This window comes from Mesoplodon densirostris, chromosome 1 (genome assembly GCF_025265405.1).
Source record: "Mesoplodon densirostris isolate mMesDen1 chromosome 1, mMesDen1 primary haplotype, whole genome shotgun sequence".
Taxonomy (NCBI): Eukaryota; Metazoa; Chordata; class Mammalia; order Artiodactyla; family Ziphiidae; genus Mesoplodon; species Mesoplodon densirostris.
In genome coordinates, this window is record NC_082661.1 from 205,058,864 (window position 1) to 205,130,952 (window position 72,089).

At 40.1% G+C, this 72,089-nt stretch overlaps 1 protein-coding gene across 1 annotated transcript; it reads left to right on the plus strand.

The window, feature by feature from the left end:
* Positions 1-2,253: 2,253 nt before the first annotated feature.
* TMEM144 (transmembrane protein 144) lies at positions 2,254-33,014 on the plus strand. Its single transcript, XM_060093715.1, has 11 exons — positions 2,254-2,362; positions 4,522-4,644; positions 7,553-7,652; positions 9,292-9,372; positions 16,125-16,206; positions 18,081-18,157; positions 20,358-20,476; positions 23,489-23,608; positions 25,089-25,186; positions 27,142-27,195; positions 32,931-33,014. The coding sequence occupies exons 1-11, from the start codon at positions 2,254-2,256 to the stop codon at positions 33,012-33,014; spliced, it is 1,047 nt and encodes a 348-aa protein (XP_059949698.1).
* Positions 33,015-72,089: the final 39,075 nt, after the last annotated feature.

The window sequence follows — 72,089 nt, forward strand, 5'->3', positions numbered from 1 at the left end:
TAGTAGACATCCTATTCATCCCAGCAGCACACTCCCCGCTGTTCACCAGAGATGTATTCTCTAGGGGTGCTTCTTATATGGGCTGTGTGAGCCCTTTTGTTGTGTTAGGGCCAACTACTGTGGGTACACTGGTAGGTGTGGCTGGCCCTCAGCCCTGTTGATTGCCAGGGCCTGCCTAGTGCAGAGGCTGCTGGCCACTGATGGAAGGGGCCAAGTCCCAGGATGGCTGGCTATGGGGACCATGTTGTCCCAAGGCTGGTGCCCACTCACTGGTTACTGAGGCCATCTCTTGATGCAGCTGGCTGAACTGCACCAGGGGGTCATGTGTCTAGTGCCAGCCCAGTGTGGAAACAGAGACTCCGCTCTTAAAGAGAGAATGCAAAATCTCACATGCTGTACTAGTGGTCTAACACTAGCTCCATGACCCCCTAATGCAGAATCAAGTCCTGGGGTGGCTAGCTGCAAGCCAGGGAGTCTGAGAGCTAGTCTTGGCCTGCTGATAGGCAGGACCAGGTTCTGTGGATACTGGGGACTAGGGGGGTCTACCTATGGTTTCTGCTGGCTTGCTAGTGGGTTGGGCTAGTCTCTGCATTGCTGGCTGCTTAGCCTTGGGCATCACTGATGACTTGGGCAGGACTGATGACAACTGGCCTTTTGGTGAGGCCAGATTCCAGTGCTAATAGGCTAGTGTGAGGACTTCAAAATGGTGCTTGCTAGCACCATGCCCTAGTGGCAGCATGAGCTCCTGAAAATGGCCGTTGCCAACATCTGTGACCCCAAGGTGAGCATTGCTTGCCTCCCGCCTCTCCAGGCAACTCTCCAAGATCAGCAAGAAGTCTGACCCAGGCTCCTTTCATATTACTGCCTTTGCCCTGGGTCTTGGAGTGTGTGAGCTTTTGTGTGCACCCTCTAAGAGCAGAGGCTCTGTTTCCTACAGACCTCTGATTTTCCCAAATGCAAGTCTCACTGGCCTTCAAAGCTAGAAGTTCTGGGGACTCATCTTCTCTGTGCAGGATCCCCAGTCTGGGGAGCCCAATGTGGGGCTTAGACTCCTCACTTCTTGGGGAAATCTCTGCAATTGTGATTATCCTACTGTTTGTGGTCACCTACCAATGGGTGTCGGTCTCAACTCTACTGTGTCTTCACCCCTCCTCCCATCCCCTGTGGTTCCTTCTTTATACCTTTAGTTGTAGAAGATCTTCTCTGCTAGCCTTCAGGTCACTTTCATTGATAGTTTCTTTGTAAATAGTTGTGATTTTGGAAGGAGGGAGGCTCAGGGTCTTCCTTCTCCACCATCTTGGCCACCTTCAAGAGATTGTTAAAGAGATCTTTAGGGGCTTCCCTGGTGCCGCAGTGGTTGAGAATCCGCCTGCCGATGCAGGGGACACGGGTTTGTGCCCCGGTCCAGGAAGATCCCACATGCCGCCGAGTGGCTGGGCCTGTGAGCCATGGCCACTGAGCCTGTGTGTCTGGAGCCTGTGCTCCGCAATGGGAGAGGCGACAACAGTGAGATGCCCGCGAACCACAAAGAAAAAAAAGAGATCTTTAGGAGATTCTTCTATGTGTTCACTTTTTTAAAAAGTCACAAATATAATTTCATGAACTATTTAAACTAATACACACCGAGGTGGTGCTACTGTTGAAGAAAAGTGCCTTTACCTCTAGGGGATCCTGAGTATGTAGCAACAATACAACTTAAATGTACCCTTAAGCTTGTGTTAAATAGTAGAACAGCTTGTGTTCAGAAGGCACTGATAGTTCTCAAAGTCTTCACCCGTGCTCTGTCATTTACTTGTCACAACAACCAATTGAACTGAACAGGATCCTGGTCCACAAATCTTCATTATACAGTCTACCCACACAGAAGAATTTCTTTACAATATCATACAAATTGTATCCAGGTCTTGGAAGAAGTTAGGTTTTCAAGCTCTGAAGACAAATTTTGCTTGGTTTTTTTTTGTTTGTTTTTAGGTCAGTGATCAAAAAGTATTTGTTGACAAAATAAATGAAAAAATGAATGAATGAACATAGGGTGTGAATGTAATACATAATTCCATAATGTCCTAACTTTTTATCTGGAAGGACTCTTACCATACTTTTGAAAAACTCAATAAGTATCATGTATTGATCACAGTTTGCTCACAGATTCACAACTTTTTAATTGTTTCATTTTTATTCCTTTTATTTCAGAAGCTCTTGAAAAGTACATCAAGTTGAAAGTGAACCAGCTTGCTCTCGGGCAGGACCAGAGCCATGAACAATAATGGAACAGACCTCACCACTGGTTTCATATCCTCTATTGTAGCCATCGTTTTGTTTGGCTCAAACTTTGTACCACTTAAAAAATATGAGACTGGCGATGGTAGTTATGTTTCCTTCATTGTTAGTCTTAAATTAATTTTAAATGTGAAGTTCACTTTTTCGGTCTTTTTAAAATGATGGCTATAAAAATGAATTTTGCTCTACCTGAAGCCAAATGAATAGAGCTTAAAAAAATTCATTTGACAATGTCCATGCCATGTTATCTGACTGCTAGTCAGTATAGGATAACCTTAAGATTGTGTTTCATCATAAAGCTAGGATGGGGAAAGTCTTTTAGCCATATCTGTTATGTTTAGAAAAGAAGGAAGTTAGCTCTACTGATAACACTTGTTTTGCACACACAAATTGCCAACACAAATCATATAATAGAAAACAATTTGCACATAACACGAAAACTGTGTTTGCCTATGAGCAGTTTTGACTCTGACAAACATTAGGTGAACACAGAAAACTGCACCCAGATGAACAAAGATGCATAGTAATGCACAAAATACGCTCACACACACCCATTCACACAACCACCAGGTCTGTTACACCACACCCATACACATCTGGTGTTCAAACCCTCATTCACCACCTTCCCAATAATTCGCAAGCTACAACACTTCTGACATCCATTTGCATAAGCCAACTTCAGATCTTTTTTAAGGTAAAGTTCCATATTTATTGCAGCATTTGTGAATGTCTTAACCACTTAACCAGTGTAAAGCTACACTACCATTTTTTTAGGCTCCTATCTTTTCTTAATAAGTTGTTGATGAAGTTTCTGAGTGTTGTGTCCTTAGCCCCATTTTCCCTCTAAGCTCTGCAGGTTTTATCACATGATTTTACACAGTACAGTGATGTTTAGGAACACACATGTCACATTATGGTAGAACTGACTGTAATGTGAATTATAGGGCAGGAGAAGCAGTAGTTGTTTTTTTCTACCTGCCTTTCCTGTTAAAGCCAGGAGGAGAAATTGGGGATGTTATGGTGAAAGCCTGGTGGGAAGCATTGTGTTTTCACTCCAATTTATGTCTTTTTTTTTTCAACTTTATCTCAGGCTTTTTTCTTATGTCTTTATACCACTAAGACAATAGAGTTACAAATCGTTTCCCTCCAGAACCTGCCTTCTTCTTCCCTTTGGAGTTAGAACAGGAATGAAAAGTGCTAAAAAAATAACAAAAAACATACTAAGGGTTAGAGGACCTGACTTTTGGGTGTTCTACAAGAATCGTGTGATCCCAGACAAACCTTATCCACTCTTTTGTTCTCAGTTTCTCATTTGTAAAATGAAGTTCCCTTTCATCTCTGTGTTCTTACTTTTTTTGTCTTAGAGGTTAACAGCCTTTTTCTCTCTCCTCCACCATGAGACTGAATAGAAATAGGCAAAATTTTCCAATAGAGTCAAAAGTGCTACAGAGGTCACTACAGTAGTGACCACTGTAGCTACAGTGCTACAGAGGTCACTACTGGTAAGGCATACACATAACTACCTTAGTATTTTTTCCAATGTCAATGTTTTCTGTATCCTTTTAATCCCTAAACCCTCCTTCTAAGCCTCAGAAAAGTACAGATACACCTCATATCACCATGTGACCTTCAAGTAACTGGCAGATGGTAGCCCAGAGCATAGGAAGGGGAGTAGCTCTGACCTAGAAGGCTAATTCTCAGGTCTGGAATGTCTGACTCATTGCAGACACTCAACTCCAAGTGCATGAGACCTACATATGGCCACAAAGGACTTTATGTTTATCCCAAAATGGCGCATATGATCCCCAAAGGTTTAAATTACTATCATGCTATTGTGAAGTGCTTAATGCCATGTCTTTGGTGAGGAATGGCACTAAGTATAGCATCTGAATAAAAATATATAGTCTTGGTCTTGCTAACATTCTTTGGTAGAAAATTTTTGATCCCTGTTAAGCCGGAATGCACAGTGTAGAGCAAGCTTTGGAGTCAAGTTAAGTTTAAATTCCAGTTTTACAAACTGTGAGCTATTTGGACAAGTTGCTTCATCTCAGATTCATTTTCTGTCTTTGAATTAGGGTTAATTATGATGCATAGTAGTTACAAGAAATATAAGAAACATGTAAAGTGCCTGGCATATAGGCATGCAATAAATTGTAACCATTACTATAATAATTCATTGATATTCCTAAGCGCACTAATTTCCTTAGATCGGTTTGAACCAATGACACCAATTTTTTTTTTCAGGAATGTTTCTCCAGTGGGTACTTTGTGCTGCCATATGGTTGGTTGCCTTGGTGGTCAACCTGATGTTACATTGCCCTAAGTTTTGGCCTTTTGCAATGGTTGGGGGCTGCATTTGGGCAACAGGTAATATTTGATATAATTTATTCTTTAATCAATTTATGCTATGATCAAAATAAATCTGGTTCATAATAGAAGGAAACTAAATGAACAATTTAGTTTCTTTCATTTATATGCTCCAAAAATATTTTTGGTAGATTCCTGACTCTTTCCTTTTAATGATTTCTTTCTTAGTTCCTGGTAGATAATTGTGATAGTAAAATTATTACTATATATTATATATATAATTATATAAAATTATTATAGGAAAAATGTTTCACTCGCTATCTGTTCAAGCATAACTCATATATTAGTTTAAGTGCTCTGGTCTTTCTTTCTTTCTTTCCCATTATGTTTGTCAGAAAATATTTATTAAACAGTTGTTTCTACTACTATCATTTTTAGAACTTGTCCTTAAAAGTAGACAAACACAGACACATTATCATTTCAAAAGCACTGGCAGAAAAACAAAAGCAAACAAAAATCTTCCCTCTGTTGCCTTCTCACTGTTCCCTGAAGTTATATAACTAGAATTTACACCTTTGCTTGACCAATCAGGAATGTTTTTCTTCTATTAATATAAATACACCCCAGGAGAATTTTCTTCTCTTTAACAAAGAGAAGCCCAAGTATCAAGGCTCTCTAGAGGCAATTTGATTAAAAGCAAATAAATTTTTAAACGTTAAAAATGTATTGAGTAACTACTTAATTTGAATCTCTACAGAATTAAGTGTTTTAGTGAAGATGATGAGTTGGAGGACAAAAGAGTTAACTTTTAAATTTCCACTACAGTTGTGATTATTATAGCTCACTTATACCTTAGTATGCTTATGATTGTCACGTCTAATGGGAGAGGGGAACAGAGAAAGCAACCATTCATCCTGCAGATCGGGGATGCTGTAGGTTACAGTAGCTGATTGGATGTGGGGAGCAGAGGAAAGGGAGGACCCAATGGTGATGTAGGGATTTTCTCATAAGTGATTAGGAGAGTGATGGTGTCATTGACTTGGATGAGGAAAACAGGGAAAAGAACGTGTCCAAAAGGGAAAATATTTAGCTCAACTGGGACCTTTTGAGCTGAAAGTTCCTGGTGTTGGAAATTTCTTTTTTTTTTTTTTCTTTTTATAAATTTATTTATTTTTGGCTCTGTTGGGTCTTCGTTGGTGCGTGCAGGCTTTCTCTAGTTGCGGCGAGCGGGAGCTACTCTTCGTTGCGGTGCGCAGGCTTCTCATTGCTGTGGCTTCTCTTGTTGCAGAGCACGGGCTCTAGGCATGTGGGCTTCAGTAGCTGTGGCTCACGGGCTACAGAGCGCAGGCTCAGTAGTTGTGGCTCACGGGCTTAGCTGCTCCGCGGCATGTGGGATCTTCCCGGACCAGGGCTCGAACCTGTGTCCCCTGCATTGGCAGGTGGATTCTTAACCACTGAGCCACCAGGGAAGCCCCAGAAATTTCTTATTGGCACTAAAACTCTGGAGAAGGTCCAGGCTAGCACTGGAAGCATGTGACTCTAGCTGATAGCTGAAACCATGAAACTAGTCAAGTACCCAAAGAAGAATATAGCAAGAGGAGGGGTGTGTTCTAGGGAAAATATTCAGAGGGCATCTAAATCCGGAAGGTGTGATGAGAAAGAGCAACCAGAGAAAGAGAGAAACAGGAGGGACCTGGGAGATGAAGAGATCTTGGAAACCAAGAGAGGGAACCTTTCCAGAGGAGATTGACTGAGACCAGACAGCCAATCAAGAACTGGAAAGACCAACCATGAGTTTAGTCCTGAGCACGATGCACTGGGTGCAGGAATCCAGAAGACAAGTTGGTGAGCATGGGAGAGCAAAGTCTGGGGCCGTACTGGGACAGGGACATCTGCCAGTGGTTGGCCCTGGTTCGAGTCGTAGGGAATTGTCACTACTGATTTTATCATTGACCAGCTTCTGCAAAAACACATAAAACAGAGACCTACACTAAGGATGAAGAGCATTGGTGCAGTTAGGCAAGGAGTTAATTCAACATTTTTCTCTGTAGGATTTTGCCCTAAGCCTGGCTCTTTTAGCAGTCATAATCATGAGTTTAAATGCCAAAACATGTAGCTGTTTTATTTTTAAAATGATGAATTGCACTTTACTAAGTTTGTCCAAATCCCATAAGCTTTTTTTTTCATTTTTATTAAATCTTTATTTTGTTTTATTTTTTAAAATTTTTATTGGGGTGTAGTTGATTTACAATGTTGTGTTAGTTTCTGCTGTACAGCAAAGTGAATCAGTTATACATATACATATAACCACTCTTTAAGATTCTTTTCCCATATAGGTCATTACAGAGTATTGAGTAGAGTTCCCTGTGCTGTACAGTATGTCCTTATTAGTTATCTATTTTATATATAGTAGTGTGTATATGTCAATCCCACTCTTCCAATTTGTCCCTCCACCCCTCTTACCCCCTGATAACCATAAATTTATTTTCTACATCTGTAACTCTATTTCTGTTTTGCAGATAAGTTTACTTGTAGCCCTCTTTTAGGTTCCACATATAAGCAATATCATATGATATTTGTCTTTGTCTGACTTACTTCACTTAGTATGATCATCTCTAGGCCCATCCACGTTGGTGCAAATGGCATTATTTCATTCCATTTTGTGGCAGAGAAATATTCCATTGTATATACGTACCACATCTTCTTTATCCATTCCTCTGTTGATGGACATTTAGGTTGCTTCCATGGCTATTGTAAATGCAAATCAAAACTACAATGAGGTATCACCTTACACCGGTCAGAATGGCCATCATCAAAAAACCTGCAAACAATAAATGCTGGCAAAGATGTGGAGAAAAGGGGACCCTCCCAGGAGCTTCAGTTGAAATTAAAATAAAAATTAATTCAATTGATAAACTTGTTTTCTGTATTGGAAATAACACCTTTCTTCTGTATATTTCATCTACAGGAAACATTGCGGTTGTCCCAATTATCAAAACCATTGGTTTGGGCCTTGGAATCTTAATCTGGGGATCATTTAATGCCTTAATCGGCTGGGCAAGCTCAAGGTAACACAAAGCAAAGTTTCAACTATGATTCTCTGCACTCACACTCTGTGTAAGGCCAGTGCTAAGAATGGGACTAGCTGAGAGAAATAATTCTTAGTTCCTACCTTCACAGAGGTCACTACTGGTAAGGCATACACATAACATATGCTACCTTGAATTACTATTTCCTTTAAGTTCTAAAGAAATGATGTAACACTCTGATCAAGATAAAGTAAAGAGTTGTCTCTAGGGAACAAAGTAGGGAGAGAGAAAGGACACTGATATTTATGTTCCCTTTCTATGTGTGGCAATTTGCTGGACATATTATATACATTATTTCCATCTCATTTTCACAACTATATGAGGTAAGTGCTATCTTATAAGAGAACTGACACACAAAGAAGATGAGGAACTTGCTGAAGTTCACAGAGCTAATCAGCCAGATTCAAACCCAGGCCTGCTGGTTCTAAAGCCCATATTTTTCCCTCTAGGGTGTGAGCCAGTGTCAGCAAACCCTGGTCCAGCTTCCCAGCCATTTTTGTAAATAAAGTGATATTGGAACACAGCCACACACATCCATTTAAGGAGTGTCTGTGACTGCTTGTTCCCTAGAATGGTAGAGGTGAGTAGTTGCAAGAGGCCACCCAGCCTGCAAATCCTAAAATATTTACCCTCTGGCCCTTTAAGGGAAAGTTTGCCAACCCCCAGCTCTAGAGCTGAGCTGGCCAGATAGGGTCACCACAAGCCACATGTGGCCACGTGTATTTAAATTTAAATTAATTAAAATGTGATAAAGTTAAGCATCGAGTTCCTCGGCTGCACTGGCCACATGTCAAGTGCTCCATCGCCGTATCTGGCGGAAGCTGCCCTATTGTCCGGTGCAGCCTGGGAACAGCTTCATCATCTGAGAAGATCCTCTTGGACTGCCCCGTCCTCAGTCAGCATTAAGATGAGCATTCAAGTTGAGTTTGGGAAAATAAATAAAAAGGGGGCTTTTACTCTAACCTTGCTTTCTGGGCCCTTCTTCCCGCTCAAAACACTACAACAAGCTCAGTTATAACAAAGCCAACTAACTTCCAGTACATTCTTTCCTGTCCTTTCCTCATCCCCGCCCTGCTTTTTACAAGTGCTATTTTCTTTTTCCTGTCCTTGCCTCCTTTCTCTGGCCCTGGGTGGTTCACAGTGATTGTCGGTGATGATCACTACAACTTCAAGACATGAGAAAAAAAAAAAAGAATTTAAAGGGATGCCAAAGAGCAGGGATCTTTACCCAAGCAGTTACTGAAGTCTATTTCAAATATTATACAAAGTAGCAGTCAACTCATCAGCATTCAATTATCCACTTAATCTATTTTTTCTTCCTTCTTCCTTAGTCTTAATGAGAAAGGGACTTTTCTTTTAGACAAGTACTTTTACATATACTAGCTCATTTAATCTTAAGAAACCTGTACGTGAGGTATAATTGTAGGTATAATTGTACCAGTTTTAAACATGGGAAATTGAGGCATAATAAAGATAGTTAACTTATCCAAGTCACAGGTAGTAGGTGAGGGACCTAGGATTTCAATCCAAGAATCTGACCCCGAGTCAATGGCCTTAAACACTGTGATGAACACATATTCAACAGTATCTGCTTTGATATGACTCTTTCAATTTCCAGGTTTGGCTGGTTTGGAATGGATGCAGAAGAGGTGTCAAAACCACTGCTCAATTACATCGGAGCCGGGCTGTCAGTAGTAAGGTACATGGCCATTTCTTATGATTTAACTTTTCTTCCCAACACTCAGAACACTTGTTAAAGATCCTGATGTGTTTACATTGCTTTACACCCACGTCTCATCAATCAACATGATTTTTTCTCAGATTCTTCATTTACATTGACAGGCATGGCTTCAGAGGACAGAAAGTATCAGCTCTGGGGTCAGGGGCCCCAGCCTCAGTGGTCAAAACTCTGAGACCCTGGGAAACCTTTTAGCTGCTGTGAAGCTCATTTTCATTATCTGTAATATTCAGAAAAATCATAAGACATAGCTCATAAATGAGGATCAAATAGAATTAAAGTATTTTGCAAACTAGAAAATGCTATAAGTCAATGATATTCTGGCTTCCTGATGCTCTGAAATAGCCACTGATTCTCTCTTATTACTCATGTATTCTTTGCCACTCAGTTCCCACTTTCCTGTCACATCACTCAGCTCTTCTCAACCCGCTCAGTTAACCACTCTCTCACCTGTGACAACACACACTCATGTAAATACCTGTTTGGGGATGTCTAGTTATATTCACTGTCTGAATGGCAGTGTTCAGTCCATAAAACCATCACAGAATTAGGTCACCTTAGATTTGGTCCCTTTTCCTCTCTAGAGTCCATCTGTATTTCCTGTCAGCACCTCTCATAATGGATAGTATTGCCTGCGAAGATTTTAGTACTTTTTTATTCTTCAGGGAAAGAACACTGTATTTCCCTTCCTCCTGCGGTTGATGGCTTTTCTCCAGCCACATTCAGGAACAATCTCTTTGTCGTTGAAGTGTTGCCTTAGAGAGTTCTTCCAGGCCAATCGGAGAGGAAATAACATTGATTATTCTAAAATAGCAGATTCTTGACATTTTTGGTTAGAGGCAATTTTGTATGTTTTGTACAATTCACATAACATTTGAGCTTTGAAGAGCTCTCTCAAAAAAAAACTTTTCTTTACACCCCAAAATTGGAATGTAGAATGCCTTCGTCTTGACTTAATGATAATTTGAGGCCAATTTATCCAGTCCATCAGGCTTTGTTTTTCTCCATGTTCCTTCTTCCTTTAGAAAGTGTACGTTCTCTAAAATTACAGATTATTCACGTTCTATCACTTCTACTTGTGTGACCTTGGGAAAATCACGTAATTTCTCTAAACCCTGGTTTCTTCATCTGGGGATAAAGTGGGGATAATAATTGCACCAGCTTCATAGGATATTTTGAGGATTAAATAAATATGTTCAGTGCTATTATAGTGCTAGATACATGGCTAATGCTCTATATGGTAGGTAATTTTAATTACAATAGTCACTCTTTTAATTAATAACTATGTCATGTTTGGTTACTGTTACCCCCTTGGGCCTATGTTGTCCAACTCAACAGTTAACTAGCCAGCGTGTCTGGGAGTCACCCAACTTAGTCTGGATCTTGGTCTGAGGCAGGAAAATGCAGTGATCTCTTCTGTGGTGCATCCTGGCTCTCTTCTAAGTTTCTTTTGTTGACCTGAAACAAATAGATGGCCAGATTGTCCCCAGCAAAAATAGGTTTATTCAGGATCAGCAGAGAATTGCAGTTCGGGGTCTGCAACCATGGCGAGCCAGTACAAGTCCCTCACATCAAGGGAAGGAGAATGCTTTTATAGAGCACACAGGGAAGTTGGGAGGATTATAATAAACAAGGAGTCCATGGCTGTGCATTGGCTGAGGCCTGGCCAGGAAGGAAGAGAGGTCTGCCTCTTTCCTGTTGGGCTCTGCTACGATCACAGGGCATGTGAGCTCCCCATTCTGGTCTCTCGACTCTATTTACCTGAGGTTTATGTTTGTTAATATTTTTAACCCTTTACTAAAAGGAATTTCTGGAACCTTTCCATTTTAACTCCGTTAAATCTGTTTGTTCTGAAGGGAATTCATTGAAATGACTTGGAGTTTCATAGCCAGTATAAGGAAACTTGGAATCTGGTTACATTGGTTTAGGATGTTGCTTTTCTTTTTAAAATGGAAACAACTGTTCCCATCCTCTGTACAGTCAATGGTAAAGCGTTGCTAAGGTCATGTCTAGCCTTACGTCTTCCCTACGTGTTATCCAGGGTAAGTATCAGTCAGTCTCCATATCCAAGACCACCCCAGGCATCTTAAACAGCAGAGGATTTAGCACAGGGAATTGTTGACAAAAAGTGTTATAAATCCCAAAAGAGCAAAGGGAGAAGGCGGCATCACCCAAAGCCCCAGGGCACCCACTCCAGCTGGCACTGTGGGGAGAAATGTGTCTGCCCTGAGCTGCTGACATCCCTGCAGCCACCCAAGGCAAGATGATGCCTGACCCCACCCCACCCCCACCGCTGGCAAAGCTGAGATGAAGCACAGTTTGGGCAAATGTAATTTTCAGTCTCCTAGTCCCCATGGTTCAGGGTGGAAGTGGAGCGGATGCCAAGAAACAAAGTCCAGGACACTCTCTTAGACATGTTTCAGTGAAGATCCAGGAGTCGGAGTTCACAAGAAGACAGATTTCCTTTTCAATTAAAAAAAGGCTTTGAGGACTTCCCTGGTGGCACAGTGGTTAAGAATCCACCTGCTAATGCAGGGGACACTGGTTCGAACCCTGGTCTGGGAAGAGCCCACATGTCTCGGAGCAAATAAGCCCATGTGCCACAACTACTGAGCCTGCACTCTAGAGCCCTCGAGCCATAACTACTGAGCCCATGTGCCACAACTACTGAGTACACATGCTACAACTACTGAGCCCAGGAGTCACAACTACTGAGGCTGCGTGCCGCAACTACTGAAGCCTGCATGCCTAGAGCCCGTGCTCCGCAACAAGAGAAGCCACCGCAGTGAGAAGCCCGTGCACCACAACGAAGAGTAACCCCCGCTCGCCAAAACTAGAGAAAGCCAGCGTGCAGCAATGAAGACCCAATGCAGCCAAAAATAAATAAATTAAAATTTTTTTAAAAAGGCTTTGAATTATCCTTGAATCTACTCTCCATTCTTTTCTCTACTTCCTTAACTTGCTTCCTCTGTAGAGTTGTGTTGTGAAGAAACCCAGATCTTTGATTCTAGCGGTTAGCTTTCTTCAGAGCCACAGTTCCTACATAGAACTGCAGACCAAGCTAAACATCTCGACATGCATGTCCCCCGGGTGCCTCCTACTCCATCTCTGGTGGGGCTACCTGTGGAAGGGGATCCTGCCAGGTCAGGCACAAGGTCAGCCCTGCACAAACCCTGGGCTGGTGGTTCCTTTCTATTTGCCTTCAACATTTCCCAATCAGAATTACTTTTCTTACTTTAGCCTTCCCTGAAAACTGGTCCCTCTTCCTGCGTTCCTTCTCTCTGTAGATGGTATTAGCCACAGTCATTCAAATTCAGAACCTCGGGCATCTTGAATTTTTTTCCTTTGTACCCGACCCCGTATCAAATCCTGTAAAATTCTTTTTGAATCTTTCACAGGTTCCTCTTCTCCTTTCCCTTAGTCCCATACTACCTACCCAGCTGTATACAGTTGTAAAAATCTCACATCTCAGTTCCCTAGTTCCATTCTTTTCTGTTGCCAGTATGACTTGCTTGTATCTGCTCTCAAATCAGGACATCACTCTTCTATTTAGGAACCCCTGAAGGCTCCCCACTGGATTCAGAGTAAATCTGTCTCCTTAATCCAGCATGTCCTCCACAGTTAGAGATTCAACACTTCTTCCTAGCACAGTTTCGCCCTGGGTTGTCAGTTCACTGACCCAGGATTACTTATCATACCCGACACTTCCTACAGTCCCAAAAGCCCTTTCCTCTGCCTCCCTGAAATATCAGTTAAGATTTCCCATTCTATATGATGTTTTCTTGATCTTCTTCTTCCTAATTATCAATAGAATGAGTCACCCCTAAACTCCCATTGTATTTTGCACTTCTTCTATTACCCACATTCTCAGGGTCTGTGTTGTATTATTCAGACAACCCTCTTTATCCTTAAACTATGAGATCCTGAAGGACAAAGTCTGTTATTTTCTTTGTGCACCATTTCTCCCACCATCACTATCAGACTTCGCTGCACGGTGCTTGACATATAATAGATGCTGTTGAAATCAGTTGTCAGTGTAAACACACACGTGAGTTTTACTAATAGTAATGTGTATAGGGTTGCAAATCTAGGGAAATTGGAAAGGTTGAAAGTATAGAGAAGTACCCTTGCATATAACATATTGATTTATTTTTAAAGTTTCCCATGCTTTTGAAAGCATTCACAGACTCGATCATGGAACTTTGTGTTTGACACACTGTACCAAGTTCTTCAAGTCTGTAGCCCAGAAGACCTTGTGATCTATTTGGCTTTATGTTCATATCCATAAGATACATCTCATTACCTTGTCCTAACTTAGTGCCACCAGATTCCCTCTTGACCTAAATGAGCTGGAGTCTTCTTTCTGACTTACCCATTTTATGTCTAGTACACAGGCTCAGATCACTGATTCCTTAGTCTTCATTTCTTCCTCATGCTCAGCACCCCGTCTCCCATCCAATTTGTAGTTAAACTTCTCAACTGACTAGCATATTTTGAGATTTTATCATGTGCCAAAAAGTACCCCGAGAATTTTGTAGCCATTACTATTTAATTCTCATCACAGTTCTGTAAAGTGGGTATATCTCCATTTTTTATTTTATTTATTTAAAAAAATCTTTTGGCTGCATGCGGGCTTTCTCTAGTTGTGGTGAACAGGGGCAACTTTTCATTGTGGTGTGCGGGCTTCTCATTGCGGTGGCTTCTCCTGTTGCAGAGCCCAGGCTCTAGGTGCACAGGCTTCAGAAGTTGTGGCTTGTGGGCTCAGTAGTTGTGGCACATGGGCTTCAGTAGTTGTGGTGCACGGATTTAGTTGCTCTTTGGCATGTGGGAGCTTCCCAGACCAAGGCTTGAACCCGTGTCCCCTGCATTGGTGGACGATTCTCAACCACTGCACCACCAGGGAAGTCCCTCCCCATTTTTTAGATGAAAAAAGTTGAGGGTCAGAGAGATTAAGTGATTTGTTGGAGGGTCACACAGTTGTTTGAAGAAGCACTCTAGGGCTTTTCTCTGTGTCCTTCAAGTATATTTCTAACATATCATCCTCTATTGCTATTAGAAAAATAGATGGGTCTATACAAAGTAGAGGGTTTTCACGGTAACTTTGAGAAGAAAATGCAGTTGCAGTGTCTAATGTTAGCTTTGTGAATTAACATGTATATGAGAGCACACACATGCCTATTTAACAATTAAGATAGACACATATAATCAGGGTTTATGCATTCAATTTTACTGAGTGTCAGGTACTTCGAGGACCTTGAAGCAGATGGAAAATGTGGTTCCTATCTTCTATTGAATTGGAAAGTCTTTAGAGAAAAAAGATTACATGGACCTGTGGCAGATGGTCTGGACCGTGTGATGACGATTCTCAGTGTTTCAGGAACTCAGAGAAGAGGAAGATAGGGGAGGACCGGCTGGGGGTGGGGCTCCCTTCTCACAGTCAGCACTTCACGTCTTCTGTAGCTTGGGTAAGAGGTGAGGACACAGTGTGTCCAACTAAGGAAGGCTCACAAGCACGACGTACAAGCTTGGAGCAGGGGCTGGTCAGGGAAAGAAGTCCATGGGGGAATTATGTTGAGAAGGGTTGAATGGGGCATGAAGCGGAGAGCAGTAAAAATCAAAGTGAAACTTGAATTTCCTATGGAAGGGAATATGGAACCATTCAAGTTTATAAAGCAGCCAAGAGACTGAACTAAGGAAGCTAACTGGACATTTTAAATTTTTGTACAAAAGGTAGCATATCTGGGTTCACTAATCTGCACTCAGCTACCTATACTATTTCAGTCTCATGTGTGCTTTGAAAACTTCTTATATTGCTTTAACTTTTGAACCATGCAAATGTTTTTTAAAAGGAATATCAAAAGTATACCAAAGTTGTCAGTTTCCTTCAGTTAATTTAATATTTTAACACATTTTAGCATTTGGGTATGGTTCAAAAGTCAAGGTCAGTGAGGCATTTGTTACAAAGATACTGGATATGAATAGTCAGTGCCTTGGGAGAGAGAGGTTAAAGGGCAAAAAGGCATTAGGCTTAAGCATGTGTTTTTATCTCTTAAAATATACTCTGGACATCTTTCCATATCAGAGCACAGAGGGCATCTTCATTCCTTTTTCATGGCTGTGTCATATTCCACTGGATGATCATGAAGGTCAGCTCACCTGAGTGCGGCTATGCTTGTGTTAGAGATCCTAGAGCAGGACTGGTAGGGTCAGGAGTGGACACACCTATGCCTTTGGTACATGGCCTCAGGGTGTCCTCTGCAGGGGTCACACAGTTCTGCACTCACACCAGTTGTACTTATCTCCTCAAGTTTGTCCAGTTGAGGATGTTAAGCTTTGAGGGGTTTGTCAATAGAACAGGTGAGATATATTATTTCAAGGTGTTTCCATTTGTGTTTTTTACCATGTGATTCCAGGATTAAGCATGAATAAAAAGAAAGATGGGGCCATTGACTGAAACAAGAAAATCAGGAGAAAGATCTGATTTAGGAGGGAAGCTTATGAGTCTAGCTTTTAAGCTATTGTAATTAAGGAAAAGGAGAGATGTCAAAGAGAATGGCCATGCTGGAGAAATGGCAGGACCCCTGAAGAGGCAGTTTGGAAGTAATCATCGTATCATTAAGACTTCATTTAAGCTGTGTTTTCCCTTAAAATTCGGACAACTTAATGTGAACCAGGGTTGTGATAAATGTCACTAAAATTTCTTTTCTTTGCAGCGCTTTCATATTTTTGTTCATCAAAAGCAAAATACCAAATAACACATATTCTGTGGACACCACGCCATTAATAACAGAGCATGTGAGTAGAGAATGAGAACCACCTTGATCTGAAACATATAGTTAAGACAAAAGGAAAATGCATGGATTTGAACGCAGATAAGAGGGTAATGGGGTATTTTTTTAAATCAGGGCTATCTAAAATATTTTAGCATATTTATTATGGCTAGGTCTATGTAGCAATCAATATTTCCACAGTAAAGATGCTCAACAAACACAGAGGTTGACTTATTTTTATTAATGTTAGATCCCTTCTAGGAGATGTGCACACAAGCCCATATTTTGGAATAACTTAAGGATTTCTGCAGTACGGAAACGCTGAATACTGAAGAGGAACATGAAAGTGACTTTAGAAATGGGGAGGAAGGAGGCTTTAAAGTAGGACTGGGGGAGGGCAGGGGCCATAGATAAGACAAAGCCAGTGAAAGGGTAAATCAAATCACACGAAAGTGGGAATTAGACTTGACTTTCTTCTATTTCTCTTTTTTGCCGTATCCCATTCCACTCAAAGGTGAAGACAGAAAATATGCAAGGAATCACTGTTTTGACCCTGAAGGACATAAATTAGTCTGGAATAGCAAGTCTAGGTTAAACAAGGGCAACCTTTACAAGACAGCCTGCAGCACTAGGGCCAGTGGCTCCGTATACAGAAGTGGTTCCAGGGCAAACCGCCACGGCCATGAGCACAGACTCCAGCACCACGGATGCTGAGTGTCTCGTGCACCTGCCGAGGACCCAGTGCTGGCTGCCGCCCTTGAAATCCCACCTCCCACCCACACACTGAGGCGCTGCCTCCCTGGAAGGCATTGCCTCTACTCCTTACTTCAAAATGAATCATTTCTTCCCCTTCCTTCTTCCCCTATCAAAACTCTTATCAACTAAGGTGACAGAAACCTTAGTTAAATTGACACTAAAGTCAAATAATAAGTAACTTAGGTGTTAGAGAAAAGAGATGTATTGATCCGTAGGCCTCTCTGATCAGGGAGGTGTTTCAGAGAGAATGAGGGAGTGAGATGGGGAGAAGGTGTCTGGTATTCCTTGCCCACTTTAGGGACCCAGATACCTCCTAACCAACTTCCCTGCAAACAAAGGGGGAAGAAAGGAAGATAAATGCAACTTGGTAAAAGCTACAGAGCAGGCTAATGGCCTTAGATTTTTCCATCAAGATGGAAGTATGTAAGCAAACTTAAGTTTAAAGATACATAAAAATTATTGGTTACGATGTTGCTGCACATCACGAGCTGCTCGTGGGGTGAGAAAGCATGGTTGCCAAAGGAAAGCTTGATTTAGCACATAACGAAGAATTCAAATGTACAATAGTTTCTCATCTCTTATGAAAGCATTAGGAGTATGGCATCAAGGAAACTTCAGCTAAGAGACAAAGATGATTACATTCAATAGTAGAAATATTATGAATGTGCTCATAACTTTTCCTGACTTAGAATATTAGCTAATCTTAAAACAAGGCTGGAAATGTTTCGTTAGCTAATTTAGTTAAAGAATCTGGATAAAAATATGCCTATTGATCTTAAGTATTCCATAGTAGAAGAGTCTAAGTTCTAATTTCTTTACAAGTTATTAAAATTTGCAAATAGAATGCAAGCATTAATAAATTTTGTTAGCTTTGACAGCTGTATCAAAATAGCCATTTAATAAACTGTGAAAAACATTTAAACAGAGAAGTTGCCCACTGCCAGACCATTCTGAGTGAAAGAGAAACAGAATCAGAAACATTTGAGTCTAGGGATGCCCACAGAATCAGTATACAGGGTGACATGGTCATATTTTAAAGTGTGTTTGAGAGAGAAGAGAAAAACACTGAAAATCTTCTTGTCACCAGTGTGGTTATCCATTGAATGCTGTTTTCCTTTTGATTTTTGCCAATGTTTTCAATAGGTGATTAACAAAACTCCAGATCCCGATCCTGATTACTCCTGGGTGGATAAACTTTCTACAGTGCAAAACCGCTTAGTGTAAGAAGAGGTTCTCTTATTCTGTTTTATATTTGGTTAAAGCAAGAGTGAAGTAATATTCATCTGAGTTCAAGACGAAAATGGTAACACAAGCTTTGACCTCCTAGCTCCATGGTAGAGAGACTTTCTGGTCGCTTGCTGAATTTTAAGGTGCAGAGGGCCTTGGTCTCAGTGCTCCAAGGAATTCCTAAGCCACTGCAGTGCCTCTAGCCAATAAGTAGCTGACAAAAGCAATCTCATTTTACAGGACTTTCATGCCTAAAGTAAAAGTAAAGTTACAAAAAAAAAAGAAAAAAAAGAAAAGAAAAGTAAAACTATCAGCCACAGAGTATAATGGCCAGTATGCTCCCAGCCATCCCAATTGAATTAGGTCCACATCTCCATTACATCACCTAGGTTGCTCTCCACTGGAAATACCTCCACTCGTGTGTCAGACAGTTTTATAATCCCAAGATATTTATTGTCAAATATAGTAGAATATTTTGTGTCAGTGTAGGTCCTAGTGCCCACCCCCAATTCTTTGTATCAAGACCAGGAGAGTTAGGCTCAATGACAGCCCTTATATTTTAGGGTTTTGGGGGCTGGCAAAGAAATATGAGAATGTTTATGCTTTATGTATGAAAATTTTGTATATTTTATATAAGAAATATGGATATGTAATAGTATGTAGTTTGCATTTTTCAGTTGAGAGCTGTTTTAGACTTTCTGTAGTGACACCTAAAGAATAGAAGGCATGTCCTCTGTTAGTATATACAATGACCTCACAGTGGGAAAGAGGCAGTACTGGGCACATAATAGATGCTCAATAAATATTTGAATAAGTGGAATGAATGAAAGAATGAACTAACCCACACACTTTGGAAGAAATAAATATGTTGCTATTTTTGCTTTGGAATAAAATAGATCTATCAAACAAAATATTTTTCACAAAGCATTGCCTTTGTTAAGGGAATATTTGTTAAGAAGAATGTTTTCAGTTGTCTCATTGGCCAGCCTAGTCTATTAGTCTGGTCTGCATTTGGGACCCTCCTCCAGGACCAGGTGGTCTAGGCCTCCCCAAGATGCAGGGGTTTCCATCATGAACAGAGCTCACTGGTCATGTGAGTGCCTACAGTCTCATATTCCTTAAAACACCACTAAAATAGACTTCTTTTTTGGGGGGACCACACCCCGCGGCATGTGGGATCTTAGTTCCCCAACCAGGGATCGAACCCATGCCCCCTGTAGTGGAAGCATGGAGTCTTAACCATCAGGGAAGTCCCTAAGCATTTGTTTTCAAGCTTGGAAAGATATGGTTTTTGCCTAAAACTCTTTCCTGTTTCATGCCATTGTCCTTTGTATTAAGCCAAAGGGATTGTTCCAAAATATTAATCACCTCCCCTCCAAAACCATTGGAAACGCTTGCTTCATGCAGATATGGCCCAAGTCTGAGGGATCAACGTGACCCTAGTGCTTAAGGCAAAACATTTTCTTCTTACAGAAAGTAATGTTTTACCTGAAATATTCAAATTATTTTGTTAGGGAATTCCCTGGCAGTCCAGGGTTAGGACTTGGCACTTTCACTGCAGGGGGCCTGGGTTCAATCCCTGGTCTGGGAGCTACGATTCCACAGGTCGTCGGCACGGCAAAAAAAAAAAAAAAAGGTTTCTTAAATTATGTTATTAACTCAGCACTTCCCCTTGACCATGCCTAAGACATAGGCGAGTCTGGGATCTCAGTAGCTGTTTTGAACAAACGTGTGTTTGGTCCTTGGTCTATTCTAGTCATTATTATTATCTGTGCTATCGTCACAGAGGGTTTACAAAAGAATCATCGGGCACGGTGTCAGTCTACAAATACTACATAATTTAATGAGAGAGCCAGGTTTATTTATGTCACCTGTAGAATATGATGGCAATATTCTCACCTACGTAATGATAATTTATCATGATAATCCATTGCAGCATCTGTAAATCATGTCCTTCCACCATTAGATGGTGGAGGACTGAAGCTGCATCACAGTAAGGTGGCATCAGGTACCTTGACCCTGCAGGGCACTCCTGGGGCTTTTGCTTGTCACCCCACTTGAGATAGATGGGTGATTCCTACATAATGCCTTGTGATTTCCATTTTGAAGCATGCTTTTGATATGATTGCATGTGTGCGTTTGGCAGAAACATTGCTTTGGGCCCAGATGCATAGTGATTTATTTGTTTTTAAGGGGCTGCAGCCTCGCGGTAATATCTGGAATACTCTATGGATCTACATTTGTGCCCATCATTTACATCAAGGACCACAGCAAGAGAAATGATAGTATATATGCAGGGGCAAGTCAGAACGGTGAGAGGAAGAAGTTATTTTACTTTATAAATAAACTCAATACCCATGTTTCTAGTTAAGAGTATAAAAAGAATGGGACTGTGGTAGATATTGGTACATAGATTTGTCGATGAAAATTCAATTAACAGTCAAGTTAAGAAGCGAAAAAAGGGAATTTTATCTGAGCCAAACTGAGGATTATAACCCAGGAGACAGACTCTCAGAAAGCTCTGAGAACCCTTCCGCCTGTTAAAAGGCAAACGCATTGTCATATACTTTTTCGAGACAAAGGATCATACATCAAAATGACATACTGATATTTTACATAAAGTTCACCAAGGATACATAGTCCAGGTAAGAAGCTACAAAGGAGCAGCAGGTCACCATGACCTGCCACAGAGCTGGGAAAGAACACTCTTCTTTTAAGAAGTTATTATACATTGGTAGCATCAGAAGCAAAAAAGAAATTGATCGTTACGGTCAAGCAAGCACTCCCATTTTGAGAAGCTCCAGTTAAAGGGTAATGCAGATGCACACCTCACATTAGGGAAGAAGGAAGCCCAGACAGACACAGAGGGAATTTGATGTTTAGATTTTCTCGTCGCGCCTTAAAATAAAATTTCATTTCATCAGATTTGATCTTACGTTGTCATTGTAAGTGGTGAGTTAGAAGGGCATGGGAAACTAAAAAAAAAAAAAAAAAAAAAAGGACTGTTTGAATATTTTCATGTGATCTTTAACATACAAATAGAATCAATTTTAGTCAGGATTCATTTCAGCTACTTGGATCTTAACACACGGTTTCTGGCTTTACTGCAAGATTTGGAGATTATTTTCCAGTTTGATGATCTCTAGGAAAATATGTATTCTTCTCCTCTTTAAAAACAAAAAACAAAAAACAAAAAACTGAAGTGTAGCGCATAGTACTTTAAAATCAAATAAAGGTCAAAATATGGCCTGCTTAGTATATTATTTTTTGAGCACAGAGTAACGCATTGAAAGGCCCAATGTAATGCTTCCAAATTATCTCAGTTTCTAGCGCTAGAATTAATCTCTCAAGACGTCACTTCCACATAGTGTGCAACAGCCTTCTGCAGGCTCCGAAGGAGGTGAGAGTATCTAATTCAGGATCCTGTGATTATACTGAAATGTGGCTTACACCCACAAAACAATAAAAGAATGATATCGTGGTTAAGACATTTCTACATCCATGGCACAGAAAATGAATGTCATCTGTGATCCGATAAGGGAGACTTCTAGAGGGCAAGTCATGAGAGAAAGATTGATGGAGAAGCCGGTTTTTGAACTCTAAATGAGCAGATAGACTTTGAGTGACTACCATGGTCTGTTTCTTCCTTTTTATATTCAGCCCCACGAACAGTACTCAAACTTTTATTAATTTCTGACTTTTTAAAAAGATTTTATACAAACACCTTTTGTATTTTTATTCTTTTCATTTTAAAGGATAAAAACTAATAAAAATAGAATAGCATAGGATAAATTAAGAGAGAAGGAAAAAAGAGTGACAAAAGAAAAGAGCCATGAAAGAGTCGAAAAACTGTGCTACACTTGTACACTTGCTAGTGATGAGTCATAATTTGGCTCTAAGATTTCTTACAGCCACAAAGGAAATCAGATCAGTCCCAGAATTCAGCAAACACAAAATTAAAACAACTAATTGTTCAGGAGTACAGTTGTTCTTGGTACTGGGGCATAATAAACAATGTCCTCAACAATCTCTTCCCATAAATAGTACAATCAGTTCTTAGGGACAAGAACTTATGACAACTCAAATGTCATCTGATAGAGATACACTTTATTTCAATTGATTCAAAAATAATTCAAGGGGGCATATTTTTTTAATGTAACTTATTTAACAATCACATAAATGGTATATGCTCTGTGCTGGGCACTGTTCTAGTTACAGTAATAACTCAAGTGATCCTCCTAGCAACCTTACTGGTTGGATACCATTATAATTCCAGTTTTACAACTGAGAAAATTAAAACAGAGAGAGAGTAGGTAACTTACTCAAGTCTCCAAATTAGCAAGTGGTGGATTGATGAGTCCCACCAGGTTGTCGGTGTTTTAATCACTAGATTATGCTGCCTTTTCTGGTGGTCTTTGGGTGGATGTGCTGTGATATGGCTCAGAAGAAGGATTTAAGACTTTAGAAGAAGAGACAAACCCTTTGACTTTCAAGATTTTCTGGCTAAACAGGGCCACTCATCTTTCTCCAAATTTAGTTGAGAGAAACATTGAGTCCAGTCTGACCTTCCCAGCCAAGAACCTGCATTACACCCATCTGTTTGGCCAAAGGACCCTCTGCTTTAAATAGTCAGTGGAGTTGGGTTTCTCAGATATTGGACCACCATCTGTGTTATTAACTCCCCCGTGTAATTAGGTTTATAGAAAACAAATAAAATCCTCTTTAGAATAACTTCCTAAATATCCTTCTGTATAGCTGCCTGGGTAGCTGCCATCTGCAACCTGGAAGTTTATCTCCAGATTGATCAATACACCATATAAAATTAGCACTTCTAAAATTTTTTTACACACCATCCCCCAACTACAGTCTACTTGGAGATTTGCTACAATGGCTATAGCCATCAGTAAAATTAGGTCTGATACCTGTTCTTAAAAAAGGAGATATGTTCTTTGTTATAAAGCAGAAACTAACACACCATTGTAAAGCAATTATACTCCAATAAAGATGTTAAAAACAATTTTTTTTAAATTTAAAAAAAGGAGATATTAATATTATATTCACATAATGTTTGTTGTTTCTTATTTAGCTTTCCAAGATAATCATAAAAACCAGTCTTTTAGATTTGATTATAGTAACTAACTTCTTACTATTTTAAATATGTTAATTAAAATTCTATATAAATAACATGTAGATGATAAAATAGAATTAATGCTTCCTTTACATTTAAGGTTGATTTGAGTGAGTTTGTTTTATTCTTAGAACTCCAGATGTATTTGAAATGACTAAACTGATATGCTTGAGAGTTTTCTAACCTGTATTTCCAGATTTAGACTACGTTTTTGCACACTTCAGTGGCATCTTCCTTGCAAGTACAGTCTACTTTCTGGCCTACTGTATAGCCATGAAAAATAATCCTAAACTATATCCCAAAGCAGTCTTGCCAGGTAAGAATATTAATGACAGAAACCCTTCTTACTCTCTGAAAGTATCATGCCCTATTCATTTAGCTTGAATAATCATCTTCTGGAAACCAAGCCGTTCTCTGTGTGTGTCCGTTTTTGTGTGTCTGTGTGCATATGTGTTCATTCCCTCAGTGACTTTGGCCCAGTTCACCACCAAATATGAAGGATTTAAAAACCATGAAACTGGGTTTGAAATGTCAAGTCATTATTACAGAACCTAGAACTTGAACAATGAATCTAAGATTATTTCCTCTGCTGAAACATCTTGTGTACTGAGGATCAGACTTTAGTATTTCTTCTTCACCAACTAAGGATGTATATTAAAGTCAGAGTCCTGGGGCTCTCTCTATATTTTTATTTATCCATCTATCTATCTATCTATTTATTTATTTATGGCTGTATTGGGACTTTGATGTTGCCCTCGGGCTCTCTCTGTTTGCAGTGATTGGGGGCTACTCTTAGTTGAGGTGCATGGGCTTCTCGTTTTGGTGGCTTCTCTTGTTGCAGAGCACAGGTTCTAGGCACGTGGGCTTCAGTAGTTGTGGTGCACAGGCTTAGTTGCTCCACAGCATGTGGGATCTTCCTGGACCAGGGATCAAACCCATGCCCCCTGCATTGGCAGGTGAATTCTTAACTACTGCACCACCAGGGAAGTCCAGTATATATTTTTAAAGTGTCAACAAATACAAATCTCCAGTCACTTGGGAAAATAAACATTTTCTCCAAAAATTTAGGGGAAATTATTTTAAATTTTTAAAAAGTTATGTTAAATGCACATGCTTTTGGATTTAATCAGTTAGGCACTGGTAAAAAAATTGTATATATAATGAAAAGTTATAATTTCTCACTTATTTAAGAGTTTGCTATAATTCGATATGGAATATAGATCCACAAGTAAAATTTTTTAAAGAACAAAATAAAGCATATGTCCGAGATTCACTTTGAGTGCCTGATTCATTTAAGCCAAAGAGTACTACTGTATCACTATACCGTTTTAGAAAATGGTAGAATATTTACTGAATGCCTAGCTAAAGTATCAAAAATTTTAGCTGATATTTTTATTCAAATTCTAGGAGTCTTTTTCCCCTTAGCTAAGCATCATTCTGAATTTCAAAGATTTTTATGGTCATGGTTTAGAGTAAATGGTGTTTGCAGAATATGTTCAGACCCAGTGTCTTCCCGGGTCCCCCTCCATTACCCAATCTTTACCTCAACTACTATTTTGGGTACTTGATTTCATGTCAATAAGGTAAAAGGTGATCTTTATACCCACAGCAGTCAAGAAAAGAGAAATCATTTGGTTTCCAAAATGGTCCTAAAACATGGCTAAAAAACCCATATTGGCCATCAGTGTTGATAGGAGTGTGTTGATCTGAGAACTTTAACATTCCCGCTCTACCTGGAGTGTGGATTTTTCAGGAGGGGAGGTGGTTGGTAAACGTGTGGTGTGTGTGTGTTTCAGGATTCCTGTCTGGAATACTCTGGGCCATTGCTACCTGCTGTTGGTTCATAGCGAACCACTCCCTCAGCGCTGTGGTCAGTTTTCCAATCATCACTGCTGTAAGTAGCTGAACTGCTTTTGAAAATTTTTGTTTTTCAAATGTAAATCTAATTTTTCTCAAGCGTTCTTAGTGAATCACTGAAGCCTGTCATGGAGCTTAATTTTTCAGGAGTATAATTAGTATAACAGATTCATGTAGATAAACTGATACCCTCTAATCTCATGTCCTTGATCTCTAAGGGAATATTGCTAACCTCATTTTAGCAGGTTTGTTCATCTTTGATACCCTTGCAGTTTTTGTTTGGTCGGTTTACCTAATTTCATTTGGGATATATTGTAATTTGCTATTGATAACAATATTCATCTCTATATAACAGTTTATAGATGTAAAAAATGCTTTTGTGTGTAATATCACACTTGAGTCTCATGACAGCCTTGTGAGACAGAAAGTATTTCAGCCCCCATTCATAGGGCTCGTCAATATTTTAAGGAAGGCTTTCAGAACGTGCTGAAGCAAAGTATTGTCTCTGGATGGTGCCATTTACCACGCATTCGTAATGCAGTTTGCTTCATCTAATTTTTTTAGGTGCCAATCATGTAGCGCATAGGTAACAGAAAAACAAAAATGTTTCTTTTGACATAGGCAGGACAGATATTGTCAAGCTTGTCCCCATTTTGAAGATGAGAAAATTGAGGCAATAGCTGACAGAGTCGTCTGAAAGAACATGGCTACGTGGACATCTCAGGGCTTCTCAGGAGAGAGTTTCTTGTATGCAGGGCTACATTTTGCCTTTAGTATAGAATCCTAGAATGTTTCAGGTTCCTTATGGTACTAGGACCGAGACACACACACACACACACACACACACACACACACACGAATTAATTGCTTTAACGTTGAGCTCTTATTTCTACTCTAGTATCTTAGATTGTTAAGTTGTTTACCTGCCTCCCTGCTTCCTAAATCATCATCACAAACAAAATTTGCCTAAAACATTTTAGCAGCACACCTGTGCAAGCCTACAAAACTGATATTTTTAAACACATTGTCTGGTCTAAAATACAATTGCATAAAAGTTTGAAACATCCTTAAATTTTAATTTAAATTCTGGGTTTCAAACAGCATATCTTGACAGTTCTGTGTTCATAAAACCGTTGGCTTTATTTTTTATTTGAATTTAGTGGTACACTAAAGTGAACTATTTTAATAGGTTAGGTTTTTATTAGTTTAAAGGGCCCACATTTTGACATTCTTAATTTCTATTGAGGGAAAATGTTATCAAAATTGAGCAAGTTATAAGGAATTTTTTTTTTTTTCTTTTTTTTGCGGTACACGGGCCTCTCACTGTTGTGGCCTCTTCCGTTGCGGAGCACAGGCTCCGGATGCGCAGGCTCAGCGGCCATGGCTCACGGGCCCAGCCGCTCCGCAGCATGTGGGATCTTCCTGGACTGGGGCACGAAACCGGGTCCCCTGCATCGGCAGGCGGACTGTCAACCACTGCGCCACCAGGGAAGCCCTATGCACATTATTTTTCAGGTCCAAAAGAACATACTGAAATTTCTTTAGTTATGATATTATCTAATGCCAAAGGAAGTTATAAGTTTATTCATACACTTTTTCCTCTTAAGCCCATTTCTAGAATCCTAAGGAAGTAGTTCACTAGAAAAAATAAACTATTTGATTATTAAAATATTTTATTATAAATCACATTAAAGAAACACATTGTATGGCATAAAATATTATAGCATCATCAAAATAATAAAAATGAAAACCATAGAGGTAAAAAAAAGGAAAAAAGTCTTCATTTTTTCACCTAACGCTACTTAGTTTAACTCAATGGTGAGCTCAGATTGAGGTTATGAATAGTTTGTCCTGACAATATTGTTATATTGTTTTTACAATAGAAGTTTATTTGAGGAAAGTGTCAGGTCAGCTCTCCACCTTACTGTATTTGTGTAGAGTACAGTCACAGAAAAATAACCAATTTAAATAAAGTTCTTATTTTTATTTAAGGGTCCAGGATTTATAGCTGCAATGTGGGGTGTCTTCATGTTTAAGGAAATACAGGTATGTACACGAAAGGTGTAGGTCCAGTTGAGAAGGGTATTTAATACTATGTGTTATTTTCTGAAAATTGCATGCAACACGAATGAATTTGACAGGTCAGATGCTCAAAGTGCTATTATCTCTAACTAGGAAAGAAAATATTAACGATATGGCAATTATTATGAACATGTTTTTCTCCACCCCAACTTCAGGGAAAAATGCTTTAGTTGACTTTATTTTCCTGTAAGAGATTTTGGTTAAATAATCCAATAAAATATGATAGAGAGGAAATTTTATCTAGTGTAAAATATGGTAGATAAACAAGATGAAAGATTTTTTATCCCAAAGATTAAAATATCCCTGAGGCAAATGGAATTTGGGAATAGATTTTCTGTTGGCTCTCATGCCTCCCAAGGTCCTCCATATCCAACCACCAACTTTACAGGAAAACAGTGTGGTAACAGGTGACGACCACCTCTTCCCTCTCGAGTGTAAATGGTGCTGACTTTTTTTTTATTAATTTATTTGGCTGTGTTGGGTCTTTGCTGCTGTGCACAGGCTTTCTCTAGTTGTGGCAAGCGGGGGCTACTCTTCGTTGTGGTGCGTGGGCTTCTCATTGTGGTGGCTTCTGTTGCTGTGGAGCACAGGCTCTAGGTGCACAGGCTTCAGTAGTTGTGGCACAGGGGCTCAGTAGTTGTGGCACACGGGCTTAGTTGCTCCATGGAATGTGGGATCTTCCCGGACCAGGGCTTGAACCCATGTCCCCTGAGTTGGCAGGCGGATTCCTAACCACTGCACCAACAGGGAAGCCCCCAATGGTGTGGACTTAAAATTGCATTCATCAAATAGTTCTAGGATGTGTGTGTGTATTCTCATTAAAAACTGTTTTAGGATTTTTCCCCTTTACCTTTATTTGTGGAAAAAGTCTTCAGTTGAGCAATCTATGTGAATAGTATTTTTGTTGTTGTTGTTGTTGTTGTTGTACACGGGCCTCTCACTGTTGAGGCCCCTCCCGCTGCGGAGCACAGGTTCCAGACGCGCAGGCTCAATGGCCATGGCTCACGGGCCCAGCCGCTCCGCGGCATGTGGGATTTTCACCGGCTGGGACACGAACCCGCGTCCCCTGCGTTGGCAGGTGGACTCTCAACCACTGCGCCACCAGGGAAGCCCAATATTTTGAAATAGTTTTTACTAAAAAAATATATAAACTAGAGACACTGTCAAGGCATCATAGATATAATAACTTTTGTCTTAATAAGCAGCAAATAATTCCTATTTCTAAGAAGATCTGATGTTGCTAATCTCTGGGAGCCATAAATTGAACATGTCACTGGATAATTCTTAAAATGATTTTTCAGCTTTACATTTAAAACATCATTTCATTCATTCCAAATGAAATGTTTTGACCTAGAAAGCCATAAGATGTTAATACAAGTAAGATTTTCAGATTGAAGAAGTAATAAATTTGTTTAGAAGATACTTGGATCACAATCTTAATTTTTGTGTTTTTAAATTTACAAGACAATTTAAAACATTTATAGACCCATAAGTTACTTTTGTGCACATGTTTCTTACTTATTTTAGTTAGGGTTGCTTTCCACAGAAAGTAATTCTATGCCCAAGGCATGCTGTAAATCTCTTTGCAAATATTTCATCTGCCTCATGAAGGATAATGATTTCTATTTAAGCACTGAGTATTATCCAGCATAACACTCTGAAGCCTTAGAAAAGAACAAGTAAGTAACCATAGCTTATTTACAACTATAGATATAAATAGGCACAAACTAAGAATAGATTTATTATGAAACATTTAAAAATTATTTTAGTCACTACCACAGTAATAATGATACTGAATTTAAAATCTTCTTCCCTAGATACAAGAACTCCTTTGAGAGAGAGAATCCCTAACCATTGGGCCTCATGTTAATTCTTCAGAGTCCTCTAAAAAGACACTAAGCACATTCAAAGAAATGTTTTTTTAAGACACCTTTGAAAAAAACAGCTCAGACCAAATAGAGGAGGAACTTTTTAAAATGATAAAACATGACCAAGTAGGGTTTAATTCAGGAATGCAAGGATGGTTCATAATATGCAAGTTAATTAATGCAATTTATTATACTATTAGATAAACAGAAAGAAACTCTGTGACAATATATATTCAAAAGGCATTTACTAAAATTAAAAACCAGTTTTTAATTAAGAAAACAACCTCTTACAATAGTAGAAACCTCTTACAAATAGGAGGAAGCTTTAGTTGATACAAGATGTCTATCAAAAAACAATAGCATATACGTAACTAAGGTGAAACGTAAGAGTTCTCTGTCAATTCTATCTCAATAGAACTGAAAAAATAAGAGTTCTCTGTAAGTTGGAAGTCATAGATTTTCCATCATTGCTATTATGCAGTATTTTCTGGAGATCCTAGCCAGTGTGATAAGATAAAATTAAGAAATAAGAGGACTAGATATAGGAGAGAAAATTGTCACTTGCATATAACATTCTCTTCTTTAAAAATTTAAGAGTATCAGCTGAAAATCTTGAGACCCAATAAGATCATTTACTAAGGCACTGAAATATAGGATAAATATTAAATCAATAGCTTTCCAATATGCCACCAAGAACCAATTAAAAAGAGGAAAATAAATGCTATTAATATCTACAAAAATTATAAAAATAAAAGAAAATAATTAACAAGAAATGTGCTGGATTTATAAAATCTTTTCCTTTACTGCAGAAAATTTACTACAAAACATAAAAAACTATCAGAACAAATAGGGGACTCAGATATCCCTGATGGTTTAGGCTCACTGTGGTTTAGGCAGCACCTCCAATTACATTCAGTGTAATTCAGATAAAATCCCAGTGTGTTTGATCTTCAGATTTGAGAGTGGGTGCAAAAGTTTGGCCAAGTATGTAAGTAAAAATAGAGAGAGGGCAAAGCTGAAAGCACAGCGAGTTTTGCTGACCTTTTAACTCTAGTTTAAAAAGCCTTACAAATCTGTCTACAAACAGAACTTAAGGTGTGTCCAGCGTACTTATTCAGTGCAGATACTGAGCTGCCACTTGACAGCAACTTTAAAGGAAAGTTTTAAATACTTCCCATGCCAACGAGTTTAACAAAGAGTTATCAACTAGACAGTGATGCCAAAATCCTATCTGAATTTTTTAAATTATTTTTCCTAAAAAGAAGATAAAACCTAGAGGAAAACAAAACCAAAACGTTTATCTTTATGACTCATAGGTCCTATCAGCTATGTCTTGAAGCAGTCCTCAAAGACACATATTTAAAAGTCTACAACCTGGAGCAATAAGGACTTAATCGGAGATCGAAGCACTTTTTGTGTGAAAAAGTTTAACTATTTTATTTCATTTTAATGACATCAGGGTTCTGATTTGTCTGCTTTGCCCTTGAGACATTCTTTTATATCTGATATCTGTTCTTCTTTGGGAAGTTTGTTTTAGAATCTTATATTTAGCTATTTTAAACTAGACAGACATTATATTTTTAGCAACACATTTTAGTCAGTGTGTCCACAGTAATTCCAATGCAGGGGATTGTTACCACAGCAATTTACAGGTCCGTAGCAACACCCAGATAAAGAATGAGATGATTTGTCATTTTAGTAGCTGTCTCAGAAATCCAAGTTAAACACTTTTTTTGCTTGGGAAGGAATGTTAGCATGATCTTTCTAAGAGTCAACATTCACCTTTGACAAAGGAAAACTATTTTGCCCAAATATAATCAGTCTTTTTATCTAGGACACTAGGCAGTTTGGACAAATTCTTAACCTTAAAAGGGAAAAATTTTTATCCCTTAAGAACATTGTTCTTCTGTCTACATAGACAATAAAATAGAGTTTATGAAGCGTTCACATAAGTAGGTGGTAAACTGCTGATAAGTGAGGCCCCATATATTGTTTTTTCTTATTTCAGTGATTGCATCAATTGACTAATTCACAAAGCACATTTGGAAATTGCCAAATGTATTGAGTGTATTGATGAGTGTATTGATTCTTTGAACAAATATTTATTGAGCGCCCACTCTGCACCAGTACTGGTATCTAGGCAAAGGCTGCAATCTTTAAGGCTAAGAAAAAAATGTCAGGGACCCTTAACGCCTTCATGCAGGAGTGTGTGTGTGTGTGTGTGTGTGTGTGTGTGTGTGTGTAAATAGGCTGCCCTGTGCCTGGCAAGGATTTGTGCTGTCTTTCACTTGTAGAACTTGAATTAGAGTGACTTCTGGTAGGGCTGGTGCTGACAGTGAATCAGGTAATTCAACCAGCCCAACCCAACTTGCAAAGACCACTGTGGTCATCAAACAGACGCAAAATCACCCACTTTAACCCACCTGTTTTTTAAGATGAAAAACAAGGGGATATACATTTTTGACTATATATTAATTGTCATTAATCTTAAAAAAAAAGCTGGTAATAGTATCATATGATTTGACTACCAGGAGATCTCTGAGACCCTATATTACTTGCCTCCGAGTATTGGGTCTATATTTAAAGAGCTATATAGACAGCCTGGCAATCATTCAGAAGGGAACATCCAGGACCATGCGGGAGCTTGAAACCGTTCCATTTGAAAGACAGTCAAAGAGGCTAAAATATTGACCAGGGAAAAAGATTCTTCAGGGATAAAAGACGTTTATTTTTCAATGTTTGAGGGTTTATCTTGTGGAAGAGAGATTAGAATTGATCTATCCGTACCCCTAGAGATGGAACTTATGAGAAATACAATATTTCTACTGCACACAGGACAATATTTCTTTGTTAAGGTACAGATGGGCTGGCTGCGGTGGGAAGTGGTCCTCCGTGCTTCCATCTTTAAGACAACATAGCTGGGCGAGTAAACTCCATCTCTGTTTTTCCCTTGCCCTTTAGACTGGTCTCTGTCTCTCCATCTGCACTGCATCGTTTCTGCCCAGGAGGACTGCGATCACCTTCTCATTGGTTCCCTTGCATCCATTCTGGCCCCCTCCAATCTGTTCACCGTCTGCAAAAGCGTGGGCTTTACAAAATGCAAATCCCATCTTTTTGCCACACCCAGCTCTGCCTATTTCTCCGATGTTTTCCCACTGCTTGGAAAAATAAAACCAAAAGTAGAGCATGGCCTCTAAGAGGCCTGTGTGCTCAGGCCCATAGCTTCCAACCTCAGCGAGCTCCACCTAACTCACTGCTGTAGCCTCTTGGACCTTTTTTTAATCCTCTCGGACCTTCTTTTAATCCCTGGCGAGTACCATGTTTCTCTTGCAGCAGAGCTCTGCACACACACTCCTTCCACCCAGGATCTCTACCTGCTACCCTCCTTCCCTGCTCAGTTCATTGATGCTTAGAAGCTCAACTCAACCTCAAACCTCCCACCTTAAGATTCCTTGGTAACACACAAACAGCCTTGAGTGTTTGCTTGTTAGCCTCTCTCTGTCTTTTAACATGCCTTTCTGTAATGATTTTATTCATTCCTGTCTCCCGTATTATGTGAGTAGCTGAATAGGGTCACGTTTTTGTTCACCATTTTAACCTCAGCAAGTGTGGATGCATAGTGGGATCGCACATGTATTTACTGAATAGTTAAATGATGGAGGATCTGTGGGGTTTCCAGAGAGTCAGGAAGATCAGGCAGAGGGGTAGCAAAAAAATATACAGGAGGTAGACCAGATGGTTGGTAAGGTCCACAGCAACGTTGAGAGTCTGTGCTTTTTGCATATTTGGTTCAGGTTTTCTTAATGACAGTTATTCATTTTTATTACTTAGGGTCGACAAAACTACCTGCTGATGATACTTGCATTTTGCATCATCTTGGCTGGAGCCTTATGCACAGCTTTTTCTAAAATCTAACAACCACGAGGCCAGCAGATGGCAGCAGTGCTTGAGAACACGTCTCTCCTGGACACAGAGACTGTGCAGAGAGCAGGGTTCATGTTCATACAGCAAATGGATCTCCATCCAACCCGGATTAGGGTAAATGATTTTTTTTTCCCCACAAATGTGAGAATGAAGGAAAACACTTTCAGTTGAGCATAAAAATGAGGAATTCTTCTAATGAACTATTTATGAAGCATTACATCTAAGGATGCTGCTTTAATGACAATATGTATTTACTGGTACATAATCTAGAAAACAGTGTGGATTTCGTATACAAAGAACTTGGTACATGTCCATATTTCCAACATATGAACCTCATTAGTGAAGAGAGGCATAAAAAATGTTTGGAAGGGAGGAGTGGGAAGAAGACATAGTGGAATTAGAATCCAAAGATATCTGGGGCCTTTGCAAGAAAAAGTAAATGTCAGAGCTGGTAACAGAATGTGAAAAGGGCCATTTCATTATTTTTAGCCCAGACTTATTTTAACCTCAAATTAATGTTACCCAGTTCTCCATCACTCAGCTGACTTAGCTCAAAGTGCCTTTTGATTATCTCCAGATAAAAATCCATCCTCAGAGAACAAAAACTTCCACCATTGAGAATATGTGTGTAACACATATACATACATAAACAAGTACACACATGAATACACATGCATATATGTATGTACTACTCCAAATTGGGGGGAGATTCTAGAATTGGTGAAGTGAGATTCTAGCTTATTGGAGTGAGAATTTTAAGGGACCAACACACTCCTTTAGATGTACAATTTAATTTTTTTTCCTGAAATACACTTTTCTAAAATCCCTCTTGTAACAGGTGGTTTTCTTCCTGTTTTAACTGGCTGTTTCCACTAGGTAAAAGAAAATCACAGAAAATGATAGTGTTCTTTAAGAAAACTGAAATGGAACTGCTAGTACAGTGTTTATCACCATGGTTCCCAAACTCTCAAAATAGTCGAATTTAAAAACCTGGAAGAGGGCTTCCCTGGTGACGCAGTGGTTGAGAGTCCGCCTGACGATGTAGAGGACACGGGTTCGTGTCCTGGTCTGGGAAGATCCCACATGCCGCGGAGCGGCTGGGCCCGTGAGCCATGGCCGCTGAGCCTGTGCGTCCGGAGCCTGTGCTCCGCAACGGGAGAGGCCACGACACTGAGAGGCCCGCGTACCGAAAACAAAAAACAAAAAAAAACCCTGGAAGAGTGCTGTGTCAATTTCACCCACTCCCTCTCCTAGAAGCACTTTACTTTGCCGCTAGGACAGGCAGAAAGTGTGTGACTCCCTAGCTAATCTGTATGGGTTCAAATCCCGCCTCTGCTTCATCTTAATTGTGTGACTTTGGATAAAGGTCCTGCACCCCCTGTATCAGATTCCCCATCTGTAAACTGGAGATAATTGTAACATCCATCTCACATGGTTACTGGGACGTTCAAATTAGTGAAAATCTATAAAATATTTTCGTGAGTGTCTGGCGCTTGGCAAATATAGAATTCTTTTTTTTAAATTCACTTCTGGCCGCAATGGGTCTTCGTTGCTGCGCGGGTTTTTCTCTAGTTGCGGCAAGCGGGGGCTACTATTCACTGCGGTGCACAGGCTTCTTATTGCGGTGGCTTCTCCTGTTGCGGAGCACAGGCTCTAGGCACGTGGGCTCAGTAGCTGTGGCTCGCGAGCTCTAGAGCGCAGGCTCAGTAGTTGTGGTGCACGGGCTTAGTTGCTCCATGGCATGTGGGATCTTCCCGGGCCAGGGCTCGAACCCATGTCCCCTGCACTGGCAGGTGGATTCCTAACCACTGTGCCATGAGGGAAGTCCCTCTAATTCTTAGCTATTATAATATGTCTTGTTTGAGAAAGAAAGCCTGTGTCTGTAGATTGGAGAATACTTTGTAAGAGCTACTCCTCTCAACACCATCCACACTCAAACAACTCCTTATGCCTTTCTATGAGCTCAAATTAAAAGTGATACTGGAGTCCCTGTTTAATTGTTGAAGTGTGAATATAAATAAATATTTGATTGTAACATCTTCCAAAAATTCATTTTAATTTTAACCTAAAATATTGATATCTTTGAATCAACTGACACGATATGAAGCTATTTTTCTTGTTTAAATATATTTTAAGAATTGATATTAATGACATTGAATTATTCTTTAGCTGAGGTTGCCAGCTTGTATACAAAATTTTAAATGTGAAGTAAATCAATTGCAGAGGAAAAATGAAAAAAAATCTTATTACCACTCTACAGTTTCTGCTACCAGATAGTGCCTATAATGTTAGTACAGTAGTGTGGGAGAGAACAAGCTTTTTCAAAATGCTTACCAAACAAACAACTTTTTATGTAGAGGTTAGTCTAAATGGGCAATTTCCAAATCTCCACTCCCTTTGCTTACCTTAGGAAGTTAATGCCCATGGTTCTTAAAGTTTGGGAGTTTTCTTTTTCCTTGTCTAGTATGGTCAGATTCTTGTGTATGCATTAATTTTGGCTTGGCTTTCTGTCTCTGTGTTCAGAAGGCAGTACCTTAGGAGAGCATAGCCCCCAATGAAGCTGGCATCCAGATTATGGTAATTTTCTACTATCAGAAGAAAAATGCCTGATTACCAAAAATCCCTAATGAGTTTTAAAGAATTAATAGTACAGACTTTCCCCTGAGCTACCAAACCTCCTTTTAGTCCTGTTATACTGATTTATTTGTACTTATAGAGTTGCTACCTACTAGCCTTGTATGTATCAATATTGGGAGAGCTTCTGAAAAACACATTGAGTAAAAAAGGTGAGTTGTAGAGATGTGTGCATGGTATGATACCATTTAACTAAATTTTAAAAAATCAAAGTAATATGTACATTTTCTGTGAATTCATATTTATGCAACATAGTAGAAAAACATATGTACCAAACTCATATAGTGAGAATAAAATGGTGACACTAGGTCAAGGTGACCTTGAGCATTACCTGTAATACTCTAATTTTTATGGCAATAAATTCATCTATGTGTTCTTTAATATGTGTTAAAGAATCAATGGCAGAAAATCTCAGAAGCATATGTCTAAAATGTTAAAGTAATTCAAACTAGGAACTGTTTAAAATATCAAAGCAAGAATGAACACACACACACACAAACAAACTAAAAAGACAAAGATCAAGACAAAGCTGGGAAATTTTCCCGTGTGGGAGTCCCACCGCCTAAAGGTGGAAACCAGAAACTCGCTTTCCTAGCCTCCCTGTGGTAGGATCTAAGGGTTTTTCTGACCATGGAGCCTCCAAGCCCAATTCCATGGTCCTGCTGGAGATTCTGTGAGCTAACTAATAGAGTTGTTGCAGAAATTTGGCCTCATTAAACAACAACAAAAAAAACCTCACAAATACCTTGTAGTCTATTTTAATCAACTTTAAGAGGTATAATTTGCATCCAATAAAATTCTCCCATTTTAAGTGAACAGTGCTATGAGCTTCAGCAAATATATTCTCATGGAACCACCACTACACCCTAGATACAGAACATTTCCAGCAACCCACAAAGTTCCCTTCTGCCTCTTTGTAGCTTACTGGTGATCTGTTTTCTGTCATTCTAGATTACTTTTGCCTATTCTAAGATTTCATATAAATGGGATCATATACAATGTACCCTTCATATCTGATTTCTTTCATCTTCTAGCCATTTTCAAACAATTTTTACTGATCTAAAACAATTTTAATGCATTCTCAATTATCCTCCCTAGTGGAAGAAAGCATATGTGTGTATTCAAAATAACAACTAAAGCAAAAATGATTAACATTTGGAATTGTTATATTTAAGTGTGTCATGTGTCATGTTCCAGAAAGTCACCATTTTAAATTAATAGTGTGGTTAAGAAGAATTCTTAGCTAGCCTTTGAGTCCATCCCCACCCTATAATGTTCTCTTTTGAGGGGCTGTAAGATATTAAACTGCTTAAACTAGATGACCTCCATTTTCTACATGTTGAAAAAAACGCCTGTTCTTGGGTTTCTTACAATGACCTAATGGATTATAATCTCTGGGGCTGGGAAGTATGAATTTGCACTTTTTACAAGTACTCTTGGTGATTCTTACCACACTTGTGCTCTAATTTTTTTCTATTTGTGACTTATACCTTGCTATCTAAAAAATTTCAAAGTACTAGGTTATTACAAAATAATAAAGAATATTGTCTTCCACTCCTAGAGGAAAGAGAGAAGATATAAAAGAATAGGTATCCACTTAATTTTATGGAGATTTTTAGGAGAAAAAAATGAAATGTTTGAAACCATCCGGTTTAAGTGGAATTTTTGGCAAAAAATAACAGTAATAATGACTGAGCATCATATTCTCTTTTTTGGCTCAAACCACTTAACTTCCACACATTGAATCATCTCTGCCTGGTGGCCAAGTCTATTTTCACTTCAGATTATGCAGATTGATTCTTCCTCCAGTATAAAATCTCTGACACAATTCATGTTGACAAGATCCCATGAAAACAAACAAACCACTGTTTGGTGATACTACCATGTGGAGATTTTTATGATGTGCCTGAGACTCTAGTAAAAACATGTTTATTATAAACACACAAAAGAACATGCAATTCTTAGGAGGTTTTCCTCTGGATCATACCTGATCTGACATTAATTCAAATTTCACTCACTTATATTAAAGTCAAATTAAGCTCTATAGAAGTAAACATGTGGAAGCATGTAAAAAAGCATGGTTCAGCCTTTTAAGAAATTTGTGCACAGTCTGAAAAAGGAAACTCAATAGATTCTCTCCATGTGTGTAACGCATCTTTCAGCTGAAACCTGACACAGAGCTGTTGAAATACATAGGAGTAGGGTAAGTTGTCATTTACTTGACTGGTCACAGCATTATGAGCTTGGTGGTCAGTTCATTCACAATAAATTTTTTAAATACATACAATGTTTTAGTAAGTGATAAAATTCCATAAATTTTGATGGAGAAAAACATGGTAAGACTATGTTCGAAATAGTTTTTCTATTTGGTTCAAAATATGATATAGGAAGAGAAAGAAGCTTTGGGGAAACTTTGAGGTTTACTTTTATTGAGGCAATTTGTGACATTTGCTGGGTGTTAGGCCATGGGTAAGAGAAGGTCGGTTTGTGTGGACTGAACTGATACTGCTTCACAGCAGCTCCTAACAATGTCTGCTGTATGAGGAACGGAAGCCAGCAAAGAACAAGGGGGAGTTGCCCTTGTCTGATCTTGCAGACAGCTCTCCACTGGTTTTCAGTGTATAAGCATCTACAGAGAAGCTTCTTCATCTGTCTTACAGCCTCAGTGAAGAGTGGACACCCACTAAAGACCCAACTGACATGCTGGGGAAAGGCACCCAAGAACAACTCTTTTGAGTTGACTACCTGGTGGTCCATTGGTTAAGACTCTGCAAGGGGGAAGGGGAGGGTGGGATGGATTGGGAGATTGGGATTGACATATATGCACTACTATGTATAAAATAGATAACTAATAACCTACTGTAGGTTATTAGTATTATTATTAATAACCTACCTACTTAGAATAGGCAAAAGTAATCTAGAATAACTAATAACCTACTGTAGAGCACAGGGAACTGTACTCTGTACTCTGTGGCGACCCAAACGGGAAGGAAATCTAAATAAGAGGGGATATATGTATACGTATAACTGATTCACTTTGCTGTACGGCAGAAACTGACACAGGAGTGTAAAGCACCTTCCCCCCCCCCGCCCCCAAAAAAAGACTCCATGCTTCCAGTGCAATCCCTGGTCGGGGAACTAAGACCTCACTGGAGGTCTAAAGCCCCACACCCGAGTACTCACCCCAAAGGGATTAGCATCTGAAATGCGACTGAAAGCAAATAGGAACAGCACATTGTAATGAAAAGCAGGTTCAGAGGAAACTTTACATTTTTGCTAGTAACAGGAAATATGTCATACTTTGAAGACTAGAGAGAAAATCACTGGATGGTGTTAGGGCCCCTACATACTACCATCAGTGAAACTGTGGGCAGATCATTTGATTCCTCTGCATTTCATATTTTTGCTTTTAAAGAAATATCTTTTATTGTGCAAGTAGTAAAGTTCAAGTTTGAGAAATTTAAAATTGTCAATCAGAAAAATTATCTGACCACCAAGAGCACTAGGTATGATTGCTGGGTTAAGAGACTATATAGCCTGATATACCGTGATAATAATGTACATGTCTGTGTTCCTAAAATATTCATTTTAATATGCCTGATAAATATGCATGGTAAAATTATTTAAGGCATTAAATAATTCATTGTCTACTTTTTGTTTTGTTTTGTTTTTTTGCATATGCGGGCCTCTCACTGTTGTGGCCTCTCCCATTGTGGAGCACAGGCTCCGGATGAGCAGGCTCAGCGGCCATGGCTCACGGGCCCAGCTGCTCCACGGCATGTGGGATCCTCCCAGACCGGGGCACGGACCCGCGTCCCCTGCATCGGCAGGCAGACTCTCAACCACTGCGCCACCAGGGAAGCCCTCATTGTCTACTTTTTAAGATTAAGTAGTGTAACAGATCGAGGAAAATATTCTTTCTTATTATTTCTGCATAAATTGTAACATATGCAAATACCTAAATCCCAAGTATATAAGTAGCATTATCCAATACAATTTACTACTTACAGTTTAGAAAAGTGTAGAATTGGGACCTCTCCAAAAAAGAGCCATTCAACCTTAATAACTAGGGGAAATGTAGTCAGGTGAGTTAGTGAAAATGGGATATTCATACAAAGTGAGGCACTTGGTTGCTCTACCTTTAGTTATTTTGACGTATGCTGAATAACCATTCACTTAATTCATCTGTAGAAATACATTTTCATATTTGACCACCAGGAGGCAGTATAGGCTTAGTTGTGATAATATGTTAAAACGTGTAAACTTTATTTTTTTAAGTTTGGGCTTCCTCACTCTTCCCCGTCCCCACCCCTGCCCTGCACGTCTCTTCGGAAATGACTATAATTTGCCATCGATGGATTTTTTTGTTTGTTTTTTTGTGTGTGTGTGTTGGTTTTTTTTTTTTTTTTTTTTTTTTTTTTTGCAGTACACAGGCCTCTCATTGTTGTGGCCTCTCCCGTTGCGGAGCACAGGCTCCGGTCACGCAGGCTCAGCGGCCATGGCTCACGGGCCCAGCCGCTCCGTGGCATGTGGGACCCTCCCGGACCGGGGCGCGAACCCGTGTCCCCTGCATCGGCAGGCGGACTCTCAACCACTGCGCCACCAAGGAAGCCCCATCAATGGATTTTAAAAATCTGAACTAGGAAAGAAAACTACTGCCTGCCTTATGTCTTACATGTATCAGTCGAATCCTCAGTGTGACGTCTGCTTTTAATTCTGTACGTTTTCACACCTTTTCAGCTTTATTATTTGGACTTTATCATTTGGTTTCCTAGAAGTTGAACACATCACAAAATAAACCCATACCTAGAGTTGTTCAAACAGAAGAGTGTGTCGCCTTAGAATATTCAGGACCTAGAAGAATTCTCGCAGCCCGTGCTGCCAGCACTGTGAGTAATGCTGAGCAAATACTGAGCTAGAAGTCTCGTAATTCTCTGAGCCAGTGACAGAACCGTCATTACTAAATCGTCAGGCTGAATTGCCTCAGGTTTCTCTAAGATGCTCTAATAATTCTTCAGCTTCATTAGGCATTTTAGGTCACAGAGACCTGGGACTATTTGCCCTGCTATTTTTGAAGAACTTTTTGCAACCAAGAGGCAGAAATGTTTTCCCAATAGGCTATTAAGAAATCCTACGCGGTATCTGGATGGATTCTAAATATGGATTCTTAAGGGTCTTCCCATCACTGGTAGACTGGCTTGTGGAAGGCGTGTTCTCAGTTCCTATATCCTGGGTACAGAACGATGTCTTACTAAGGTGAATTGTTTGACGTAAATGCAGTAGCAAATGAGCCTGATGTCTGTTTCAGCTCTGAAGTGCCTGGTGGAAAATTACCGTGAAACAAGTTCCACGGAGATAGGAAAGCTGGACATGTCTAAAATGCTCAAATCAGAAACGGAGATATTTTCCAGAATCTTCTTAATTTCTCTTCATTTACACAACAGAAGTCATTTAGAATCCTGTCTCTTCATTTACATCATCTTGTGATGCTTCCTATTGAGGACCTCAGGTCTGAAATTCCAAAATCACATATAGGTGTTGTCTTAGTAATAAAACCTTCAGCTTTCACATGGAAATATAACATAGTTCTTAAATAGGTGATAAGAAAATATATATATAATTAACTCACAATATATTCCAATAGGATTTTGTGCATTTTATTGGAGGCGGAGGGGTTGGATGACAACTTGGTATTTATTCCAGCACCATTTGTTGAAAAATTCTGCTTTTGTCTGGTGTTCTGAAATGTTTTTAATGAATACAAAATTCCTGTAGGTACTTGAATAAATCTGTGGGTCCTGTAATCATTTTTTGTGCTAGGACCACCGAGTTGTAATGTACTGGTCTTTTTTTTTTTTTTTTTTTAAGTTTCCTTTATTTATTTATTTATTTATTCATATTATTTATTTATTTATATTATTTTTGGCTGCGTTGGGTCTTTGTTGCTGCGCGCGGGCTTTCTCTAGTTGCGGTGAGTGGGGGCTTCTCTTGTTGTGGAGCTCGGGCTCTAGGCACGTGAGCTCAGTAGTTGTGGCTCGCGGGCTCTAGAGCACAGGCTCAGTAGTTGTGGTGCACGGGCTTAGTTGCTCCGCGGCATGTGGGATCTTCCCGGACCAGCAATGGAACCCGTGTCCCCTGCATTGGCAGGCAGATTCCTAACCACTGTGCCACCAGGGAAGTGCTGTAGTTACTGTCTTAATAACATATATTAAAATTGTTTAGCTTGTCCATTATTGTTGTTATTCTCTTTCAAGTTATTCCAGGCTATTCTTGCATGCTTACTTTTCTGGATGAATTTAGAATAAGTTTATCAAGTTCCAAGCAAACGCATATAACAGCAATGAGACATCTGTTTGTATTTTGTTTGGATAGCATCTGAATTTGTAGATTTAATTCAAATATTGAATCATATTTTAATAACAATTCAAATAATTCAATATATAAATTTCAAATATTGAGTCTTCCTATTCAAGAGCATCTAATATCTTTGCACATTTTAAAAATATTTTGGTTGTGCTACTGCATGATTTTCTATCTTACTTTTATTGTTTTAAAGTACCAGTTCTTGGTTTTATTTATCAATTCTACTACTTATCTTTCATATATCTGTTGTAAACATTTTAATCCTCTTTATTTTTAATCTGAGTTAAGTGGTTAATTCAATGTTTTATTCTACTTCTTTTAGTAAGTATAAGTTCCTAGGCCTATTAATTTTTCTATAAATATGGTTTTAGACAAGTCACATAATTTTTGATATCTAGAGTTTTTATTTTCATTTTCTAGGGATTCTGTACTATCAATTTCAGTATCCTGCTTTACACAAGAATAATTAAGGCAGCACTTAAAAATGTCCAGGTGGTTAAAATTTTTAATTTTTATTTTTCTACTTTCTATTTTTCACATAATTAATGCAATCTATATTCTTTCTATTTATTAAAATATACTGAAGAATTTTTTGTGTGCTAAGATAGGATCTTATTTCTATAAATGCTTAATGATGTTTGAAAATAAGGTGTCATAACTGTTCTCAGACTATTAAATTCAGCATATACCTATTAAATCAACCTTATTTATTGTCTTTTTCATAGCCTTTAAACAAGTATTTGGGACCCCTGCTGTAGACAACTTAAAAGTATAAGAGAATATTAAAAAAGAAATCACACACCATCCCATAAAACTTAGATTATTACTATTAACATTTTAGTTTATTTTCAACTGTTTCCTAAGGATATTTTATTTAATCATTCTATGCAGTATTAAATATTATTTTTCATTTATTTCTACATGAGTATTTCCTATGTTGTAAAAGAAGAACATTTTAATTAACATTAACATTTTAATGGATATACAGCATTCCAATATATCCAAGTCATAACTGACCTAACCCTCTCCCTGTTGTAAAACACTTGGGTTGTTTCCAACTGTTACTATAATTAATCCTGTTATGAGAACCTCTGTACTGGATCTTGGAAGTATCTCTATTTTTTTATATTAAAGTCCTGGAGAGTGAATTATAGGGCCAAAGAGTACAAACAATTTTAAGATTTTTAAAATGTATTGCCAAATTACTTTACAGATAAATTTCACCAAAATATAAACCCACAAATTCGTGCTACACTGCACATTTACCAGCATTGAACGTGAACACTATTTTAATCATTCCAGTTGGATAATCAAACCTAAGCTCATTGTCATAATTTCCATTTTCAATGAGCCTGAATATTTCCTTATGTTTGTAGCCATTGACCTCTTCACAGGATTTATGTTGCCATAATCTTAATATAATAGGTCCATAGGGACCTGTATTCAAAGTTCCCACCAACTTGCAAATGAACTTTCAGTGTGCATCTCATTTGTAACTTAGAAGCTATTTATATTAGCTATAGGTTAGAATGGAACAAGAGAGCTGGCACACTACCAAACTCTATCAGAACTACCCAAAAGAACTTTCTGCAAAGTTGGAGATGCTTACATTTGTACTGTTCCTTATGGTAGCCACTAGCAACATGTGACCATTGAGCTCTTGAAATGTGGCTAATGTGACCAAGGAACTGAATTTTTTATTTTATTCCATTTCCAGTAATATAAATTTTAATTTTAATAGCCACAGATAGCTAGTGGTTATCACATTTGACATCACAGCTCTCAGCCATTTGCCCATCTTAGGGAATGGGTCAGTCTAGGCTTTGTAATTGGCCTACTAAATCCATAAGCAAGAGGGGAAAAAATAAGATCATGGGGCAAACTACAGAGTGTGGGTCAAGCTCAGTAAATGTAGTATAGACTCAATATATTTTTGTTGGTTTTTGAATTGAAGTGGCCATGTTAATCTAGCATATTCATGTACAATAGTAATTAATACTTCTTCAGTGCTTACCCATGTACCGATCTGTGTCCCAATGCTTTTCACATATTAACACACAATCCTCACAGTAAGTCTTTAACATAGCTGCTCTCAGTTTCTCCATTCTACAGATTAAACAACTGAGGCACAAAAGGACACTTGCCTAGGGGCATATAGCTAATAAGTGCCAGAGCCAGGATTCAAGCCCAGCTGGTCTGACTCCAGAATCCACGCTTTTGTTTTATTTTTTATTTTTTTATTTATCTATTTTTGGCTGCGTTGGGTCTTCATTGTTGCGCGTGGGCTTCCTCTAGTTGCAGCAAGCGGGCCTACTCTTCGTTGTGGTGCGCGGGCTTCTCATAGCTCTGCCTGAATTTCTTGTCTGGCCTCTGATCAATTTCTATTGATTGGGGGAGGCCAAGAACCCTGGTCGGTATCAAAAACCCTGTGCAGTCATATTCAAGACTATAATTTTCAGTATTATTCCAAACTCAGGTCTGGCTGCTTGCCTCTCAAAAATCAATACTGGAGAGAGGCAAATGCTGGTGGACAGGAAGGTTGCTTTTAATCAGAATGCTGGCAATCTGGGGAGATGGTAGACTCACTGTCTGCAAAACAACAACTCTGAAGATTCTGTTCAGCTGTGAAGGTTTTTAAAAGCAAAAAGGGAAGCAATCTCAATGAATCACTGAGATAGGGGGTCACAGCTGTTGCCGTCCCCCACTGTGTACAGGCTGTTGACTTCTTGTGATCTTTCTTTAGATGCTATCTTGTTCGCACAGCTTGTTTATGAGATTACTGAAGGGGAGGCTGGGAAGAGGTCTGGTCCTCTATTAATGATTTAGTCTCCATTTCTACTTCTTTGATCTATGGAAACAACTAGCAAATTAGGCAAGGTATTGTGTGATCAAAAGATTTTGAAAGGTGTGCTAGGGCCAGAGATGAGTAGAGCATGGGGTGCCTGGTTTAAGGTTAGTGACAAGACCAAGGGGCCTCCTGCAGAGAGCTCTTTCCTGCCAAAAGCTGCTTACAATATCAGAGAGGCAAACGTTTAAAACCTGATTCTGCCACCTACTAGTAGTGTAGTACTAGATCATTTGATTAACCTCCCTGAGCCTTGGTTTCTTCATCTATTATGAGGCCACATTATTGGCCAGAGTGCTGAAGACAATCTGTGAGACAGCAAAGTTCCAGAGGCTTGTCACACAAAGAGAGGATGAGCCCAGAGACAAAATGGCATCAGCAGTCATCAGACCAGGATGAACTCAGAAAAAGACCAAACCCCGAATTGGGTTAACAGGGTTGCAGGGACAAAGCAAACGCAGCAACAGCTAGGATGAAGAAGTAATTTCAGATGCATGCCAAAGTCACAGTAAAAGAAAGATGATGTACCTGTCAGAACTCAAAACAAGCTAGGGGCAGGACAGGAATAAAGATGCAGACGTAGAGAATGGACTTGAGGACACGGGGAGGGGGAAGGGTAAACTGGGACGAAGTGAGAGAGAGGCATGGACATATATACACTACCAAATGTAAAAGAGATAGCTAGTGGGAAGCAGCCGCAGAGCACAGGGAGATTAGCTCAGTGCTGTGTGACCACCTAGAGGGGTGGAATAGGGAGGGTGGGAGGGAGGGAGACGCAAGAGGGAAGAGATATGGGAACATATGTATGTGTATAACTGATTCACTTTGTTATAAAGCAGAAACTAACACAACATTATAAAGCAGTTATACTCCAATAAAGATGTTTTAAAAATAAAATAAAAATGTGGAAAAAATAAAATAAAATACCAACCCCGCCTAGCACAGTTATTTGGAGAAACAAGGGATTAATGCAAACGAAAACATTATTATGCAAACTAACATCCTGTAACATTAAATACCCATTAGTGTGCTTTCAGTGCCCTAATCAAGTATCTTAGGAGAGAGATTTTACTTACCTCATTATCTTAGGAAATATAAATGTATCTAGTATTCAAATTAATAGTTATTCTAAGAGGATGTCTTTGCTGCATAAATTAAACAGGATTAAGACATGAAATCTCAGCACTTGTTCATTATTTAGGATTTTTATGTATTCTACTTTCTCTGATGGATATTTACTTTTGTCAGGGAATGGGAAATTTCCCCTGGACCCCTCTTGAGTTCTTGTGGCTAGACTAATAAGAAAATTAACACAAGACAGATTAACAGGTGAAAAAAATAAAAAACAAGTATTAATTCATGCTCATGGAGGTCTCATAGAAATGGGACCTAAGAAGTGGCCAAAGCAGGCAGGTTTTATAATTTTTAGACCAAGAAACAATACATTTGTGAGGAATTGACAGGACAAAAAACTTAGGCTTTGGGCGCTCAATTAGTGAAGAATCTAAACAGTGTTTGGACTTGGGGTAGTAAATTTAAAAAGAAATATGGTTTGTTTATATAGGCTTCTCCACTCAAATTCCCCGTCTCTGACAGTAAGGATGTCCTTCCACCTCTAGATGCGGAGAGATCAACTTTCACAGGGGAGACTTATTTCCTGCTTTTCTGGGAGACAGAGAAGGGTCAATTTTCTTCTTGGATTGGCTGCTTCTCCAGCAACTTCTATTCAAAGTAATCCATATGCAATTGTGGCATATTTGGGGGAGGCCTGGCCTGAGCCCCAACTCTTTGTTTTTTAATATATAGCAATTGAGTTGTTCTTATACTAGATCAAGGGTCATCAATCATGTATGCCAAAGTTAGCCACAGGGAATAACGATTTGTTGTGACTTTAGGCTGCTTACTTCTTCTAGATACGTCAGCGCCACTTAAGAAAGGGTGTGCAATGCAGTGACTGATATAAACAGACTAGCATTTTATTGACCCAAGTTAAACTCTAGCTCCACCACTTGGTATTTGGGTAAACTCTGGTACATTATGCCTTCTAAGCGTCAGTTTCTTCTTCATTTGTAAAGGCACATAAAAGAAAAATACCATGTTGCATAATGGGGGACCACAAAGAGTTAAGTGTCCCAGGTAGGTGGTTATAAAATGAGGCAGAAGAGGTAACTAGGAGCATAGGGGTCTGGTCATGGATCTGTAAGTCATTTCTAGAAAGCTTAGAATTTAGTCAAAGGCTGCCAACTTTTTCAAATGTGAGAACCCCCTTTTAACATTGATGAATTTAGGGCCTCCACATGATGGTAACTGTGCTTTTAATATTCACATACATTAAAAATACACAATGTCTGGGCTTCCCTGGTGGCACAGTGGTTGAGAATCTGCCTGCTAATGCAGGGGACATGGGTTCGAGCCCTGGTCTGGGAGGATCCCACATGCCGTGGAGCAACTAGGCCCGTGAGCCACAACTACTGAGCCTGTGAGTCTGGAGCCTGTGCTCCACAAGAGAGGCCGCGATAGTGAGAGGCCTGCACACCGCGATGAAGAGTGGCCCCCACTTGCCACAACTAGAGAAAGACGTCGCACAGAAACGAAGACCCAACACAGCAAAAATAAACGAATAAATAAATTAATAAACTCCTACTCCCAACATTTAAAAAAAAAGAAAATACACAATGTCAAACATTACCACAAGTTCACCACAATTGAGGACATTATTATTTATATTACTAGTCATAACCTGCATCTACAACCTTTTGAAAAACAATCATGTAATTATGTATGACGTATTATTATTTTTGTTGAAGTATAGTTGATTTACAATAATTGTGTTAGTATCAAGCAAAGTGATTCAGTTACATGTATTTCTTCATACTATATTCCATTATAGGTTATTACAAGATATTGAATATAATTTCCTGTGCCTATGCAGTAAATCCTTGTTTATCTATTTTATGTATAGTAGTGTGTATCTGTTAATCCCATACTCCTAATTTGTCCCTCTTTCCCTCCCTCTCCCCTTTGGTAACCATAAGTTTGTTTTCTATGTCTATGAGTCTGTTTCTGTTGTGTATGTAAACTTATTTGTATTATTTTCTAGATTCCACATACAAGTGATATCATATAGTATTTGTTTTTCTCTATCTGACTTACCTCACTAAGTATAATATTCTCTAGGTCCATCCATGTTGCTGAAAATGGCATTATTTCATTCTTTTTATGGCTGAGTAGTACTCCATTGTATATACAGAACACATCTTGTTTACCCATATTCATTTGTCCATGGACACTTAACTTGCTTTCATGTCTTGGTTATTGTAAGTAGTGCTGCTATTACAGCACTATTATTGGGGTGTATGTATCTTTTCAAATCAGAATTTTTATTTTTTCCAGATATATACCCAGGAGAAGGATTGCTAAATCATATGGTAGCTCTACTTTTAGTTTTTTAAGGAACCTCTATAATATTTTCTATAGTGGATATTTTTTCAGATTATAATCAAATTTTGCACCCAGCATAGATCTGCAAACATTAACCAAAATATCAAAATATCATCAAAGGTTTATAGGCTACAAACTGGGTACTCTACTCTAGTCCATGAAAAGTCAATGAAGCTTTCAAACCCTAGAGAGAGATGGTCAGAATTGCACGACAGAGCAAGACCCTGGACAAGGAGAGCTGAAGTGGGTAGGGGGTCAGTTGTTCATTTGAGATTTTCTGCACGAGGGCAGTGAAAATGTGAAATACTCAAGAGTTAACTGATAGCATAGGAACAGTGAAGGAAGGGGAAAAGTGAAGGCTAAACACAGGAATGACCAGTGAATGCTGATGGCATTAGCAAGTAGGAGGAGGCTTAGAATGGAAGGTGGTCAGTTCGTTCTGGACATGCTGATTGGAGCTGCCGTGAAGTCGGAAGATGCACAGTGGACAGTAAGTAAACACTCCAAAGTTGGAGGAGTCCACGGCGCAGAGTGATAGCCTCAAGCTTATGAGGTCACACGGGGAGAGTGTATAGAGTGAAAAAGAGGGATTATAGCATGAATTGTGGGAAAGGCCAAGATTTAAGGGGTCAGAAAGGGAAAGGAGAGTGTGAATGAGACAGAGAAGGAATAGGGGCATCAAGGAAAGACGGGAAAGTTTGGGACCCTTGAGTTCATGGTGAGGAGAGAGTCTGAGTAGAAAGGAACAGTGCAGTTCCTGCAGGATCATGCATCACCATGGGCGGCCGCTACAAAGTAAGAAAATGAGACTGATGGAGTGAGAAACAGCTCTAGAGACAACCTAGTCCAGTCAGAGCCCTCATTTTGCAGATAGGAAGTTGAAGTTCAGAGAGTTTTGGTGTCCACCATGGGTGAACTATAAACGGCAGATCTGGAATCAGGGTCAAGTCCTGTAACAGCAAGACCAGGACTCACCAACTGGTACTGAAATCTGAGGGCATCAAGTGCCTGAGAGAAGTAGCCAGGTTGTTTTAAGATCAAAACTAAAGATGGTATAGTCCTTACGAAACCACTTTCATTTCTAGGGATTTTTTGGTCTGAGCATTTTATCAACTTCAGCTTACTGGCTTTGCCTAATTTGCAAATCTGTAAAGCCTGCACTGGTGTTTTATCCCAACACAGAGATACTGTGTGTCCCTCACATGGCTCCAGGTCACAGTGACAGCAGAAGCCACTGCACAGGAAAGAGACAGCTATGAGACAACTAATGCATAATTGCAGCACCTGCCTAGCACTTAAGGCCTGGCCTAGCCTTCTCTCTCTACCCCCAAAGTGTGTGTGTGTACGCACATGCGCGTGTGGGTATCAACAGAGATGTTTAGATATATGCAACACTTCTATATTAGGGAAATTCTTATGTTGAATAATCCTGTGGTAAATATAAACAATTTGGAAGGGGAATGCCAAGTTTGTTTCCACCTTTTACGGCAAAGCTAGTGGAGTGAATGTATTGCAGTCACTATAAGTGTATACCTTTCACAGTTTTGACAGATATTTATGAGAATTTAACATATTGATTCAAAAAGTTTGAATATCATAAGTTTCATAAAGTTGAAACATTTTAAGGTCTTCCTTTTTGAATGGTGTTTGTGGACTTTTTTAATGGAAAGTATATGAGGTTTTTAGTTTTTTTTTTTTTTGAGAGCACAAAATATTTTATTTAACAATTTGTATTTAGGAAACATAGCAGCTTCCTCCTCAGAGGAAGCTTCTTGAGTCAAAAGTCGCTGGCAATCAAACACAGAGAACGACGGGCAGGGCTGAGGAGGAAGCTGAGGGCGCCAGGTGGGTCTTGGCCCAGGAACTGCACCGATTGCTGATCCTGGGACGCGAGAGACTTCCTGTCAACAAGGTCGGCCTCTCCCAAAGGGACGGATCAGTGAAACATTCTGGAACTGAAATGATGGTTTCAAAGTCCCTTCTGGGTTTAATCTTATGAAATTCTATTCACAGTGGATTCTGGGAGGCCCTAATCCCTATGGCTGTTTAATAGGGAAATCTTATCAGAATCTAAATTTCACATAACATCTATACTTAAAATGTTTCCTTGCAGAAACTTTCTTAAAATTATTTTCTCAACTCCTGGACTAAGAATCATTTTATAAGCAAACACTATCACTTCCCTACAAAGTAGTTTTGCCTTCTCTCCCCGAAAACTGAGAGCTTTTTAACAATATACCAATTTCATTTGGAACAATCTTCTGACTTGAACATTATTCTTTTGATCTTTCTTTATATTCACCAGCAGAAAAACAATGCAAGGGCATATCATTTATCTTTTGACTATAGAGAATTTTATTCTGTCTAGTAAGTCATTCTGTAGCCTCAAGTCACCTAGCTTTTAAAAAGGCAGACTGCTTCAAAGAAACCAGCTGATTTTCCTAAAGATGCATTATTCATGACCCTAGCTCTTCAACTAAGCTTTCTTGGATCTATGTGAAATAAACACAACCTATTTCGAAATAAATTCCTGGCTACTGAACTGAGATACTGAAAACACACTCCTCTCCTGCCAGGGCCGTCATCTCAAGAGTAAGTGTGTAAACCAACTGGAGTGTCAAGAAGCACCTGGGAGTCTATGCTCTGCCCACAACCTCCCTCACGGCAACTGCTAAGCGACGTACCTATCAGACACCGGGCACAAAGACAGCACAGACTCCAACTTTTCTAAGTACAGAATCTAACACATTTAGATGTTAAAGAAGGGAGTGTCTAAACACTGCAAAAAAATGACAAAGAGCAAAAGGACACTCGGAAAAGATGTTTACAGTAGCAAGAAGGAACCGCATTCAAATTTGCACACCTACCCTAGAGTACCCTAAACTTTCCGTACAATTTTGAGACTTACAGCAGTAACTGCTCTTAAGGGTGTATGAGTCACAAAGAACAAGAAAGAATTGATTTTTTTTTTTTTTTGCCTCTTGCTGTATCTTTATAAGATAACAGCGCCTGGAACCCTAAGAAAGGGCAGGGGTGAAGAAAACTGCAGGGAGGCTGAAACTTGCAAAAGTATCAAACTAGGAACAACTGTCTGTGACTCAGTTTGCTTCTTGATGTATCCGGGGATGGGAAATACCTCTCTGGTTAACATCTGCATCACATGTATTTAAAACAAAATCTTAATAAGCAACTCACAATCTCCAAACTGGTTAACGCTTTTCAGGTAAAGGGGCAACAACTGATTTTAAATGGCTGTGTCATGTCCAGGCGCTCTACCATAGTACTTCCATCACGCAAAGGGCAGGCCGGCTTACACATTCCTCTGCCCCTTGACACAAAACACAGTGCTCGACCTCGGCTGCAACCTCTTGGTCACCTCGCCACTATGTTACCAGTAGACGCAATAGGACTGGTCCTTGGTTCAGATGTCAATCTACCTCGTTGCCCGCATGGCTCAACAGAAGCCTTTCAGCCAATGAACGCAGAACTTCAGAACCTTGGAAGCCAAGGGCACGCTGAACTCCTACAGAGATTCCTTGTTCCTACTGCTTAAAAAGTTGCAGGTCTGGCTTTTCTTCCAGCCTTTGCAACACAACCCCACATTGAGGCCACCCACTGAGGTTAGTGTCCACGCAGCTGAGCCGGCAGCCTGTGCAGGCGGGGGCCACGTGGGCCTGAGCGGTCAGGCAGCCAGAGGGTCCTTCCGGCCCGCCCAGCCCGCAGGCCCCCACGACCTGCGCTCCCGGCCTCCGACGCCGTGCGCGGACACGGCAGCCACCTGGGCACCCCCGGCTCCGAGTTTTGCTTTTGATCTCGAGTGCAATGGAAAGAAGTAGACTGTACACCATGTGAAACGAGCCTTCCAGAAAAAAAGAAATCAGTTCCTGTCCCACAGATTCTGAAAAACGCATGGAACACAATTCACAAAAAAACAAGCACCCCAGTAATTTGCAGGGAACAAAAACACAAGGCAAGGAGTGTAAGAGATGTCTTGCCTTCACTGGGAAACAAGAGTGTTACTGAGTGCAAGCTCGTAGTGCTCACTGCACGACAGGCCGGTAAATCCAGAGACAAGGCTTTGGGACAAGGAGTTGTGGCTTTATTCACAAAGCCCACAGACTGAGAAGATGGTGGACTAGTGTCCCAAAGGACCATCTTCCCCGACTTAGAATTCAGGACTCTTTTATACTGAAAGGGGAATCCTGGTTCCACCAGACTCCAGAGGAGGTGTGTGAATTTCTCCCTTCCTGTGGCCATTCACCGGTGTGCCTGGTCAGGATGTTTCCTGGGAGCTAAAGGAAGGTATTTACTTAATGCTCATTACCTGGGGAGCAGGGTTAGGGTTAGGGTTAGGGTCCCCAGCCATTGTGTATAACTGAAGCTTCCAGGCACCATCCCTTTAGTGATGAACTTGTGATAGAGCCCAAAGGTTCTTCCCTATTACAGAAGCTGCTAGGGTGAAGGGTTGTACTCTGTTACTGCAGCAGTGGTGGGGAGGGGAGTTCTCTCTGATTTACAGAGCAGTATTTACTATGAAGTGATGGCACAGGTTTTGCTAAAGTTTCTCATATTTTCTCACATAACCCCGATTGTTTAATTATATATATATATATATATATATATATATATATATATATATATATATATATATATATATATATATATATATATATTTGTGTGTGTGGTACACGGGCCTCTCACTGCTGTGGCCTCTCCCATTGCGGAGCACAGGCTCCGGACCCGCAGGCTCAGCGGCCATGGCTCACTGGCCCAGCCGCTCCGCGCCATGTGGGATCTTCCCAGACAGGGGCACGAACCCGTGTCCCCTGCATTGGCAGGCGGACTCTCAACCATTGCACCACCAGGGAAGCCCTAATTATATTTTAATATAACTATTCAATGATAAAACACACTATAATCAAGAGCTATGAAGCCATGATACAAACTTGCCACTTCCATTCCCCCAGGGTTTTTGAGGGGGGAGGAACTTAGTAGAAAATAGTTTTAATTCAATAAAGGGGAAGAAAGATGTCAAAACACTGTAGCAATTTACATGTGAATTTAGTTAGGTTTCACAAACGTATTGAAGATAATTTATTTCCATAGGTTGAAATTTTTAAGGTCTAAAATTATATTCAGCTCTTGGAGGAATCTGTGCTCATGGCAAACTCTAAAACCTCTTCCACACAGAGAAAAGACAGTGGCTTTCAAAATGGATTAAAATACACAGATCAAACCAGATATCACAAGTAATACTGTTTTATTGTCACCATGTTACTGCTCCCTTGGCCTCAAATGAAATAAATTTCCAAACATAAATCACCTAGAGATCAGTACTGTTCCTGAGCATTTCTCTGTGTTGGAGAGAAAGCACACGTGTGGACTGTGTACCCTGAAAAAGGCACTATATTGGTTCTCGTGGAATACAGCTACCCCTGCCCCTGTAGTTACAAGAGAAGTGACGGTGTGTCTCAGGAACCACGCAGTAATCTGAGCTCAAGCCGAGTCTGGCTGCTGCTCTCACAATGACGTTCCAGGTCAAATCACTTCATTCACTTGTTTCATTATCTTAAAAAACTTATAGTAGTACATCACTGCAGCAAGAACTCCAGTATTATATTTATAACTCTAATTTCCTGAGAAAGGTACAAGTTCTTCTAATTGGTCCACTAGCAGAATTCTCCTAGCCTAGTGTCATGAGAGGTAATTTCCTTATGGGCTACTAAGAAGATGCCTTAGCAAGACCGAGGTTTATTTGAAACTTTAGAGAAAAAATTCTTTCCAAAGACACATAATTGATACTTTAAAATAAAACAGGATACTCCTTCGTATATTGGAAAAAGCAGATTAGGTCACTGAGGTGATATCTTTAGTACAAAACCATCTATAAAATTTTGTTAAGAATTAAGCAATTTATTTCTCTTGAGATATACAGTCAAATGCCTAAGCTAAAGACTATTCAGTTACATTTTCTCTAATGCAATGAATTAGAATAAACAATAGAATAAATAATTACCATTGCAATTTCCTAAGATAATTAAAACACAACAATTTTTTAGGAAAATTTTAATTTCTTTGAAAGAAGTTTAAATATTCCTGGAAAATAAAAACTTTGCCAATCTCAACATTCTTTTCAAGAAATTTTTATCTTTCCAGTTAAATTATAACAAATATAACCAGTCTAAATTATAACAAAAATCGTGGTAGTGACTCTGGCTCCTGCTAAGATATCATATATTGAAAAATACATTTATGTATTAGGAGGCATAAGTGTACATTGGGAAATCTTTGAGAGCCATCGATTTAATAGCACTTGACCTATAAAGGTCAAAAGTTGACCAAGTTTATTATTTATTTATGATTATCATAGTTTAAAACTTGCATATATCATATAATACTTTTTGTTATGTATAAAATAATGATTATTCATTATTATATATCTGGATTAAAAGACAAACCTCAACACATACAAAGAATAACCACAATAAAATCCTGCCAATCACTTTTTTACTTTGAAAAGTTTAAAAAACACACAAGGTCAGAGAGTAATGCAATACATATTCATCTACCCACACACAGAATTAGCAAAAGTTAATATTGTATAAAAATTTTTGTTCCTGGGCTTCCCTGGTGGCGCAGTGGTTGAGAGTCCGCCTGCTGATGCAGGGGACATGGGTTCATGCCCCGGTCCGGGAAGATCCCACATGCCACAGAGCGGCTGGGCCCTTGAGCCATGGCTGCTGAGCCTGCATGTCTGGAGCCTGTGCTCTGCAACGGGAGAGACCACAACAGTGAGAGGCCCACGTACCGCAAAAAAAAAAAAAAAAAAAAAAAAGATTGGAACCTACCAAACAGATATTCTACTTCCAAAGACACAAAGAAGAAACCACAATGAGATGGTAGGAGGGGTGCACTCATGATATAATCAAATCCCATACCCCCTGGGTGGGCGACCCACAGACTGGAGAACAATTATATTGCAGAAGTTCTCCCACAGGAGTCAGGGCTTGGAGTCCCATGCCAGGCTCTCCAGCCTGGGGCTATGGCATTGGAAGAGGAAACCCCAGAGAATCTGCCTTTAAAGGCCAGTGGGGCTTGACTGCAGGAGCTCTACAGGGCTGGGGGAAACAGACTCCACTCTTAGAGGGTGCACACAAGGTCTCACATGCACCAGGACCCAGGGCAAAAGCAGTGACCCCATAAGAGCTTGGGCCAGACCTACCTGCTGGTCTTGGAGGGTCTCCAGGGGGGCAGGGGGGCAGCTGCGGCCCATCCTGGGGACAAGGACACTGGTGATCGAGGTACCAGGAAATATTCATCAGCGTGAGCTCCTCTGGAGGCTGCCATATTGGCACCAAGACCTGGTCCCAAGCAACATCCTGCAGGCTCCAGTGCTGCGACGCCTCAGGCCAAACAACCAAGAGGGCAGGAACTCAACCCCACCCACCAGCAGGCAGACTGCCTAAAGTCTTCCTGAGCCCACACCCACCTCTAGACACTCCCCTTGACACGGCCCTTCCCACCAGGGGGACAAGACCCAGCTCCGTCCACCAGTGGGCAGGCACCAGTCTCTCCCGCCAGGAAGCCTGCATAAGCCTCTAGACCAGCCTCACCCACCAGGGGGAAGACACCAGAAACAAGAGGAACTACGACTCTGCAGGCTGCAAATGCAGATCAGAACCAACCTTGGGACAAGCTCATCCCTGGCCCTTGGGTGATGAGAAGGGAGTGTACTGGTGGGGCACATAGGACATCCCCTACAGAATGACACTTCTCCAAGGTCGAGAAATTTAACTAAGCTATTACATACATAAAAATACAAATAGAAATTTAAACAAAATGAGATGGCAAAGGAATATGTTCCAGACAAAGGAATAAGGTAAAACCCCAGGAGAACAACTAAGTGACGTGTACGTAGCCAGTCTACCCAAGAAAGAGTTCAGAGTAATGATCATAAAGATGATTCAAGAACTGGGGAAAAGAATGGATACACAGAGTGAGAAGTTACAAGAAGTTTTTAGCAAAGAGTTAGAAAATACAGAGAACAACCAAACAGAGTTGAAGAATACAGTAATTGAAATAAAAAATACACTAGAAGGAATCAACAGCAGAATAAATGAGTCAGAAAAGCAGGTAAGTGAGCTGGAAGACAGAGTGGTAGAAATCACTGCTGCAGAACAGAATAAAGAAAAAAGAATGAAAAGAAATGAGGACAGTCTCAGAGACCTCCAGGACAACGTAAAATGCACCAACATTCACATTATAGGGGTCCCAGAAGGAGAAGAGAGAGAGAAAGGACCTGAGAAAACATTTGAAGAGACAATAGCTGAAAACTTCCCTGACACGGGAAAGGAAACAGTCACGCAAGTCCAGGAAGTGCAGAGTCCCATACAAGATAAACCCAAGGAGGAACATGCCAAGACACATAGTAATCAAATTGACAAAAATTCAAGATAAAGAGAAAATATTAAAAGCAATTCAGGAAAAGCAACAAATAACATACAAGGGATTCCCCATAAGGTTATCAGCTGGTTTTTCAGCAGAAACTCTGCAGGCCAGAAGGGAGTGACAGGATATATTTAAAGTGATGAAAGGGAAAAACCTACAACCAAGAATACTCTACCCAGCAAGGCTCTTGTTCAGATTTGATGGAGAAATCAAAAGTTTTACAGACAAGAAAAAGCTAAAAGAATTCAGCACCACCAAACCAGCTCTACAAGAAATGCTAAAGGAACTTCTCTAGGTGGAAAAGAAAAGGCCACAACTAGAAATAAGAAATGTACAAAATGGGAAAGCTCACTGGTAAAGGCAAACATACAGTAAAGGTAGGAAATCATCCTACCTAATATGATATCTATACCAGGAATCATGAGGAGAGTGCAAATGCAGGATATTGGAAATGCATTTGAAAGTAAGAGACAAGCAACTTAAAACAATCATAGAGAGAGAGAGATTGCTATATTTTATATCCAGGAAAACTGATCAACTCTCACTAATTCTAAAACATAACTACAAATTATTTTGAGTATAAATACACAGTCATATCACCTGTAAAGAATAGCAGTTTTCATTTGCTAGCCTTATTTCCTTTATTATTATTTTCGTTTCCAGTGCAACACTGAATAAAGTGGTGACAGCAGGTAATGTTGTCTTGTTCTTGCTATTAAAAGCCACCATTATTTATGATATTTGCTATAACATTTCTGGTAGCTACTTTTATGAGATAAAGGAATTTTATTTTATACCTAATTTGTTTGAGGTTTTCTTTGTTCTTTTTAGTCACGACTAGTTTTTGTACTTTATCAATTCTTCATCAGAAATAATGATGATTTTCCTTTTTATATTTTTATTGTAGTAATTTATGTTAATTTTTCGAATGTTTAACCTTTTATTTTTTGGATAAACTCAATTTGGTTGTGAATATCTACCCTACACATACTGGTTTCTCCAATATCACTAGATCCAGTTTAGTAATATTTTAAGATAGTATGTAAATTATAGGTAAATTTGGCTTGTGATTTTCCTTTTTTATACTGCACTTGGTAGTTGCCACGGGGATGATGAAATATAGCTCCTGTGCCTCTGGCTGCATCTGATGGTTTTTCTTGCCTAAGCTCTGCTCCTCTGGATTCTGCCATTCCCATGAGAACTGAGTAACTAGTCTGTAGCAGACCCCACCTGTCAGCTCTAATGGAGAGAGTTGGAGTGTGGACAGCTTTGCTCACCCTCCCATGAAGCCCAACCCACCCTCAGGGAGATCTAGGGAGCCTGGTCACACCTGGGATGAAGGGAGTGAAAAACAGATTCGGGTCATGCATGCAAAGTCCAACCTTTCAATTTTATCCATTTAACATAGATATACCTATACAGGATATAATATTTGTATATATGAGTTCTATATTTCTTTAATTTGAGCCGTTCAATCTAAACCGATGTACAGGTGTACAATGAGAAATTTAAATGCTTAGTTATTTTTCTCAACACAGTGTAAAATAACCCTCATCCGACAGTGGGATTTGCAAACTTTTGATGTTAATGGCTTTGCTCGCCTCCTGGCAGGGCAGTTCAGTACCCAATTTGTAACAGAGTCCGGAGGTTGAAAGTTACCTTTAAATACATGTACAAATAGTTGTCAAAAGTAATGTTATTAAAATACATTTATTATCCCTGAAGAAAAAAAGAAGAAAATCCATCACCACAGACCTTCTCAGTGATGCTGGTGTCCCCTCGCCAGTGGGTCCTTCTTGACCTGGTGAACTGTGCCCACTGGGTCTTCTGAGGAAGATATTACCATTCCTCATGCTCTGAATGCACCCCTTCCTCCTCATTCTGCCTCTTTACTTCTTTAGTGCAGCTCATAGCTTTCCAGTCTTCTGGGTGCCGATCTAAAAGGTATTACAACTGGTCATGCCAAAGGGTCAAAACCTTCAGGGTAGAGATAAAGGCAGATGCTGAGGACAAACATTGTTTCTGCAGCTTCTGTCCTCAAACAGGAGGAAACAGGCCACTTCTGTAGAAGGTTCAAGGGGATCTGTGGATTGAAGGTTCTCAAGTGCCTCTACTCAGACAGATCCATCTCATGTCCCAAGTGCCACTCTCCCCAAACAGAGCCCTGACCTTGGCACAGAGACTTCTCTGGGCTGAAAATTCAGCCTCCCGGCATCTCTTCCAATTGTACTTTTAAGTCCTGTGCCTAAGTCACGGTTTACCAGGACTTCTGCTTGCAGAAAGTGAAAGTCTCTTGAAATATTGTCAGAAAGGTTCTTTGGGCTTCCCTGGTGGCTCAGTGGTTAAGAATCTGCCTGCCAATGCAGGGGACACGGGTTCGAGCCCTGGTCCAGAAAGATCCCACATGCCGTGGAGCAACAAAGTCCATGTGCCACAACTACTGAAGCCCACACACCACAACTACTGAAGCCCGTGTGAGCCCGTGCTCCGCAACAAGAGAAGCCACCGCAATGAGAAGCCTGTGCATCGCAACGAAGCTTAGCCCCTGCTCACCGCAACTAGAGAAAGCCTGCGCACAGCAACGAAGACCCAACACAGCCAAAAATAAATAAATAAAAATTTTTAAAAAACTTCTTTGAATGTCACACTAAACTTGAGGTCGTTAATTAATATATCCAAGTCTGCCATTTCTTCTTGTCAGTAAATAATTGGCAGTTAGCAGCATACGTAGAATTCCATCACCCTTATAGGTACTATTTCCCCTGACCCGTTCAAATGCTCAAGAAATTTCAATATCTAGTACATCCTCTTTCATCTGTAGCACATCCCAATTCACCACAGGTGAAAGTCTTTGCAAATCTTATTGATACAGCAGTCTAGGGGCTATCAATATTTCATCCACCACCAATAATGGGATCCCCTTTTGCAATCCAGTTGAAATTAAGCAAATCCTATCTTTATGGTCTGTTTCATAGGCCCATGCATGGCACCACCTATCTTAGATGTGATTCCCAAGAAGCAGAGCCTGACAAGAAGATTGTTGTTCAAGATTCATTGAGTGGGGCTTCCCTGGTGGCGCAGTGGTTGAGAGTCCGCCTGCCGATGCAGGGGACACGGGTTCGTGCCCCGATCCCGGAAGATCCCACATGCCGCGGAGCGGCTGGGCCCGCGAGCCATGGCCGTGGAGCCTGTGTGTCCGGAGCCTGTGCTCCGCAACGGGAGAGGCCACAGCAGTGAGAGGCCCGCGTACAGCAAAAAAAAAAAAAAAAAAGATTCATTGAGTGAGTATTCTCATGAGGAGAGGAAGGAAGACGGGATGAGGAAGGGGAAAAAAAAGCTAAGAGGATTGTGGTTTCAGCCTGATCTCACAGGAAAGCTTGAGTGCACAAATCACCCTATAGGGTTGGTTACCCTTGAGGTAAGAAGACTGGCCTTTTGTGCCCCCTTGTCATTCAGACATTGGCTGCGGACTGCCCCTGGAGAGGGTGCAAAAGTTTCCAGGTGACCTGGGTACCATCATCACAGGGCATTTCTCCAGAGAAGTGGGGAAGCCCTGAGCTGTCAGTAGCCAACACTCACAGCAGCTGAGTCATGGGTGTGTTAGTCAAATAAAGAGATTCTGGGCAATGCAGCAAACACCGTGATCGCATTTCTAGGGTTGCCACTTATTCTACAATCAGGAGGTCACTTGCTTCAGAACTATCCTTTCACAGCTATAATCTGTCACCACAGTGAGAAAAAGACCACCCACAAGAAGCCACCACAAACAGAAAGTCCCTGTAACTTTGCTACCACTCTTGTCTCAATATTCAAGCCAAGCTGCTACAACCTGCATCCAAAAAAAAAGACACTCTCCACACTGCCTCTCAACATTGACAAAAAGTATCTCATGGTCTCTGAGACTCTGCTAACACTCCAGCGAGGGGAAGAAAGTTCCACATCTCTGCTTGCCAACAGAAGCTGCAAAAACAGCCAATCCAGATCCCTTGTGGACACGTATGACTGACTGAGCTTAAATCAGGGCTGGAATCTAACTGCGTGGGGCCTGGTAAACATTGTTGAGCTTCTTCAGCCCCTTGGTTCTGGATGTCTCATCAAAAGGTGGGAGCAATGATGGTCAGCATCAGTCCACAAATCCACCTGCATCCACTCTTGTTATTCAGAATCTATCTCCAGTATTTCAAGTTCCGAATAAGAACCTCAGTACCAACAACAGGCTGACACCAAAAATATAATAATTCAACTTATCCCCAGGAAACACGTCTCAATCTTTATATGGCAGAAAATGTCTTAATTTTGCCTTTACTCTCAGGTTAGAGCTTAGCTGTGTAGAATTCTAGGTGAACAACAATTTTTACATCAGAACATTGAAATTATTATTTCACTGATTTGTAGTATTGATTGCAGCCCTGAGAAATCTGTTGTCTGTCTAATCATCCTTCCTTTATAAGTTAGCTGGCTTTTCTCTCTGGCAGAAGAAGTTTTTGTCTTCTTATTTGGTTCTGCAATTTCACTGTGGTTTTTCTAGATGTAATTTATTTTTCTCTTTCCTCCTGGATCTTGGTGTACTCCTTCAACCTGAGAGCCATCTTCAGTTCTAGGAAGTTCTCAGCCATTATCTCTTCTAAGACCACCCTTTGTCCTATCTTCTTGTTCTTTTTTTCCTGGAATCTTATCAGCATATGCCTATGGATCCTTTTATTTACTCCTCTCTGAATCTTAGCATCTCTTTCATATTTTTCATCTCTTTATCACTACGCTTAATTTTTCTCTGTGCTTTCATCATTAATCTTTCAATGAACTCTTTCAATTCAATGATTACACTGTTCACACTCTCAGTTGCATTTTTATTTTTATTCTTTTTCTTATTATTATTCTTTTTTATTTTCGGTACGCGGGCCTCTCACTGCTGTGGCCTCTCCCGTTGCAGAGCACAGCCTCCGGACGCGCAGGCTCAGCGTCCATGGCTCACGGCCCAGCCGCTCCACGGCATGTGGGATCTTTCTGGACCAGGGCACGAACCCGTGTCCCCTGCATCAGCAGGTGGACTCTCAACCACTGCGCCACCAGGGAAACCCTCAGCTGCATTTTTAAAACTTCAGTTTCTGTAAATTTAACTATTCTTAACATTTTGGGGGAGGAGGAGTGTTTCAAAATTACCTGTTCTTTCCTCTATGCCTAGTTTTGACCCCTTGGTCGCTCAGATGTTTTTATGTCTACAATATTTATGCATGTAAATGTTCCCATTTATTGCATTTTCTGAATCTTGTTAATGTCACTTGTTCCTGCTGGTTGTTTGTCATTTTTACTATATATGGGGGATGAGCTTACTTTCCAAAGTAGTTCAGTGTTAAATCTGCTTTGAAGCAACTTGAACCAGTACTTCTGCTTTCTAGTCTCTTATAAATATTTCCATTGTCATTAAAGGAAAAAACAAAACAAAAATGAAAACTTCAAACTGTAGAGATAAAGGAGAACCATGTATGCAGCAGGAATTAACACAACACTATAAATCAACTATACTTCAATTAAAAAAATTTAAAAAGGAGAAAAAAATAAAATAAAAGTTCTTTTTAGTTGAGAAAGAAGAAGTTCAGTGTTCTCTGTGTTGTGGGAGAATTTCTAGAGTAATTTTGAGTTTCTTCTTTCAAGGGTCTGTGGGTTTCATAAGTCTAGGACCAGCTTTCTGCTAAGTTTGCACCTTGGTGCCCTTAGTCCCATGGGGAGCTCAGCTCCAGTCCTCTGCCCAAAGCCACTTCTAGCCCCAATTCCCTTGGCTGGCCCTCATGCATCAGCTAATTCACTGACCTGGGCTGGAATTCCCTCTTCATCATTTTACCTCATGGTCCTCCTTGCTTTGAAGCTCAAGTATATACAAGAGTTTGGGGGTTTTGTTGTTGTTCTATTTATTTTTGTAATTTTTATATATGGAAACTTGCAAAGGATTTCCCATATCTGCTCAGTCTGTCCTAGCAATCAAAAGTATTCTCCATGACCAATGGTCTTCCATATCCTGAAAAAGAAAAAAAGGGCAGTGGCAGTATCCCTCTAGGAATTTGTTGAAGCAGAATTGTTAGCAATAAAACAGTTTCTTGAGCTGATCTTGATCTGACCTCCTACATAGGAAATGGATGGTCCCTGGAGGAGGAGAAGGAGCCCCATTGTACTTTATTTCCCCTTACTACATCCTCAGTTGTTACTGGTAAAATCTTATTTGGGTGGAAGAATAAAGTATCTGTCTATGCCAAATACACTTGCAGTTAAGATGCAGATGTTATACCATCTTGTAGTATGAAAAGTCATTTCTTTTTATTCTATAACCAAGGTCTTGGATAAACAAAACTTAGTGAGAACAGGCCCAGTTGCTGGATTTCCTGATAATCTGAAAATGTATTTCTCACACAGAGAATACTTTCAGCCCCTTGTCATGCTTCACACTCCACCTCAGCCCCCTCTCCATCCTCCCCCACTCAGCACAGGAGTGTCATCCTGCAAAGCTGCTGCATCTTCTCAGAACCTCACCTGCCCAGCCCCCAAATGACAGCAGATCAAGACAAGGCCGCAACCCCACTGCGTAATGAGTAAGGATGATTTCAGGGACCACTGAGCTGCCTTGTGGAACTGCACCAAGGCTGCCCAAGACTCCCACTGGCATTGTTTAGGTTTCTGCAGCTGAGAAGTGCAACCATCCCAGATGTGCACACACGTTTCTGTGATATAGAAACCCTTGGAAGCGGGCCTGGGGGAGCTCTCCTGCCACATGACATGAAGTGGGCATTACTATTTTTCCCCCTTAAAAAGAGGGAATAGTCAATAAGTCTGGACCCTCTGGGCCCAAGACCCTCTTCTACCTGCTCTCCACATGTGTGCAGCAAGTTAAATATTAAGGTTTTAAATTATAGAAGGTTTTCTTCCTTCATTTTCCATACTGATTTGGTTTTGATACCATTCTTTAAATTATTTTTTGTAGATGTTAACTCACTATTTCTTCTTCAGTCTTCTAAAAATGCTAGGATCAAGTAAAATAGGATGGAGACTTTTTTTCCCAAAATTAGTTTCTTTGTTTTGACATCAACCAGCTACAGGTCCACGACAGGTGGGCTGACATCTAAAAATATGTTAGCGGATACACTTTGTATAATACTAAATTAAGGAACCCACCACTAACACAAATGCCTTTGCAATTAAAATGAAACATTTGTTCTTGTTGTTCTTAATATCAACCAATATGTAGAGAATTAAGTCATTTTTTAGAGGAACTAACATGCCCCGATTGAGAGCAAACTCCAGGATTTTTTCTTAGGAAACATTCTTCTATATTTTAAGATTAAGCTCGGAACTTAATCTCCTTCTCAGTCCTGGGAAACACACTAGAACTTGAAATCAGGTGTTTTGGAGTGAGATGTTTTGGAGTGGGAATATGTGTTCTCTTTGAAAATGCAATTTGAATATATGTCTTAACCATGCTATAACTCTGCTGCTTGCTTTAGAGATTGCTTTTCCTAAGTGGATTTAACTTTAGCAGGACTCAGCACTAAATTTCACCTCCTTGAAATGTGTTTGTGTTTCTGACCAAGAAGTTCTCAATAGGTATAAGTCAGAAGCTGAATCTCCTACTTGATTATGGATTCAAGCTAGATGGTAAAGTTTAAGAAAGCACTGGACTGGGTTTGGCTACACTTAGCATATGTGACTCAGAGATGGCTCTAGATAGAGTCATAAAAATGTTCACATACCAAACACTATTCTAAGTTCTGGGGTCTGTGTTGTGGTCTCATATTTAGTCTCATGGAGGCTACCTTTCAGTTAGAGAGACAGAAACTAAACAAGAAAACAAAGGCGTGCATGTGCGCACACACACACACACACACACACACACACACATGCAAACAAGAATGTCAGATAGTTCTAAGATCAACGGAGAAGGTGAAACATGTAATGTGATGGTGAAAAGACAGGTAGAAATAGAGACTATTTAAAGAGGGTCATCAGGGAAGGACTTTCTGTAGAGGGGCTACTGTGCTAAGGCCTGTTGTTAAGAAGAGGCCAGCAGGAAAACCCAGCGGAAAAGCATCCAGGCAGAGAGAACCACAGGAGCAGAGGCCCTGAGAAGAAACAAGCCAGAGAAGGTGAGGGGTAGAAAGATGATCCGTGTGAATAAAGTATGTGAGGCAGGGAGGAGGAGGTTATAAGTGGAGATTGGACAGGTGAGCTGCAGCAGAACTGTATGGGGCCTTGCACCTGTCCATAAGCACTTTGAACCTGATTTTAAATGTGACAACATGGAGAGGGTGTGGAGAAAAGGGAACGCTCCTATACTGTCGGTGGAAATGCAAGTTGGTGCAGCCACTGTGGAGAACAGTATGGAGGTTCCTCAGAAACTAAAAATAGAGCTACCATATGATCCAGCAATCCCACTCCTGGGCATATATCTGGAGAAAAACATGTTTTGAAAAAATACATACACCTCAATATTCACTGCAGCACTACTTACAATAGCCAGGACATGGAAGCAACCTAAGTGTCCATCAACAGAGGAATAGATAAAGATGTGGTAGATATATACAATGGAATATTACTCAGCCATAAAAAAGAATGAAATAATGCTGTTTGCAGCCACATGGATGGACCTAGAGATTATCACGCTAAGTGAAGTAAGTCAGAGAGAGAAAGACAAATACCATGTGATATCACTTGTATGTGGAATCCAAAATATGACACGAACAAACCAATCTATGAAAAAAAAAAACAGAATTGGGGACAGAGAAAACAGACTGGTGGTTGCCCAGAGGGAGGGGTGTGGGGAGGAGTAGACTGAGAGTTTGGGGTCAGCAGATGCAAACTAGTGTACAAAAGGTGGATAAACAACAAGGTCCTACTGTACAGCACAGGCAACTATATTCAATATCCTTTGATAAACCATCATGGAAAAGAATATTTTTAAAAAAGAATGTATACATATGTATAACTGAATCACTTTGCTGTATGGCAGTAACTAACACCTTGTAAATCAACCATACTTCAAGTAAAAAAATAAATAAATAAATATGACAGCAAGTCATTTGGGGTTTTAAGGAAGAAGTTTCCATGGTTGTACTTATAGGATCCCAATGTATGTGAGAATCAACTCTAATATCTTTACACTTGTATTTTCTTCAGAGCATTTATTATAACATTATTTAATTGCTGGTGTGTGTCTTTTTTTTAATATCTGCTTTCTCCCTGGAAGCCCCATGAGGGTAGGAAAGAGAATGTTTTTTCTCCCACTGAATATCCAGAAGCTAAGCGAGAGTCTACACATACATCATGGATGCTCACCCAACATGTGCTGGTGGATGAATGACTAGATGTTAGACGTCTATTTCCAATTCCTCTTAAGGTCACAGGACACTGAAGTCTCCCTCTCCAAAATAACTACAAGACAGCTGCACAAATGAATCGATTCCAGGCACCAGCCCAACGTTCTCAGCAGGACTGCACATGCTGAGTCCAGAAAATACATATTTTTATGTACTTTTCAATATTTGAAATCAGTGTACTTGTTTCTGATAAAACATAGAGAACTCAAAGAATAAAAAATATTCCCCACACAGAAAGAAAATAAGACAGAGCTCAACAGATAGGATTTTAATAGCTATTGTTTTATGTGATAGAAGCTCTGTAATGGTTTCTGTCATGAACTGAAACCATTGACAGAAACCAATGGTTTCTGTCAGTTCAGTGAATTGAACAGGCCAAAACTACATTTCTAAATAAAAGCACTGAAAGGGATTTTATGGCCATTTCCTTCCAGCAATTCTGCCCTGGATAGAACCATTACAGCCTAAAACTTTGAAACAATAAATGCACAGTAGTTTTGTTCAAGGAGAGACTGAATCTTTCTGCGCTAAAGATACTTAGAATAATTTCAGAAAATCAAACCTGTGTATGCCTTCCCAGAAAGAGATCATTATAGTGACCATTTTTATGGCCACTGCCAGCCTCTCTCCTCAAGTGGCTTCATGCTGACTCCACCCAAACCTCCAATTCTTGTGTGTGTATGTCTGTGTATTTCAGTGTTGGGCTGGAGTAGGATTTTCATTTCTTTATTTTTTAATTCCACCAGCCACCAAGTCATATTCAAAACTGCCAAGGGCAATCACTAAAAACAAATAACAGACAGGTCATAAGAATGTGCATGTCAGCATTTATCTTTTGTAATTTCAGGATACTGAAACATATAATCGTTTATAGTAGTCATAAGTTTGCTCCTTTTTGGCTGAACAGGTGATTTATAAACAAAAAGATGTATCAGAATCTCCCAAGAAGTATTTTTGTTTAGTTTTGGTTTGTTTTCTTGTTTCAAAATACACATGCGCCTCTGTTCTAAGTTAAATCTCTGAAAGTAGGATCTGGGCATGTGTACTTCTTTCAGTTTTTGTTTTGATATCATTTTAAACCTATAAGAAGGCTACGAGAATAGTACAAAAAACTGCCATCTACTCTATATTCAGAGTTCTGGTTCTTTTGCTGCATAACCAGTCCCCCAAAAGTTAGTTACTTAAAGTAGCAGTGATTTTTTTAGATCACAGATCTGCAACCTGGGCAGATCTCAGAGAGAAGGCTTAACTCTGCTCCAGACAGCATCAGCTGCGGTACTGACCCAGCTGGACCAACTCTGGGATGGGTCTTCCTTTGGCTGGCAGGTTGGTGCTGCCGTGAGCTCCGAGCCCGGCCAGCGCTGGGCTGTGGATCTCAGTCCCCGCCACTGTGCTCGTCACGCGGGCTTCCACACGACCTGCTTGAGCCACCTCTGAGTGTGGCGGCTGGTCTGAGACTGAGCCAGGCACAGCTGTACTGCCTTTTATTATCCACCCTGGAGAGTCATTTAGCATCATTTCTGCCACGATCATGCCAAATACAGAGGGGGGAAATAGACCCCTTCTACTGGTAAAAGAATATGGGATGAGTGGTATTATTGTCAGCATTTTTGCAAAATGCAATGTTCCACACCTGGAATCAACAATTATTTACATTGTGCTCCATTTACTTTACCATTGTCCCTAACTATCTATATATTTATTTATCTATCTCTACAGAGATATAGAATGTCTATATATACATAGACTACATATACTTAAGTGTGTATTTCCTAAAAACAAGAGCATTATCTTTTGTTACCAAAGTCAGGAAACTTAATATTGATCCATTACTGTTATCTAATCCACAGTCCACATTTAAATGTTATCGACCGTTCCCTCCCTTTCCTCTGTATCCATAAAGGATCTTATCCGGCATGTGTATTTCTTAAATCTCCAAAGGTGTGTCTGGTGGGCACTCTTAGTCTAGAGTAACATGTGAATATTTGGAGACAGACCCAAGTATAAATCCCAGCTTTCTCACTGACCAGGAGCATAATCTTTGGCAAATTACTTTAGCTCTCTCTGTCTCAGTTTCCTCATGAATAAAAACAGGGAAATTGTTGGCTACACCACAGAATGGAGGGGAAATCTGCATGGTGCCTGCTTCTTAGCAAATCTTAGCTTTATCTCTTTCACTCATTAAAACTACTAACTGATCACACAGAATGGGGTGCTGGAGGGGACAGGGACATACCACCTTTCAGCCTCCGTCACTTAACTCTAACCGCATAGGACAGCAGTTCAGCAAGAATTCAATCGTGCTTTTACCAAGGCTGCAGTCGCTTATGTGGGGTGTAAAGTTTGGAGTGTGATTCACCGATTCACTGCCACGTGAGCCAATTAGCTTTTGTTCTGCGCGCTGATCTCAAACCCCACCAGCTTTCTTTCCTGCACAGACAACTAGAGAACTAAGCAAGAGCACCTGAATGAAGGGTAACAAAGTCATGCCTTCTTAGTGCTCATCAAACAGCAGCATCCCCCAAACAGGAAGATGGTTTTTCATGGTTTATTTGATAAGTACTGAAAAGAAAGGGCAAGTATTACTTCCTCTCTGGGTCTCTCATTACTATTTCAATGTAAACTAAAGGAAGAAATTCTTATTGCTTATTTTCGTCCTGTTAAATATGCCCTAGGATGCCGGCTACTATTGGCTTGGCTATTTACTCATAGCTCATCAAAGTTCTATGGGTTTGTCCTGCCAGAGATGTCATTTGAGGTGCCTTTATTAATTTTTACATGCCTTGATGATGTCATCACTAAATAACCCTTTTTATTATATATAAAAATTTTAGTTAAAAGGTCCCTAAGGAAAATGATCCATTTTATCAAGAGCCATCAAGAGACTTTGGAATGACTTATTTCTTTTTTTAACATCTTTATTGGAGTATAACTGCTTTACAATGGTGTGTTAGTTTCTGCTTTATAACAAAGTGAATCAGTTATACATATACATATATCCCCAAATCTCCTCCCTCTTGAGTCTCCCTCCCACCCTCCCTACCCCACCCCTCCAGGTGGTCACAAAGCAACGAGCTGATCTCCCTGTTCTATGTAGCTGCTTCACACTAGCTATATATTTTACATTTGGTAGTGTATATATGTCCATGCCACTCTCTCACTTCATCCCAGCTTACCCTTCCCCCTCCCCATGTCCTCAAGTCCATTCTCTACGTCTGCCTCTTTATTCCTGTCCTGCCCCTAAGTTCCTCAGAACTTTTTTTTTTTGTAGATTCCATATATATGTGTTAGCATATGGTATTTGTTTTTCTCTTTCTGACTTACTTCACTCTGTATGACAGACTCTAGGTCCATCCACCTCACTACAAATAACTCAATTTCATTTCTTTTTATGGCTGAGTAATATTCCATTGTATATATGTACCACATCTTCTTTATCCATTCATCTGTCACTGGACACTTAGGTTGCTTCCATGTCCTGGCTATTGTAAATAGAGCTGCAATGAACATAGTGGTACATGACCCTTTTTTTTTTTTTTGCGGTATGCGGGCCTCTCACTGCTGTGGCCTCCCCCGTTGTGGAGCACAGGCTCCGGACGCGCAGGCTCCGGACGCGCAGGCTCAGCGGCCACGGCTCACGGGCCCAGCCGCTCTGCGGCACATGGGATCCTCCCAGACCGGGGCACGAACTCGTATCCCCTGCATCGGCAGGCGGACTCCCAACCACTTGCGCCACCAGGGAGGCCCCATGACCCTTTTTGAATTATCGTTTTCTCAGAGTATATGCCCAGTAGTGGGATTTCTGGGTCATATAGTAGTTCTATTTTTAGTTTTTAAGGAACCTCCATACTGTTCTCCATAGTGGCTGCACCAGTTTACATCCCCACCAACAGTGCAAGAGGGTTCCCTTTTCTCCACACCCTCTCCAGCATTTATTGCTTGTAGATTATTTGATGATGGCCATTCTGACTGGTGTGAGGTGATACCTCATTGTAGTTTTGATTTGCATTTCTCTAATGATTAGTGATGTTGAGCATCCTTTCATGTGTTTGTTGGCAATCTGTATCTCTTCTTTGGAGAAATGTCTCTTTAGGTCTTCTGCCAATTTTTGGATTGGGTTGTTTGTTTTTTTTAATATTGAGCTGCATGAGCTGCTTGTATATTTTGGAGATTAATCCTTTGTCAGTTGTTTCATTTGCAAATATTTTCTCCCATTCTGAGGGTTGTCTTTTCATCTTGTTCATGGTTTCCTTTGCTGTGCAAAAGCTTTTAAGATTCATTAGATCCCATTTGTTTATCTTTGGTTTTATTTCCATTTTTCTAGGAGGTGGGTCCAAAAGGATCTTGCTGTGATTTATGTCATAGAGTGTTCTGTCTATATTTTCCTCTAAGAGTTTTATAGTGTCTGGCCTTACATTTAGGTCTCTAATCCATTTTGAGTTTATTTTTGTGTATGGTATTAGGGAGTGTTCTAATTTCATTCTTTTACATGTAGCTGTCCATTTTTGCCAGCACCACTTATTGAAGGGCCTGTCTTTTCTCCATTGTATACTCTTGCCTCCTTTATCAAAGATAAGGTGACCATATGTGCGTGGGTTTATCTCCGGGCTTTCTATCCTGTTCCACTGATCTATCTTTCTGTTTTTGTGCCAGTATCATACTGTCTTGATTACTGTAGCTTTGTAGTATTGTCTGAAGTCAGGGAGCCTGATTCCTCCTGCTCCATTTTTCTTTCTCAAGATTGCTTTGACTATTTGGGATCTTTTGTGTTTCAATACATATTGTGAAATATTTTGTTCTAGTTCTGTGAAAAATGCCATTGATAGTTTGATAGGGATTGCATTGAATCTGTAGATTGCTTTGGGTTATTTTGTAATTTTTACTGTAAGTCCACCTTTGACACTTGGGTTATCTAGAAATATATTGCTGCTTTTTCCACACTTACCTAGAAAATGATTCATATGGTATTGTTCTGGGTTTTTATCATAACTTAAAAAGAAAGCTTCACAATGTCCAGAGCAAATGAATGGGGACAATGTCCTCAAATCCCTCACAGCAGAAACCTACTTGGGTGACACCCACCTTGACTTCCAAATGGAAAAGAACAGTCACGGAAGGAAAACTGATGCCATCTAATTGTAAATCTGAAGAGGACCTGGGAGAAGCTTCATTTGCTACTGAAAACCTTGCTGATGTCAGTGTCACATCCTCCAGGAAGCATGGCCAGCAGGCTGGGCTGAAGTTTGCTGCTGCCACTGAAGCCACCCTCTCGCTGGTTGCTTCACTCCTGGGACCTCCACTAACCAGATCCAGGCTGCCTTCCAGGAGCTGCAGCTCACGATGGTTCCTGATGCCAGGGCTGCCCCCCAGCCTCTCCCAGAGGTGACTCTGTTAACCTGCACATCATCTCTCTGTGTGGCACAGTTGCCTTCTGCACTCTGTGGACACTGCTATCTCTGAAACAACAAGCAATCTCCCTGAGCGGGTCTGGTGTGATGAGCGCTGGCCAGGGAAGTTCTGCATGGGCAGCCCCATCTCCCATCAACACCTGGGGAAGTCTCACCTGAGCTCTGCTTCTACAGATATCCTGAAGAGATGGAAAAGGAAGAGCAGGCCACTGCTGGAAAGGACGTAACCAAGGAAGAAGGTCAGGGTGAATGGGCTTCTCCAGCTCCCGAGTTCACTGCTACCCAACCCAAGGTCGAGACTGGTCTGCAGGTGTGCGGACCTCCCTGCTGGAGAGAGGTGACCAGCCTGCACTGAGCCCTGTCTGCAGCTGACAGATAGGAGCGACCACCGCACCAAGTGACCTCAGCTGTTCTTCTGCTTAAGAAAATGGAAACAGTTTCTAAAGAAAAAAAAGAAATATATTGCTTATTTTCTATTCATTTAGGGATTTTATCATTGCATTTTTGTGTTTTATTCCCTCCATAATTTCACTGTGATCAGAGAACATACTTTGATTTAACAAAATTT

What these genes read in the sequence shown, in the direction of transcription:
- TMEM144 (XM_060093715.1), top strand. Translation starts at nt 2,254, where the DNA reads ATGAACAATAATGGAACAGACCTCACCACTGGTTTCATATCCTCTATT. An exon ending in ATCGGCTGGGCAAGCTCAAG is followed by an intron (nt 7,653 to 9,291) that starts GTAACACAAAGC and finishes TTCAATTTCCAG; the next exon opens with GTTTGGCTGGTTTGGAATGG. An exon ending in TCATGTTTAAGGAAATACAG is followed by an intron (nt 27,196 to 32,930) that starts GTATGTACACGA and finishes TTTATTACTTAG; the next exon opens with GGTCGACAAAACTACCTGCT.